Here is a 71,475-nt window from a genome sequence, read left to right as displayed (position 1 = left end):
ACGAGCAGGGGCATGTGAGCGATGATGACTTTACTGGACGTCTTGGACTGCAGTTTCTCTGACAGCTTGGTACATAGGTTCTCAGCTCCTGATCAAAGCAAAACGCATGAACAACAGTCGGTTTGTGTTCAATCCAAATGAATGAACCGATTTTTTTTTCTTCAACACGTGTCCAATTCATTCCAAAAAAATGCGTGCCCTGTTGCTTTTCAAGTCATGCGCACGGGTCGACAAGTAAACGCGCTCTTACCCTGCTCCTCAGTGACGGCCCAGACCATGAGGTCGACGCAGGCAGCGTTCGCCTGGCAGCGTAGCTTCAGAGGACTCAGCTCACTGTGGAGGTACTCCACGTCATGTAGGATCCTCTGCAGCTCTGACTGGCTACTACTGAATTGCTCCAGGACAAAGTCATGAACCTCCTTCACATAGCCCGTCTGCAGGTCTGGGAACACCGTCACACCAACATTAATAACATGCTAGTGGAACGGTCAGAAACACGTGTAGCAAACAGTCCGCTGAACTGATTCTGAACAATAGCAAATCAGGTCATATCAGAGGCTTTCTGTATATTCGAGATGGGTTAGGTTAGGCTAAAGGTTAGGGTCAGGTTACAGGGGCAATCTGCCATTCAAACAATAACACTGGTTTTGTTAAACAGCTGAGGGACTGGACTGGAGAAATGTAACCACTCTCAAATTCACAAATTGATTTCATGCATGAAATCAAAATGATAATTGTAACCATGTTTTGAGGCTGTACAGTGTTTGCTTACAACCAACTTATCTTTTGAGTTCTGATGGGGTACGACAGTTGAGTTCATGAGGCACTTATAAGATAAGATATGGGTACATATCATTAATTTATACGTCCAAAAATGGATGTAGCAACTGCAGATTTCCCCCTTTAAAAGGTTAGGGTGAGAGACCAGTGGGTTTGTTACCTTTCAGGTTGTACAGCGTGTCTCTGAGCATCTTGAAGATGGTCACATACAGAGGATCACTGAAGGTCCTGTAGTGCAGGTGCATACCTGGGTTCAACTAGAGGGAGAGAACACAACAAACATGATGTAACATCCATCTTGAGGACGACACAGGAAAATGCTTTCATTCAAATAGAGGGGAAATGAACCTACATCCAGAAGTTCCTGCAGGGTGTCATCCAGTGTTTTCAGAAAGGATTCAGCGACAAACTGCTCAACCTGCACAAGACAAACAGAACACTTAGAAATTCATTCTGAAAAACGATGTTCTACTCGTTCTAATTCCACAGTTCTATCCAATCCGATTCCACAGTTCTATCCAATCCAATCCGATTCCACAGTTGTACTCATTCTGATCCTACACATGTACTGACCATGTTGAGGAGCTGGCGCAGAATGTCCAGAGGGACGTCAAACTCTCCCTGGGCATTGCCCGTAAACAGAGGAGACACAGAGAAACTAGAACTGATGGTGGAGAAGTAATAGGCTGGGTCCACAGCACTACCATCGGGGAGATAGGAGCCTGGAGAGAGAGGGAGGGTGAGAGAGAGGGAGGGTGAGAGAGAGGGAGGGATAGAGAGAGAGAGAGAGAGAGAGAGAGAGAGAGAGAGAGAGAGAGAGAGAGAGAGAGAGAGAGAGAGGGAGCGATAGAGATGGAGGGAGGGAGGGAGGGATAGAGAGGGAGGGAGGGAGTGAGGGATAGAGAGGAAGGGAGGGTGAGATGGAGTGAGAGAGAGAGGGATAGAGAGGGATAGAGAGGGAGGAAGGGTGAGATGTAGTGAGAGAGAGAGGGATAGATAGGGATAGAGAGGGAGGGAGAGAGGGTGAGAGGGAGGGATATATAATGAGAAAAGTATCCGTCAAAAAGTGAGACATGGGCTACTAAATCAACTGAAATACTGCTGAAATATATTTCTTATATTTCCTCACCTTCAAAGTACTGTGCAGAGGGATCAGCTGGGCAGCTGAGGGTCAGTCCTGCTCTCTCTGGACTGGCCTACAGACAGAGGAAAATAACATTTTCAGACACTTCAAATACGAGACTCCTTTGACCTCTAGTGGCAGGGTATGGTAGTACAGACGTATTCTCTGTACTGAAATAGTAACAGAGGACCCCTTGCGTCTTATGGTGTCTCCCTGACACACGATGAGCAGTAATGGCAGTACTACGGTGTAGCAGTAGTAATGGTAGTAGTGTTGGTATAGTATGGTAATAGTACCTGTTGTGATATGCTGGACACGGAGCTTCCTTTGCGCCTGATGGTGTCTCCCTGACAAACTGTGAGCAGCGAGGCCGGCATGATGGAGCGGAAGTCGTTGAAGGAGCGCCGTCGTGACGGGTCAGCCTCCTCGGCACCGGACAAGAGCGGGGCTCCCGCCCGCGGAAATAGCTTGGACAGCAGAGGCTCCTCAGTGTTGCTATAGCGACCGAAGGCCCGGGCCACTCCCAACAGGCAGGGCACAGTGTACCGGCACAGGTATTCTAGGGAGGAAAGGAGGGGTGAGAGAAAGAGACAGACAGGTGAACGGCTGCCTTTTTCATTCTATGCTCTTTCTGTGTCCATCTACGTATATCCCAACGTTTGTGAGGAGGACAAGAGAAAATAACTCGGTGACTAACCTGGAACTAACATTTTCATTCAACACTGTTGAAAGTGAAATGGTGACAGAGAGCATGCTGGTACCTTTATCATGGCTCTCTGGGTCCAGGCAGATGTCCAGCAGGACCTGCATTATGTCCATGATGGCCTCCAGGACCTGTCCTCGCAAGGTGTTATCTCGCTGGGCTACGTCAGATAGAAGAGTGCCCAGACAGAAGCAGAAGTTCTCTGCTACTGGCAGGATCTCTGTAGGACAGGAAGATAGACCATCAACCGGTCAGACAGGCTGAATTCATACTGAATGCCGTGAGACAGAAACGCTCGCTTGCATCTACTTCCTTACCAAGTCCCTTGCTTCCAGAGCTTTCTTCGATCCATTGAACTCTGGGAAGTCCCTTCAGCAGCCCCAACAGGTAGGGAATGATAGTGTCTTTGTGCTGCAATAAAAACATCAAATCACAAACCACTCGAGCAAAAGCCACTAAACAGCTAAGGGGGGCACACAATTTGTAAGTCGCTCTGGATAAGAGCGTCTGCTAAATGACTTAAATGTAAATGTGCTGAGATAGGAGCCAGTTATTGGTCTGACAGGGTCAGGGACTCAAGGAACATCTGTCCCATATAAAGCATTATATAAAAGCAACCATTAACAGTGTCAAGAGTAGGCCTAGCTGCTCCAGTTCAATCTACCTGTAGGTCCGACTCGACCAGGAAGATGCCCAGAGCTATGACCGCATCCCTCCTCCTCTCGTCCAGCTGGAACACCCCTCTGAAATCTACTGGACACATGCATTGTAGCTTCTGGACCTGAAACAGAGAAACAGCAAACATGTGGCTTGTATTTTGCTAACTAGTCAGTCCATCAGTCCTAACCGCCACCATTAGGGAAATAAAACAAATATAGTATCTTGCCCTATATCGCAGTTATACAACAGGTGGGTCTAATCCTGGATGCTGATTGGTTAAAATAGCATTCCAGCCGGTGTCTATTCCACAAGTTACCACCAGCTAAATCTATGACATTAAAATGCCTATTTACTCTGTTCCATCTGACTGCGCAATCCACTTTCTCATCAGCCCAGCCAGGCAATTTATACACTTGATCTCCACTATGAAAAGCATCTAAACATTATCTCACATTTCTTTTAGACTAATATTTAGTTTTCAACAGCAGAGATTTGTATAAACCTTACTGTCTGTCTCTGACATCTGTAACAATGTTTCAATATTCAAATTGATCTCCAGCTGTCCCATAGTAATGAATGAGTCTGGATGAGACAGACAGGCAGGCAGCTTTTCTCAGGCAGTCGAAATCATGAATCAGCATAATTTGTATGGATATATACAAATAAATATCAATAGAAAACAGGTAGAACGAAACGAAGTGCGGCTAGTTTGCAGTTTTTCCAGCTTCAGTTTGAAGTGATTGTGTTAGCTGTGTTGTTGGCTAGCTCCTCTGAACAACAGGGTCCTGACGAGAGAGCACATTATCTATGCCAGGTGAAATTGCGAATCATTAGCTCATTCTTACGGATGTATCCAAATAAATGTCACTAGAAAAGAGCTTAAACATATGCAAATGCAGCTACTTTGTTATTCTGGCTGCACTGTTTGAGTGACTAAGTTAGCCGTAGTTGGCTAGCTAGAAAGCAAGGGATAATAACGCTGCCAGTCAGTATGGCAATAGAACATTTAGAACGAACGACTGGGTCGCGTCCATGGATACAGAACAAAAAAGACTGACCGACTGGGTCACATCTCTGGCAACCGAACCGATAGTAATAACGACCAGCCGGCTCAGGTAGCAACCCTAGATTTGTGTCGGGACTATATCTTGTGGAAGGATGAAATAGTATAAGTGACAATGCCCTTGAAGCCGGTGTCTGGAGAATAACAACACCCGTACCAATAGATCCTCCAAACACGGGCTTCTATGACAAAAACAAGTGCAATTGTTGCCAGCAGCACAGTTACAGTCACTAACGTTCTAGATAACATGAAAACAGCCTAACCAGCTCTGCTAGGGAGAGTAAAACGGTGACTGAGGTGTTAGCCAACTTTAGCCAGTTAGCTTGGGTGCTTGACTGCCGTTGTGAGGTCAGCAGTACAGTTACATTAAAGCACACTCATCCGTTTTTAGTGTAATTATGGCAAAATATTATTTGGCTGGTAGATTTATCATCTACCTGCCACATTGGCTGGTGGACCAAAAAGTTGGTTTCAGGCTCTAAACTACTCTATTTTGCTATCAAAGCTTGAGTTTTGAAATAAAATATGCTCTGAGAAGAACAACATTGTCAGGCCAGGCATATAGCCAATATGCTGTGATAATGTATAAGTCCTGTCTACTGCACAAACCTCATTCCTACATAACTATTTTTATTAGGTTAATGTTACATTATGTGATGTTTGAAAATAATAACCTGAGTGGTAGATCGGCTTGCTTTTTGACTGCGAACGTGACCTTTGCACAGAAAAGGTTGGTGACCACTGGTCCTAAGGTTTACAAAAAATGGTTCGACAAACAAAAAACAAGTCCTGTGGAAGTAAACAGCTCATTGACGAGAGAGGTCAAAGGAGAATGGCAAGAATTGTGCAAGCAAACAGGTGGGCCACAAACCAACAAATAACGGCGCAGTACAAACAGTGGTGTGCAGAACGGCATCTCGGAACGCACAACTCGGCGATCCCTGTCACGATTGTGCTATTGTAGTAGACGACCAGATCAGGATCCACTCCTATCAGCTAAAAACAAGAAGAAGCGGCTCCAGTGGGCACGCCATCACCAACACTGGACAATTGAGGAGTGGGAAAACATTGCCAGGTCTGACGAAACTCAGTTCCTGTGGCGTCATGCAGATGGCAGAGTCAGGATTTGGCGTAAACAGCATGAGTCCATGGACCCATCCTGCCTGGTGTCAACGCTACAGGCTGGAGGCGGTGGTGTACTGATTTGGGGAATGTTTTCCTGGCACATGTTGATACCAATTGAGCAACGATTGAATGCCACATCGTTGCTGAACAAACCCAATAGAGCATCTTAGGGATGCTGCCACCACCATGCTTCACCGTAAGGACAGTACCAGGTTTCCTCCAGACTTGACGCTTTGCATTGAGGCCAACGAGTTCAATCTTGGCTTCGTCAGACCAGAGAATCTTGTTTTTCATGGTCTGAGAGTCTTTAGGTGCCTTTTGTCATGTGCCTTTTACTGAAGAGTAGCTTCCATCTGGTCACTACCATAAAGGCCTGATTGGTGGAGCGCTGCAGAGATGGTTGTCCTTTTGGAAGGTTCTCCCATCTCTACAGAGGAACTCTAGAGCTCTGGCAGAGTGACCATCGGGTTCTTCGCCACCTCCCTGACCAAGGCCCTTCTCCCCCGATTGCTCAGTTTGGCCGGGTGGCCAGCTCTAGGAAGAGTATTGGTGGTTCCAAACTTCTTCCATTTAAGAATGATGGAGGCCACTGTGTTCTTGAGGACCTTCAATGCTGCAGACATTTTTTGGTACCCTTCCCCAGACCTGTGCATCGACACAATCCTGTCTCTATGGACAATTCCTTCGACCTCATGGCTTGGTTTTTGCTCTGACATGCACTGTCAACTGTGGGACCCTATATAGACAGGTGTGAGCCTTTCCAAATCAAGTGAATTTACCACAGGTGGACTCCAATAAAGTTGTAGAAACATCCCAAAGATGATCAATGGAAACAAAATGCACCTGAGCTCAATTGAGCCTCATAGCAAAGGGTCTGAATACTTACGTAAATAAGGTATTTTATTTTTAATAAATTAGCAAACATTTCTAAAAATCTGTTTTCGCTTTGTCATTATGGGGTATTGTGTGTCGATTACTGAAGTTTAAAAAAAAAATGCAATCCATTTTAGAATAAGGCTGTAACGTAACAAAATGTGGATAAAGTGAAGGGGTCTGAATACTTTCCTAAGGCACTGTATACATGCAATGCTCTGATGCATATAGTGCTCAAATCTCTGACACCTGAACCGTGATGTGGACAATTATTGTTTTAGGAAAGTAAAAACACCCCAAAATATGCTACATTTCGAAAAACAAGGAATAGTGTTTTGGTAATTTTTTATATGCCGTTTTTAAGGACACGTAAATGTGTCTCATTTGGCCAATGTCACTTGTTTATTGATGGACCGGGCTGCGCCAGTTCAGAGCTGAACGCATACGGATGTCCGGTAAATTTCTCTAAATGTCTGGTAAATTCAAATCTTCCCGGTCACATTGTTCAGAAACTCTGGTGTGGGGTACAGAGATGAGGTAGTCATTCAAAAAATCATGTTAAACACCATTATTGCACACAGAGTGAGTTCATGCAACTTATTATATGGCTTGTAAAGCACATTTTTACTCCTGAACTTATTTAGGCTTGCCATAACAAAGAGACAACTTATTGACCCAAGAGATTTAAGCTTTTCATTTTTAATAGATTTGTAAAAATGTTCAAAAACATCAAATAAAATGATTGGTCACATACACATGGTTAGCAGATGGTAATGGGAGTGTAGCGAAATGCTTGTGCTTCTAGTTCCGACAGCGCAGTAATATCTAACAATACCCCAACAGCTACCTACTACACACAAATCTAAAAGGGGTGAATGAGAATATGTACATATAAGTATATGGATGAGTGATGGCCGAGCGGCATAAGCAAGGTGCAATAGATGGTATAAAATACAGTATATACATGTGATATGAGTAATGTAAGACATGTAAACATTATTAAAGTGGAATTATTTAAAGTGGCATTGTTTAAAGTGACTAGTGATCCATTTATAAAAGTGGCCAGTGATTGGGTCTCAATGTAGACAGCAGTTAGTGATTGCTGTTTAGCAGTATGATGGCCTTGAGATTGAAGCTGTTTTTCAGTCTCTCGGTCCCAGCTTTGATGCACCTGCACTGACCTCACCTTCTGGATGATAGCAGGGTGAACAGGCCGTGGCTCGGGTGGTTGTTGTCCTTGATGATCTTTTTGGCCTTCCTGTGACATCGGGTGCTGTAGGTGTCCTGGAAGGCAGGTAGTTTGCCCTCGGTTGTGCAGACCGCACAACCCTCTGGAGAGTCTTGCGGTTGAGGGCGGTGCAGTTGCCGTACCAGGCTGTGATACAGCCCGACAGGATGCTCTCGATTGTGCATCTGTAAAAGTTTGCCAGAGGTTTGGGTGACAAGCCAAATTTCTTCAGCCTCCTGAGGTTGAAGAGGCGCTGTTGCGCCTTCTTCACCACACTGTCTGTGTGGGTGGACCATTTTAGTTTGTCTGTGATGTGTACGCAGAGGAACTTAAAACTTTCCACCTTCTCCACTGCTGTCCCTTCGATGTGGATAGGGGGGCGCTCCCTCTGCCGTTTCCTGAAGTCCACGATCATCTCCTTTGTTTTGATGACGTTGAGTGAGAGGTTGTTTTCCTGACACCACACTCCGAGTGCCCTCACCTCCTCCCTGTAGTCTGTCTCATCGTTGTTGGTAATCAAGCCCACTACTGTTGTGTCGTCTGCAAACTTGATGATTGAGTCGGAGGCGTACATGGCCACGCAGTCGTGGGTGAACAGGGAGTACAGGAGGGGGCTGAGCACACACCCTTGTGGGGCCCCAGTGTTAAGGGTCAGCGAAGATGTTGTTTCCTACCTTCACCACCTGGGGGCAGCCCGTCAAAGTCCAGGACCCAATTGTACAGGGCGGGGTTGAGACCCAGTGCCTCCAGCTTGATGGTGAGCTTGAAGGGTACAATGGTGTTGAATGCTGAGCTGTAGTTAATGAACAGCATTCTTACATAGATATTCCTTTTGTCCAGATGGGATAGGGCAGTGTGACGGCGATTGCGTTGTCTGTGGACCTGTTGGGACGGTATGCAAACTGAAGTGGGTCTAGGCTGGCCGGTAAGGTGGAGGTGATATGATCCTTGACTAGTCTCTCGAAGCACTTCATGATGACAGAAGTCAGTGTTACGGGGCGGTAGTCATTTCATTCAGTCATCTTTGCCTTCTTGGGTACAGGAACAATGGTAGCCATCTTGAAGCATGTGGGGACAACAGACTGGTATAGGGAGAGATTGAATATGTCCGTAAACACGCCAGCCAGCTGGTCTGTGCATGCTCTGAGGACGCAGCTAGGGATGTCGTCTGGGCCAGCAGCCTTGCGAGGGTTAACACGTTTAAATGTTTTACTCACGTCGGCCACGGAGAAGGGGCGGGGGGGGGGGGGCGCGATGGTGGTACTGTATTATCCTCAAAGCAGGCAAAGAAGATGTTAAGTTTGTCTGGAAGCGTGACGTCGGTGTCCGTGACGTGGCTGGTTTTCTTTTTGTAGTCTGTGATTTCCTGTAGACCCTGCCACATACATCTCGTGTCTGAGCCGTTGAATTGCGACTCCACCTTGTCCCTGTACCGGCATTTCGCTTGATTGATTGCCTTGTGGAGGGAATAACTACACTGTCTATATTCAGCCATATTCCCAGACCTCTTTCCATGGTTATATGCGGTGGTTTGCTCTTTCAGTTTTGCGCGAATGCCGCCATCAATCCACGGTTTCTGGTTAGGGTAGGCTTTAATAGTCACAGTGGGTACAACATCGCCAATGCACTTCTTTATAAACTCACTCACCGAGTCAGCGTATAGGTCGAATGTTGTTCTCTGAGGCTGACCGGAACTTATTCCAGTCCGCATGGTCAAAACAACCTTAACGCCTGAACTGGACTCTCATGTGAAGAATGATCTTTCATGCTGGGGTGACTGCATTGGTCTGGGAAACGGTGCAGTAATCCCAACATCACTATAGGGACATATGCCATTTATGGCAAACAAGATGCACCTTGGGATGGTAAAACTTGCTGTATGTGATAGATGTGGTGGCTTGGGTTTGACTGAGGTAATGGTCTTTGTGCACCATGCTTGGTCTGCTCCACCTCCTCTGCAACCCTTTTACTGTCCATCAAAGCCCAGGGATCATCTTCAAATGTATGTGTGTGTGGAGCTCTGCTATGTCCCTCACAAACAACGCTTCTTAGTCATAGTCTGGGACATAGCTACACCCTCACATGTTCTGTCACTCTTCACATCTCCTGCTGGGCGAGCCCCAGTCAGTAATCAATGCCAACCACCCACACTTAATATTGGCCAAATTACCATTCTACTTGACTTACAAAGAAATATGTAGGACGTGACCTGCAGGACTTCTGCCACGTTCAACATTTAAAAAATAAAATAAATAAATAAAACTCTACCTGCAGGCCAATTAGGCATTGGAAAGATCTAAAGGCAAGTCTGTTTGTGACAGCCCTTTCACAGACTTTCCTTCACAACCAGACAACCAACCATTCCACTACTGGTGTATCCCCAGCATCATTCAGGCTGGGATAACATTCCAGTTAGTCAATGGGTCTCTTTGGTATGTAAGCTGCATCTGCTGAATGCCTATATTTAAATTTTTTGTCATTTAGCAGATGTTCTTATTCAGAGCGACAATACAGTAGTGAGTGCGTACATTTTCACATTTGCTCGTACTGTAGAAATGGAAACTGATCCCCCCAGCCCCAAGACTCCACCAGTCATACAGGAAGGATACTAACCTTGTCGCTGCAGATTGCCCAGAATGACCAGTTAGCTGGTCAAGCCCCAGAACTACAACCACCACTGATTACTGGCCCAGAACTACAACCACCACTGACTACTGGTCAAGCCCCAGAACTCCAACCACCACTGACTACTGGTCAAGCCCCAGAACTCCAACCACCACTGACTACTGGTCAAGCCCCAGAACTCCAACCACCACTGACTACTGGTCAAGCCCCAGAACTCCAACCACCACTGACTACTGGTCAAGCCCCAGAACTACAACCACCACTGTCTACATTGTTTCCTCATCCTTTAAGGACACACTCATGACCTGGTCACCTCAAAGACTTTGAATCAACCTTGCACAATTAGTTTTAGTGGGGAAAAGAGAGCTGTATTTATACACTACTAGAGTAGCTGCCTGTTGTATTACGATGGCTTTCCTGTAACTTGGTTATGCTAATGTGTGCTTGTTACTATATTTTGGTGGAATTGCCCATTGTTAATATGCTGTAAGTGTGTGAATGAGATTAAAACATGAACACACATTGAAAAACTAGTTGGCTTCGGCTGTTCAAACAACGGAGGCATGGCAGTGCCACTCATAGTCCTAGATATACCAAGAGCCTTATTAAACCATTTTAAAGACAGAATAAAACAATACAAAATGAACAAGGGCTACTTATATTCAAACCAACAGTCTTTATAGGCATGACTGTTGTACACAATTCTAAACAAAAATGCTCAATTTACTAAATTCCTATTTACAGGTGATTTAACCTCCATCAAATGTTATAAGGGCAGCCATATTGGATTTGAAGCAAAAAATAAAAGGTCATCTGTGATTGGCCCTTTGACTTAATCGCAAGACTAGGGGCTATAGATACAAAATCTTTTAAGGAACCTTGGACCCCAAAAGTTTTTATTTCTATGTCTAAGCCCACTTGTTTTCCATAGAGCCTATTACAATAGTCACAACATCAAAATATTTGCAACTGTATGCATTTTTTCCAGGCATGACCACAGAGCACTGAATGAGTGCAAAAAAGTTTACATTTACCCATAATATTTGAGTTTATATTTCCAACTATTGTATAGATCTGTTTACAGGTCTACATTTCCAAGATGCATGAAGATATCCTAACGCTATTTATGTGTGTCGGGCAGACAGTTGACTACTTGTATTACAAATTTGAGCAATATCAGAGCTTGTAATATTGTGTTACATAAGTTTGTGGCCACTCCCCCCTCCAGCCAGGTATTATTCTGCACTGTTTGAGTTAAGGGGTGGTGCCATCAATTTAACCACTTTTGCAGTAAAATATTTTTACACAACCATCCATTTCATAGATGGGAGATATGGTTGTGTTTTGTTACACATCGGTAGGGGTATCAATAGTTGCCACTATTGACGACTTCCAGTTTTTGAATAGAGTTTGGCTGACAGTTCCTGCCACGCAGCTTTCCTGCCAACCGCTGAATAATTAGCCACGCAATACAACACACCCAAAATCATGTTGTTGGTTTTATATGACTGTGAAATGTGAAATAAGGCAAATTAGAAAACAATGTCTGTTGAAATCATAAACCGTATGGTTGAAATAAAGAATACAGCACATTCAAGTATATAATAAATCAAGCAATGACCAATGTTGACAAATAAATGGGGGCGTTAACTTATTTGACAGGTTTGACAGCTAGCTAGGTAACTAATGGCTATACTAACTTCCTCATTCTGATGGAATGACAATCGACCATATAAATAACATCGACAGACAGCTAAAGGCGTACCTAGCAAATGATTTGCTACAGTTATTAAACTAGGTTTTCAGTATGGGCTAGTTCGTTTTGCAAGGCACGGTGCTCCGGGTAGGCGGAGTTTGAACATTTTAGACCTTTTCATTGCATTTAAGGACCAACCTTCACCCTCCTGGGCACCGGGTCATGCAAAACGAACTCGCCCAATGTGTAAAACTGCCTTGTTGCTGTATCGTGTTCCGATGTGGAATGACAAGCCAAAGCAAGGGCCTTGTTTGAGAATGAATGACTAACATAGTTTACTAACTTAGCTAGCTGTTTCTCCAACAGCTGTGTAGCTTATGGACAACTAGTAGCTGGTCTCGACAGCATCGCACATCACTATGATTTAGCCATGTACGTATAGCAAAAATGTATACATGTAATGTTAACCGAACCTCTAATAGCCAACTTAGCTAGCACTAGCTCACTAATGCTTTTAAATCATTCAGACTCACCTTATCTATTGGCGCAGGTCGGTGTGCGGCCAAAGAGCGCGCCAAGGACAAGACAGTATTGAAATAAAACCCTCTGGTTCCTGTTGTTTTCGCAGACATTTTTATAATTCAACACAAACAGGTAGTAAGAACATTTTACAGCGCTTACCGCTGCGAAGAGGGCAAGCTAACTAGCTAGCGGACACCAACAACTACGGCGAGCACGTGAGTTCATACGGCGCAGTACAAGGTCATTAGAAAAATGCGTTGTTAATGGGAAACAATGATCAAGGTTTTGAAGTCAAACAATTTGAGAACTCGAATGATTCTCAAATCATGTCTGCTGAGAACCAGAAATTGAATAATTATATAGGAATCATTTAATGTCAAATGTTCCAGTTGGGTTGACAATGAATAGGGGATTATAAACAATAGGTTTGAAGGCACATGTGGTCACACACAAACATTTTGATGTGGGAGGATGCAGCTTGTAGGACATTGAGATAACTACTCCTGTTATCTTCTTCTATGGTGGTCTGCAAACAATACTTCAGTTGTAAGATGCCCAAAACACTTTAAAAATCATCCTGTCATAAGAGGCAAAACAGACTCATTCATCTTGTATACAATCCTTTACACTCTTTAATGCACACATGGCATATTCAAAATCCCAAATGCAAACGTTACAAATGTCTCTCAGGCACTACAATCTGCAATGACTGTGCATGGTCTTTCAATAAAACATGCTTACATAAGATCTTGTCTTGGAGCATAAAAAATAGATGCATCTTACATTGGGGCAGACCATGACAGTGGCAAATGTATTGTTTCATGAAAAATGTCTATTAGGTATTGCAAAAGATATATCTAGAAATCTTAAATAAAAATTGGTGTCCCCATCCCCTCCACTAACACTACCAAGAAAATATGTAATGATCGATTGTAAATCCAAGGGCATTTATACCTACTCTATAACTGCCAGGTAACATTACCAGGCAATATCTCATCACATTGAATTACTCAAGGCTGCATTAGAATGATGGTCTGGTAAACTATACTGTCAACTAGTACCAGTCGATTTGATAAACATCTCAGCAAGGCATCATTGCACTGTGTTACTGTCTATATCAAATAAACACTTTAAAAACATTAAGTGTTATTGTATCATACTGTAAGTCAGTGAGGAAAAACTGACCCAGCTAAGACATGCTACATGAATCATTTCAATTTTAGACATTAGTAGCACTAGAGATGTTATACCAGATTTCTAAAACCATCATAAACGACATTTGCAGGCACAAGCAATCATTATGTAAATATATTTCTGATGTTTCACATTTACAACTGCAAAGTCCCTCACCATCTCAATCTTAGTCAGTTGTTATGTAATTCACTTGAAAAGTGTTGGTTCATTCTACAGAATGTCTGAGTATACTGTACAACATGTTCATCTCTGTATTCGACGGACACCAAAAAACATAGAGATCCTATTAAAATACTATTTAATTAGGATTCTCATTCTTAATTCTATGCCAAAACAGGGTTATGACAACCATAGAATAAGAATGGGTAGTTATTAAAAACGGAGTTCTTATTTTAATTCTATGGTCACAACAATTATTATTATACTACTACATACAGTGCTGTAAAAAAGCATTTGCCCCCTTTCTAATTTTACTGAATGTTATCAGGTCTTCAACCAAAACCTAATACAAGATAAAGGGAACCTGAGTGAACAAATGACAATTACTTACTTATTTCATGAACAAAATTATGCTGCAACACCAAATGCCCCTCTGTGAAAAAGTAATTGCCCCCTTACACTCAATAACTGGTTGTGCCACCTTTAGCTGCAATGACTTCAACCAAACATTTCCTGTAGTTCTTGATCAGTCTCTCACGTCGCTGTGGAGGAATTTTGGCCCACTCTTCCATGAAGAACTGCTCTAAACTCTACGGGATCGGTGTCCCTAAACCGGGACGGTTGTTGCTAACGTGAGCTAATATGACTAGAATGACGTTGTAAACAACAGCCAACTTTCCAGGACATAGACATGTCTTATATGGGCAGAACGCTTAAATGATTGTTAATCTAACTGCAGTGTCCAATTTACAGTAGCTATTACAGTAAAAAAAAATGCCATGCTATTTATTGAGTGCACAACAACAAAACACTTATCACATCAACTGGTTTGATACATTCACCTCTGAAGGTAAATAAATGTACTTACATTCAGTAATTTTGCTCTGATTTGTCATACTGAAGGTCCAAGAAATAAAATGTAGTATAGTTTTGTTTGATAAAATCAATTTTTATATTAAAATGTTGGAACTGGGTTCTACAGTTTGAACCCCTGCTGCCTCTGGTGGCCAAAATCTAAATTACACCTAGACTCCTATGATTGATCGTTGGTGTAAGGTTCTTACTGTGGAATGCCTGGTTTGGTTTTTGCTAGGCATATACGGACCCATGTCCTCCAAAAAGTTGACAAGTTGGCCAATAAGCACCTGGATGATCATCAAGACTATTGGAAGCAGGGCCAGTCCTTGCTGTTCTGCCACCCTAAGCGAGACCAAAAAATGCTGCCCGCTCGCAAAATTAGAAGTCCCAGTAAGCAAAATGTTAAATAAATAAAATACGTATATCTTTTTTGTTATTTGTAAACGCCCTTGTGGTTGAATATCTGATAACATTCAATATAAAAAAATATGCAAAAATAGAGAAACTCAGAAAGGGGGCAAATACTTTTTCATGGCACTATACATATAGTATCTCTCTACCATAAAGATATCTCTGAATATAATGATATATAAGGCATTGTGTTGTAATTGCACTCAGGTATGTAAAGCAGTTACATTTCAGACCTGCATTAAACCTGGAAAACAACACCCATGTGACACGTGAACAGGCATGTCTGTTGTAGTGCTATCATGTGTAAGAACAACGGCCTCCACTTCTCTGCCAGACCCATTTTACTGGGTCACACCATCATGTTAAATATACAACATGGTCTTTGGAGTTAAAAGCCTTTGATCCTCCTCCTCATTTCAAGTTTTTCCCTTTGATTTACATCACATTAAATTGGGTTTTAGCTATAAGTATTGTTTCATCTTTGATTAATGTACAACATAAGATGTTAATAATAGCCATTCGTGAACTGAAGCACTGTCGGTCTAAGACACTTCTCTGGAATGATACAGTGTTCCCATTATTCTAGTCATATAGGCCAAATCCCTCACCCTACCCATGTGCCCTTACTCACTCCCCCCTGTGGATATATAGAAGAACAGAGGAAGTAGGTATAAACAATATGATAGTAGTATCCCCAATAGGATCATAGGCGAAGTGCACTCATCCCCAGATTGTTTACACCTATCATGGCTGCATTTCATTCCAACTGACTAAGCAAACAATGGCAGGGGACAGAGACCAACTTTTTTGGAATGAAATATAACCAGCCATGTTAGATCTGTAAGGAGGTAGCAAGTCATGGAAAACCTAAGGAAAGGGCAGAGGGATTGGGTTTGGAATCAGGCCATAGCCCCGCCCTGCCGGGGGTTATCCACTCATGCTGGTTGTCATGGAAAAGTGATCTCAGTCAGTCTTCCAGACTTTGTTAAGGACCTTCACCACCTCCTCGTAGATTATGAAGACGATGGCTACGTCCATACACACCCTGCCCAGCCTGGGGACTGTACCCTTATAGAACCTGGGGAGAAAGTAAATAATGAAGGAAGGAGGCAAAGGGCAGACACAGGATCAATACAATTATGTCTGATACAAATCGATGAAAATGAGACAGGAGGTCAAAGTTAGTGTGTACAGAGACACTTACGCTTTAGGTCCCTCATGCTTCATGATCTTGACGGCACAGTCCAGGGTGCTTTTGTACTTGTGAGCCTCCAGACCCTGTTAGTAGAGAGAAGGACAAAACGATACAAGTATAGTAAAAGAGATTCAATTCACTGCAAGTGATCAGGTCATTAATAATGGTGGTGTGTACCTGCATCCTGGTTTTGATGACATCCAGAGGAGTGTTTCCAAACACACTGACAGCTCCAGCGAAGGCTCCGAATGCTCCCGTGACCAGAGGGTTAATGGCCTTGTTAGGGTCTTCACCTAGGGAGCAGAGAGAGACAGAGCAGTGAGACACTCTGGATAAACACACACACACAGGTAAACAACACACGCACACACAGGAGAGAAGGGTTCAAACTCAGTCGATCACACACAACACACACACACACACACCTTTGTACCAGTTCCTTAGAGATGTCATGACGTAGAAGCGAATGGCCTGGTTGGATCCCTGTTTCAGTACCGTGGCTGTCAGACCCTGGTACGTCCCCCTCAGGCCTGGAGGAGACATAGATAACACAACATATCAACACACAGGTCGGACTTCCTTCTGAGAATTTGTAGGCGAGCAAGTAAAACTACACTGCCATCCGTTCTACTGGCAAACATGCAATCATTGGAAAATAAAATCGATGACCTACGAGCAAGATTAAACTACCAATGGGACATTAAACTGTAATATCTTATGTTTCACAGAGTCGTGGCTGAACGACGACATGAACATCTTACAGCTGGTGGGTTTTACACTGTATCGAAAGGATAGAACTGCAGCCTCTGGTAAGACAAAGGGTGGCGGCCTATGTATATTTGTAAACAACAGCTGGTGCCCAATATCTAAGCAAGTCTCGAGGTTTTGCTCACCTGAGGGATAGTATCTCATGATAAGCTGTAGACCACACTATCTTCCTAGAGAGTTTATCTGTATTTTTCACAGCTGTCTGCATACCACCACAGACCAATGCTGGCATTAAGACCGCACTCAATGAGCTGTATACCGTCATAAGCAAACAGGAAAACGCTCATCCAGGTGGCGCTCCTAGTGACCGGGGACTTTAATGCAGAGAAACCTAAATCCATTTTACCAAATTTCCACAAGCATGTTAAATATGCAACCAGAGGAATACAATTTTAAAAAATAACCAAAAAATTATAAAAACTCTAGACTACCTTCACTCCACACACAGAGACGAGTACAAAGCTCTCCCTCACCCTCCATTTGGCAAATCTGACTGTAATTCTATCCTCCTGATTCCTGCTTACAAGCAAATATTAAAGCAGGAAGCACCAGTGGTCAGATGAAGCAGATGCTAAGATAAAGGACTGTTTTGCTAGCACAGGCTGGAATATGTTCCGGGATTCTTCCGATGGCATTGAGGATTACACCACATCAGTCACTTGCTTTATCAATAAGTGCATCGATGACGTCGATACAGTGACTGTATGTACATGCCCCAACCAGAAGCCATGGATTACAGGCAACATCCGCACTGAGCTAAAGAGTAGAGATGCCGATTTAAAGGAAGACACACCCTCTCTTCTTTCTGCGGTTCAGGTGGCAGCAATGTTCCCTCAAAAACAAATTAGGCACTGAGCACAAACTTGAACGTTGTGAAAATTCTGTGCAACTTCCAGCGCGTGTTCACTGTGAACACTAAGGCTGTACCCGCTTTAAGTTACAGTTTTAACAGTGGCCAAGTAGGTTACTGTGACTATTTGATAATAATGTAGGCCTACCAGAGTGGCCTATCATAAAAACAATGGAGAAAATGCATCCCATAACATTTTAACATGGAAATAGCTGTTCTATCATTCAACCTACAGTAGCAGCCAATGTGTGGTGTTCAATGTGGCAGTGAGACTTTTGAAAAAAAACATGGAGGGCTTGACATTAAACTGTTTACCACTATCCTTCAGACAAGGAGACTGAAAATGTTGTTTGATGCAAGAAACTACTTTACAAAATTAAATGCATTATTATTCCCATAGCACTATTACAGAGAACCAGACAAATTATGCTACCCTCTGCCTATTGGCTACTGAGCTTATTCAAGCCTGTCTCAAAATACAACACTGCCCTTTTTAAGACCAAAAAAAAGCTCTTTACCTGACTCACTTTTCAAAGATGTCTAGTAATGTACATGTTTTCTGCTCCCCTATTGCTGACTACAAATGATCTATAACTGAGCTAATAACTCACTAACTAGAGGATATGAACAAAATGTGCACAAATGGCTACATGCAGCTCTTGCTTTGATCTCAAAACAAGCTCATCTACTCACGATCGCTCATGCTGTAAACACAGTCCAGTTCAAAGTAAATTGCACAGATCCATATATGGCAATGGTCTAATTGCATATAGATCTACTGCAGCTCTGATTGTTTATGCCACACCGGTCTGTTTAAAGTACGGGCTAAGTCGTGCATGTCAATGCAATAGAATCCTACTCCGATGCGTTCTGCCTTCAACAAAATCCCTTGTATTGTTCGTTTTGTTTCGGTATGTTGCATTGAAAGTGGCTAATATTGCATTGATTTAATCACAATTGCCACAGTAAAGGGAAACATTGATAGGGTTAACAGGGAAAACTCTAGAACAGTGGTCACCAACCTTTTCTGAGTCAAGATCACTTTGAGTCAAAACGCAAGCCGAGATCTACCGCTCAGATTTATTTTTAAACATGACTTGTGCCTGTGCAACATTAACCAATTAAAAACAGTACTGTAGCAATGAGGTTTGTGCAGTAAGCTATAGGCCCAATACATTGTCACCACATATTGGCTTTGCTAGAATTGCCCTGCCAATGCATTGCAGTTCGGGCCATTTTTTGGATGTAGGCTATATTTACACCCCGGTAATAGATCCTTTGTTGTATTACTTGTGAGTCACAGCTGAGTGAGCATACATTTAAATAATTCTCTTTTTATTTTACTGGGCTGATGGTGCCTGCATCTTGTGGTCAGTGTCAGTGGAGAGAGAGAGAGAGCAGCAGACTGAGGGTCCGCCTCTCAACATCCCTCCGCTGACACTGACCAAAAATGGAAACAGTCTTCCAGCTGATGGCGAAACTCGAGTCGCACCACATCATTTTTTGCCTCATGCACAAATTCAAGTTGTTACTCCTATGAACAGAGAAAGTGTAATATTCCTTGAGCCGCTAATAATAACAACGCAAGCCTATAGTTACAGTTTCCTACTCATTCATTTCTGCTGCAGTGCTTGTTGTAGCGATGAGTTGAAATAGGAAGAACGCACATATTATGGCTTATAAAAGTGTTGAACACAAAGTGTTGACAGTGCTGAGTAAGAACTTAAACATGAACTCACTCATAAAAACACCATCTCTTTGCTGTATTCTTTGACAGTCTCTCTCTAGTCATGGGTTTAAACGTTTTGAAATCTCACAGTATCAACTTTATGCCGGCTACGTCACTGCAGACACAGTAATCTGAGATTACCAGCGGTATGCCTATAGAGCACTTGATTAGCTCTCCGGAGCCGCCGGGAAGGCAGAGTTTGTACCTTCAGACACATGAAATGGTTCAAAATGGCAACAGTTCACCTGATTCGGGTGCGCCTACAGACAACAGCCCCAGACAACAAAAATAAATTGGAACAAGGCTTTACCGGGGGGGGGGGTTCACTAAAATGTTTGCCGATCGACTAGGAATGCCTTGGAGATCGACCGGTTGGTGACCACTGCTCTAGAAAGTTGAGTGAAGTTCAATCTCGTGCTTCTCTCTGTGGGCTGATATTTATTCTGTGCAGCAGTCCTGGGGGAGCTGCGAGGCAGTCTCGGGTGAACATTGGGTGGCAGTAAACTCACACAGTGTCTGTCTCCCTTCCTTACCTTCTGTTCTGATGATCTCCCTGACTCCATGGAAGAATCCCCGGTACTTTGGGTTGGCTGACGATTGATCATGGATAAACTTTACCTGAAATGACAAGAGAACGACACAGATTCAAATTATATGCAGACCTTTGTTTTATAAACTAGTAACGTCACACACCGACACATGCAGATAACGGTTTAAGATTTCCTAAAGTTGTTTAAGACAAACAAACCTTGACCGTCTCCATGGGGCAGACCACCACCACAGCCTCAGCCACTCCAGCCCCCAGGCCACAGAAAAGACCCCGGGTACTGTCCAGCTTCCCACTCTCATCACGCATCTTATTACTGAGGAACTCAAACACACCAAACCTGATAGAGAGAGAGGATGTTAGGGACATATTAAAAATGGACCGAGACAGAGGGTGAGGCAGAGAGATGGACAGTGTGTGGTGTGATGTGTGTGTACCTGACGGCTGCTTTGGGTATGGAGCCATAGAGCAATGAGCTAAGCCCTCTGTACAGACCCCTCACCCCATAACCGTCTACCGTCTGCTTCACACAGTCAACTACAGGGGGGGTAAGGAAGAGATAGACAGAGAATCAGAATGAGAGAGGACACAAAACACACACAGTCAACTGCAGATATTTCAAATCACTTTGAGTTGTTTTTTTGCATGTTACCTGTGGAACATTCAACGGTATTTTAACAAATAACTTAGTGCATTGTACAGGTACAGGAAACTGTTAGTGAGACTCATGGTGCTAGCAGCTACAGTTAAGTCCAGGAGTGTGAAATCTCAGTAGACTGACTGACTGACATGTTGTTTCAGACAGACTCCAGGCCAAAGTCCAGTGACTCTGAACATACAGATAACACGGCTAGGCTGAACCCACACACACAGGAAGCTCTGAAGTTCTCAGGAAAGGGGCTGGCACTCACTAGCAGTGTAGTGGTGTGGGGGCTGGCTTCGGCAAAGTGGGTCTGGTTATGTCCTGCCTGGTTGGCCCTGTCCGAGGGTATAGTCAGACTGGGCCACAGTGTCTCCCGACCCCTCCTGTCTCAGCCTCCGTTAATTATTCTGCAATAGTTTGTGTCGGGGGGCTAGGGTCAGTCTGTTATATCTGGAGTATTTCTTCTGTCTTATCCAGTGTGAATTTAAGAGCTCTCTCGCTCTCAAAAGCCAACTGACATTTACTCCTGAGGTGCTGACCTGTTGCACCCTCTACCAACACTGTGATTATTATAATTTGACCCTGCTGGTCATCTATGAACGTTTGAACACCACGGCCATGTACTGTTGTAATCGCCACCCGGCACAGCCAGAAGAGGACTGACAGGCCACCCCTCAGAGCCTGGTTCCTCTCTAGGTTTCTTCCTAGGTTCCTGTCTTTCTAGGGAGTTGTTCCTGGGGTTTTAGGCTGGGTTTCTGTACAGCACTTTGTGACATCGACAGATGTAAAAAGGGCTTTATAAATACATTTGATTGATTGATTGATTGATTGATTGATTGATTGATAGAGCCACTGTTTTAATACACAAACATTTCCACGTTGGACCTCTCCTATTGATTTACAGATCCCTTGCTCAAGGCTTTTAATTAATCTGACATGTAAGGCCTACTGTAAGGCCTCCTGCAAACAGCTGATGACACCCACACAGTATTCAAGAGCATGTTGTCTCAACTGATGGCAGGCACAACACAAAAACCTCAGACGATGTAAATAAGATGGTCTAAGCTACAAAATATGCAAATATGAAAATAATCTAAGTTAATGCATTTTTGGATAATTGATAATTCCTATTTAAAAAAAGTATCATTCAATAAATGATTAAACAGTTTGACAACCCAGTTTTTTTTAGCTTTTAAATGATATCAAACTCAACCGTTTATCTTTTCAAGTGATGAAGACATGGATGTCTCATGGTAGGGTGGGCTATGCAAAATGGGTCAACTGAATGTTTTGGCATTCAGGTCCAAAACGTCACTTTGACCTTCTTCCATAGCTATAAACATGTATGGAAAGTTTTTGTTTAAAACAAATGGGATGCTGTCAAAAAAAACTAATAATTCCCTCTCCTGTTTAGGAGCAACTGTTGGCAAGCTGTGTCAGTGCACCAGGTCTGGAACCAAGAGGATCCTTAACAGCTTCTACCCCCATGCCATGAGACTGCTAAACAAGACAGCTAATTAGCTAATCAAACAGCTACCAGGACTACCTGCATTGACCCTTTTTTGAACTAACTCTATGCACACACACTGGACTCTACCCACTCATACTAAAACTGACACCCCAACACACACTACATACGCCCACACACATAACATGTGCACACATGCATACGGACGCCACACACGCTTTAACACTCACCACATACAGTATACTGCTGCTACTGTCTATCTAGTCACTTTACCCCTACTATGTACAGTACCAGTCAAAGGTTTGGACACACCTACTCATTCAAGAGTTTCTTTATTTGTACTATTTTCTACATTATAGAATAATAGTGAAGACATCAAAGCTATGAAATAACACATATGGAATCATGTAGTAATCAAACAAGTGTTAAACAAATCAAAATATACTACAACATTCTGCAGCGATACACCATCCCATCTGGTTTGCGCTCAGTGGGACAATCATTTGTTTTTCAACAAGACAATGACCCAACACACCTCCAGGCTGTGTAAGGGCTATTTGACCAAGAAGGAGAGTGATGGAGTGCTGCATCAGATGACCTGGCCTCCACAATCACCCGACTTACTCCCAATTGAGATGGTTTGGGATGAGTTGGACCGCAGAGTGAAGGAAATGCAGCCAACAAGTGCTCAGCATATGTGGGAACTCCGTCAAGACTGTTGGAAAGCATTCCTCATAATGCTGGTTGAGAGAATGCCAAAGTGTGCAAAGTTGTCATCAAGGTAAAGGGTGGCTACTTTGAAGAATCTCAAATATATTTTGATTTGTTTAACACTTTTTTGGTTACTACATTATTCCATATGTGTTATTTCATAGTTTTAATGTCTTCACTATTATACTACAATGTAGAAAATAGTAAAAATAAAGAAAAACCCTTGAATGAGTAGTTGTGTCCTAACTTTTGACTGGTACTGTACATACTACGTCAATGACCTCGTACCCATGCACATCGACTCGGTACTGGAACTCCCTGTATATAGCCAAATTATTTTTATTCATTGAATTTATTCCTCATGTCACTATGTATTCATTTAAATAGAATCTTTAATTCTGCATTGTTGGAAAAGGCCCCGTAAGTACGCATTTCACTGTTAGTCTACACCTGTTGAAGCATGTAGTATGTGACAAATAACACTTGATTTGAGATACACACCGATGCCTTTATATCTGGGAGGGTTGGCCTTCTCATCCAACTGCAGCTGAGTCTTCACATACTCTGTAGGGAATGTAATACAGATCTCTATTCCTCCAGCAATACCACCTAGAGAGAGAAAGGGAGAGACAGAAAAGTTATGGTCGTTAGGCTGATCTCTATACCCCCTGCTCCATCTGGAACAACAGACCAGTTCAGTTAAAGACTTGTGTCTTCTCTGCTGGCTGAATAGATGCCATCATTTTATGTATAACGTGTTATTACTACATTCACAAATAAAATATTTTAAAATATAATAAAGTATCATCAGTGTCTCAATAACAGATTTAATATGTTGTTAGAGGACTTTTCTCTGTAACCTCCTGGTTCCACCTTAACAGCCGGAGCTCCACACATCTGCAGTTGAACGGCTAACAGAAAGAAGGGCTCTGATTGGCTGAGCTGGGTTTCTGCCCACAGGATACGCCCCTCTGCTCTGATCAGTGGGGGTGTGCTTCCACTACAGAGAGACGTCAGCATGTTTCAGTTCGGAACTCAGCTAGCCGAACGAGTGTGCTCGCATACTCCCTTAGAGTACCGAGAAAAAGAAAAAAAACGAGAAAAAGTCCTGTTTGTCCATTTTGAGACGCCGTAGCCAGTATACACTTACTCAATATATAACTAATCTAAGAGAATTCAAGAAATCTGTCGTTCATTTTGACGTTTTTGCCGAATAGATCTTTCGCGCAGTTTTACATCTAACTAAGATGTTTGGTGAATGAAAACGAGTCGTCTCTCGTTGAATAACAACAGAAACTTTATTGAAGAATCCCTACTGTTGACCAACCACCGACGAAGGGGCGTAGACTTCGGCTCCGAACTTCGGCTTGCCTCCAGAAAAAAAAGTGGTGAGCCCGAACAGCCGAAAAACCCCTCAACGAAGTCCATACGAACAAAGATGTCACAAAATGTCGTCATAACATATGCACCAACTCTACCGAACTGTTTCGGCTGAGAAGCATGTGGACGCCTCTCTCACACAGAGTCGTCATAAACCTATAGAGTTCAAACTTTGGGTCAAGGGGCAACTCCATATGAGTCTTCCAAGTTCTCAAACAGTTATGTGATAACATAGCGTGCTCAACCACTGATCTCTAACCAGTTAACTGAACTATCCCCATTGAAAACCTGTTAGATTTGAAGTGGGGAAAGCAGTCCCTAATGTGTGTGTGGGAAACGTCCTGGTTGAGTCTAAACATCAACCCCATGCTGATGCTTCTGAAAGAGACATTTGTTGAGGCTCTGGACTTAAGCATGCCTTTCACCTCTACACACAAGCATGCAGGGCGGTCAGTCCCACACAGGAATGGTCATGCAACACTTCATTATCCACAAGCACACACACAATTAGTCCCTCTTAGTAGTGGCGTGTGGCTAAAAAAATGTTTTACAAATAAATTAAATTAAAAATAAACATAAAAAAAAAAAATATATATATATATATATATATATATAATAATCACTGGGGAAGCCAAGGCCCCCCCCCCAAAAAAAAAGCCATATTACAACCTACATTACATGACAAAATACGTGGACACCTGCTTACCGAACATTCCATAATCATGGGCATTAATATGGAGTTGTTTCCCCTTTTGCTGCTATAACAGCCACCACTTTTCTGAAAGGCTTTCCACTAGATGTTGGAACATCGCTGCGGGGACTTGCTTCCATTCAGCCACGAGCATTAGTGAGGTCGGGCACTGATGTTGGGCGATTAAGCCTGGCTTGCAGTCGGCGTTCCAATTCATCCCAAAAGTGTTCGATAGGGTTGAGGTCAGAGCTCTGTGCAGCCCAGTCATGTTCTTCCACACTGATCTCGACAAACCATTTCTGTATGAACCTCGCTTTGTGCACAGTGGCATTCTCATGCTGAAACAGGAAAGGGCCTTCCCCAAACTGTTGCCACAAAGTTAGAAGCACAGAATCATCTAGAATGTCAATGTATGCTGTAGCGTTAAGATTTCCCTTCACTGGAACTAAGGGGCCTAGCCCGAACCATGAACAAACAGCCCCAGACCATTATTCCTCCTCCACCAAACTTTACAGTTGGCACTATGCATTGGGGCAGGTAGCGTTCCCATGGCGTTTGCCAATCCAAGATTCATCCGTCAGACTGCCAGATGGTTTAGCGCGATTCTTCAATCCAGAGAGCGCACTTCCACTGCTCCAGAGTCCAATGGCGACAAGCTTTACACCACTCCAGCCAACGCTTGGCATTGCGCATGGTGATCTTATGCTTGTGTGCGGCTGCTCGGCCATGGAAACCCATTTTATAATAAAGTTCCAGAGGAACAGTTCTTGTGCCGACGTTACTTCCAGAGGAAATTTGGAACTCGTTAGTGAGTGTTGCAACCGAGGACAGGCTATTTTTACACGCGTCAGCATTCGGCAGTCCCATTCTGTGAGCTTGTGTGGCCTACCACTTCGCGGCTGAGCCGTTGATGGTCCTAGACATTTCCACTTCACAATAACTGACTTGTTGGAAAGATGGCATCCTATTAAGGTGCCAAGTTGAAAGTCACAGAGCTCTTCAGTAAGGACATTCTACTGGCAATGTTTTCCTATGGAGACTGCATGGCGGTGTCCTCAATTGTATATACCTGTCAGCAACGGGTGTGGCTGAAATAGCTGAATCCTCTAATTTGAAGGGGTGTCCACATACTTTTGCATATATAGTGTATGTGTTGAGATACTTACGTTGTTTGCTCTACAACCTGTTAGTTCCTATGCCTTGCGACTGTGATATATAGGCCTAAGGCCAAGGAAATAAGACACAGTGTTAGAATAAATTCAACCACACCTTTGTTTCATCACAAAACTGGAGCGCAACCTCTGTCCGTTGAAGTCCACAAAGCATATTGCATGTAACAAATAGTTACATGACCTACAGCACCCTAACCCTAGACCTCCAGGTTGCCTCCCACAATTTTATAATGTTCCGGCTTAACAAATCTGCATGTAACAGAAAACTTTAGTTTGGCATAGAGGAACTCCGTCACTACCTTATCCGCTTGAATAAAAAACAAAATAGTAGCTAGCAAGATGGAGATGAGTGGTTATTTTTAATGAGTGCATTTCGCAAGTGGCTAGTTTGCATAAACTAGCTTCACCTAAAACCCCTTCAAAGTTTTTCCTGCAAACTTTGGTTTAGAATCACAACATTCTGGCATGTCTACCTCGTGATTTGTTGGGAGAGTTGTCTGTCTGATGTGGGCCCAGCCCAGAATTTTCTTTCTTCCCCTTATCAAAAAGCTGCCTAAAGAGTCGGTTTTTTTCCCCACTAGTAGGCTCATTGTTCATTGTCTTGTTATTACACAGTAGGCTAGAAATTCTGCCTAGTGCCCGGCTCTTCCTGTCATGTTAGATGTTTTATAATTAGACATCCAATTGTTTCCTCATAACAGGCCAGTCATTCATTCCCTACTCTACTATTCTAAGGAAGCAGTGAAGGAAGCAGGTGTCAGCTGAATTATAAAAAGGCACACAACCTGAGAGATAAGGAGCAAGCCAAACGACTGCATGTTTCGCAAGATAGACCTTCATCCGAGTAGATGAGGGTGTGTTGAGTGCCATAGTAATGCCCAACAACATTACTAATTCATTGAATGGCATTTATAGCACATTTTATTAGGTCTCAGAGTGCTTTGCATTCTATGGGGGGGTAATCAAGTTCAAAAAGTGGACTAAAGAGTGAACATTGAAGAAAAATGTTAACCCCCGACCCGCCAGCATGCGCCCCTGGTCTGGTGAAAGGGTGTTGTAAACCAGCTGCATGTGTGCCGTGTGTGAAGCAGTGCGTCTGTGCAGGAGTGTGTGGGTGCAGGAGTGTGTGTGTGCTCTCGGAACTGCAGAAGTGTGTGCAGTTTGTGCTGTGTCATCATGGCTCATGGATTCAGGCACACAGCACTGTACTGCACTGTACTGCACTGCAGGCCTCAGCCCCCTGTCAAGCACTCACACTATTGGGTGAATCTCACTGGTAGTGTAAAAGGTTTCCCGTCATCTCCTTTCCTTTATCTGGTTTGATTGTGAAAGCACTTCCTGGTAGACATCCATCATATTGCTCTCATCTATCATGTGAGAGCAAATGAGTAGGCCCCGATAGCTTACAATTTACTCCAGGTGAAAGCGTAGGTGATAGACATGGGGAAACAGGCCTGAAACATGTGCCAGAGAACTGAGACAGACAAATGGTTTCTATCACCTGATATGAGAAGATATTTCTAGTATATCAAGGAATTGGAATGGATCAGTGTTCACTTGTTACTCTTGCAAGAAGCAAGATTAGGAAGCAATTGACGCAACACATGAGTTATCAACCATGAATGCCCCTCATGTACTGTCCCAAAAGAGACAAAGTAAGTAGTGCAACTGCATTCAAGGATGCACGTGCAGCAACAGTTCCATCTAAGGACCTTACTCACCAGTCTGCATGCAAACCTTGACAAGCCTTACTATGGCTACAAATCTCTACACAGCTGTGGAACACAAGGACATGGTTGGCTTGGATTTTGTACCTCTGTGGCCTAGCTTTACAGTGTCCGGCACATCCCACTCAGCCCCCTGTACTGTGAGAGGAGTCTGCCAAACTCCCATTCATAAACCATGATAACCACACTCTGCTGGACTAAGGGAAAGGGGGCTTTGGTATGATCATGGGGTCAGGAATTACCAGAGAAAAGGACCATGGCACATCTAATTAACTCTACACACGCTGGAACTGACGACCAGAGCAAAGCATGTGTCCTTGTAGAACAGGAGTGATCCCTCTTGAAACCCAGACAAAAAATGACCATGATTTGGAGGATTTTCACAAAACGTTAATCATAGAATGGTCCTTTGGAGGGAGGATTGTTGACACATTTTAATCTAACAGCATAATTGAGAAATAACCTAAGTTATTAACCTAAAATGTAGCAATACCAAAGCCTCCATAATATTTTGTGTGTAGATGCTGCAAAGCAAACAAGATTGTCATATGAGGCTTTACGGCTTGCCCTGTAATATTAGTAGTAGTTCTTACATTCATTTGAATATTTCAAAATATAAAAACATGAATATTGAAAATAAACAATTGATTCAGCAAAATGTTCAATACATTGTCATGGTAGGCAATGTAACCAATCACAGCCCTCCTTTTACTTGTATTGCCCACTCTGGAACATTAATATGTCCATAGACCAGCGTTTCCCAAACTCGGTCATGGGGACCCATTTCGGTTTTTGCCCTAGCCCTCCACGCTAATTCAAATAATCAAAGCTGGATGATTATTTGAATCAGCTGTGTAGTGTTAGGGCAAAAACCAAAACGTGCACCCCTTGGGGTCCCCATGACAGAGTTTGGGAAACGCTGCCAAAAAGTATATTATGTTCAACAATATATTTTTATAAATTGCCAAGTCAAACATTTTATATATTCATGTTTATTTTACTATACTAATACATTTATGTAAGAACATTTCTATTGAAATCAGTATACTACTCATATTACAGAGCAAGCGGTAAAGCTTCATATGACACACATTTTAGCTTTGTTGCGCCAACATGGAGTCTTAAAAAAGGCCTGGGTACGGCCAAAATGTAATAAATATGCCAACTTTTATTATTTATTTATTTATTTATTATGCTTTTAGATACAAATGTCAAATATATGTCAACAATCCTTCTTCCAAAGCACCATGCTATGGAATACATTTCGTGAAAATCCCCCAAATCATGGTATTTTTTGTCTGGGTTTCAAGAGGAATAACAGATCGCTCACACAGACACGTTGAATCAAAGGCTAAAAGGGCAAATTGATAGTTCAACAGATGCAGCCAGTCCTCCTGAACTATAGTCAAAATGAGGTGTGCACTTTGGGTGTGCACAATTTGAAGACAATCCAGGCATAGACATTGCAGACAATTTTTTTCTCCAAACAATTGAATACTGTCTTGTATTCCTAAAGTCTCATATGCATTCAATAATGATCATATTGCAGCTCCATGTGCACACACATACACACACACCAGGCAGGCTGCAGATTCATGCCACTCCTCAAGTTCCACAGTGCATGAAGACAGTACGTCGCCCCTAAAGGGTGACTAGTTACTTTGGAATCACAAACCTCCCCCATCAGTCACAAAAAAAACAAGGCATATGACCAGATACAGAATATCTCATGCCAAAGCACATTGGATACTTACTTGCCACTGGTGCTGTTTTAGAGGTGGTTTGGACACCCTGTCAAGCACAGCACATAATTGTGTTGCTATATTGTGAACAAATGTGCCATACTCCCTAGCAACTGACACGTAGCTCATGAAGAAATTAAGAAAAAAGGCTGAATAGATTGGTAGACTTAAATAATTATTTACTACATTAACAAAGTTCACGTCAATGTTGCCTCCCATGGCAAGCTCTATACAGTAGGCAGGCAATAGCGTTGAAATGTCTTGCTACAAACAGACTGCCACTACAAAAGTAAAAAGAAAAACCTTTATAATATATTGTATTGTCACAGTGACAATGATTTGCATTGTTACAACGTAACAAGGCGCTATAATGAACGCTGCCTGAATTGTGAAGCAAAATCATCAGCCTACACAAGGAAAGATGAATGAAGGTATCCTTACCTGCTAGAATGGCTTTGCCAGGGTGGGTGAGTTTGGCTTTTCCTGCTGGGGCGGCGGCGGCCAAACAGTGGGGTCTGTGGAATGGACTCACAAATGTGGGATTCCTGGACATATTGGCAACAATCGGCCCCCCAAAACAACCTAGAACTTGTTCACTTCTAGGACGACACTCGTTATCCCTCTCGATCGTCAGCCTCCGTGCAATCCAGCGCTTTGTGCACAAATTGCGCCTCGATCACACCTACAGCGTCTTGATGTGCGATCAATTACAAAGGCGATGTTGATAATTGGAAACCGCCCAGCTCAAAGGCTAATGTGTCTTCCACTTTTGACAGTTGAAGTTCACTCATGCATTGCAAGTGTTTACAGGGCGGGGCTTTCACCCTTCCACGTAAAAAGAGAACGTCTCCATATTTTTCACAAACAAACCCGATTTAAGGTGGAACGGGAAATTCCCTCAGCTGCTTTGATTAGCCTAGTAGTTCATTGTGCCATAGTCCACACAGAATAACTGCAGCCTCCCCTAAATAAATATATCAGTCAGCAGTAGCCTGGTGTTACTCATAGCGGCCCCATAGCCCTTGTTGGCCTCAACCACCATAGACTTTATAAAAACAGTTTCCAACAACCTTTACATTTCTTAGGGTTGCCTGGTATGTAGGTATAAACAAAAATATTCACCAATGTGACCCTCACATTGGGCTTTAATATATATATATATATATAAAGAACAAATTCTTATTTACAATGACGGCCTACTCCGGACGACACTGGGCCAATTGTGCGCCACCCTATGGTACTCCAAATCACCGCCGGATGTGATACAGCCTGGATGCGAACCAAGTACTATAGTGACGCCTCTTGCATTGAGATGCAGTGCCTTAGACCGCTGCGCCACTCGGGAGCTTTACACAGATTATAGGCAGCCTTCGACACTGACACGTCATTGGGCCCTATATTAGGTAAGCCTACTACATTCCCCCATGTATATAGCCTACAACAACAGTAGTGACGACTTCGTATCTTTCTTATCCTATTATTTGTCACTAAACAATGCTATTTTCGTCCAAATATAACCTAATGGAGTCAGCCTGCGCGCTAGTGGGCGCTATGGATCTCCAGTGGATGCGGTTTCCACCATGGCCACAAAGTCAAAGATGGCTTTATCACAGATACACCATTGTTCTATAAATGTGACGCATCCGCTTAGCGTTTCCACTCACTAACAAATATGGTAGTGAGAGGAAGCCCACTGGCTGGCAGAGGGAGAAGACGGAACGAGATGGACTTTGGCCGACATTCTGCACATTTTCTTATCGATGAAACATTTGATCTCAATTCAGTTTTCTGTTCCCTGAACTATAATATGTTATGAACAGAGTGGACTAGGTTTTGTAGACTTTAGCCTTTGCAAAAGTTTTTTAAAAATCTCGTTGTTTAGGAGTGCAAACGCGAATTGAGTTATTGCACATGCGTACTTCACAGAAGAGGCGTTCCCTAACGAAATGTGCAGTGGATGCGGCTGACCAAATAAATTGTAGGCTGCAAAAAGTCTGAAGTTTGCAAAAGAGCCAGTGTCCCTCCCAAGCCCCCAGCCCTTTGAGATGCAATTTGACTATGAATAAATTGAATTGACTGAATATATTGCTTTATTGGCAAATGCTGGAATGAATTTGACAAATGATGTAGCTAAAACATTCTGCTGCAGTCATTCATGCCCTCGCCCCGGTGAATTGCGCATGCTCATTGCGTCTCCTTCACTGTGCCCTATCTTTGCCAAGCAGATACTTCATGCTAGTTGGTGGGAGAGAGCTAAAGTACGCTACCTTTGACAGGGTGAAGGAACAACAGTGCCCAGACGCTTCACAACATAACATCGGTATGAACAATCTAGCTACTGTTGATATAGCACAACAGTTTATTTGTTATAATGCTGTTTATTGCATGGAATAATCATGGAAAATGCATGTCACTAACTAGCGCGTTTGTCCAAGGTTAGCCACTGCACCAACTAGCTAGCCCGCTACAAGGGACTCTTCCAATGTCCATCTGTTGAGTAATGTGGTTAGCTAGCAAGCTAATTAGCTAGTTCTGAGCACTGGCTAGTGTCCTAGCAAATGTTACATAATGTTGTTTGCCAATGTCGTGCCGTCTAATCCCAAGTATAATTTTGTGTTAACTCAAGATAAATTATTACATTACAATGACTTAACATACGAATTACTTAGATGTTGGCTAGTCAGCTAATTTACTGATGAAGTCAAGCCACCCCAACGCAGATGTAGCTAGTTACCTAGCCTAGCCAGCATTCCAACTAGGACAGTTTGGCTAGCCTTGCTAAAGACCACTCTCCAAGTGTCCCATCTGTCCGTTGTCCGAAATGGACGGTGCACAATACATGTTAAGCCCGATATTAGGGCACAAAGATATTACTTTGTGCCCTATGGCCCTCACCTTCAAGATACTAGCTTTCAGCTAAAGCTAGCTAACGTTAGCCATCATTGACTGCTCAATTTGAAAGATAATCCACTGTTCCTAGGCCGTCATTGTAAATAAGAATTTGTTCTTAACTGACTTGCCTAGTTAAATAAAGGTAAAATCAGGAGTGGATTAACCAGAGTCTCATTGTTAGGTAGTTGGCAGGATAATACATTTTTACAATTTTATAGCGTTGAACATTAGCTAACTATCTTGAATAGCAAATTATATTTTTTTCAATATTATAAATACATTTACTTATTATTACTAACCTGATCATTTTAATGAGTAGAATGCTTTGCGACATTTAAAGGTATCTCAAAATACACATGAATAGAAATGTCTCTGTAAAATCAACTAGGTATCCATCGACACAATTTTATAATTAATAATGTGGAAATTTAGCAAGTTTAGGTGACTAAACTGCTTGGAGTAACATTGGATTGTAAACTGTCATGGTCAAAACTAGAGATGAAACGTTATGAAAATTTTATATCACGATTATAGTGACCAAAATTATCGCGGTATTGTTCAAATGTGCTGGAAATGTTGAAAAAGTACTGATACACTGAAATCAATTCACCAAGTTTTATATTTAAAACCAACAAATAAAATGAGCAGAACTTTGTGTGCATAAACATTAAAATAATAACATTAGATGGCACCATGTGGCCATGAGAGGTAAAAGTTTCCCTTGTGCAGGTTTAAATGAACACAACCTTAAGTAAGCAAATCAAATAAACAACAAATAAAATTAGCAGTACTATGCACTTTGTGTGCATAAACATTTAAAATAGTAACATTAAAGATGGCTGCACGCCCACTCTGTAAACAAGGGAATAGCAAATGTATTATTAGTGTTACATTATAATTATTATTACACACAGTCTAAATTCTGTGTTGCATTTGAGTATATGCAATGACCCCATGCACAATTTACATAAATACAAATGAGTCTTAAGAAGACAGTGATAGTAATTGCAATGTGCCCAACAATTGACATAAATACAGGAGTCTTGTATAGGAGTCTATAGTATTTCTCCTGTTGGAACACTTTTACAACCTGACGGATTTTAAATGAACAAAATGTTGGTTGGGTGACAAAACTACATAACGTGTTGTGTGCAATGGGCTTATAGTCTGCAGACACACGTCGCATACAGCAGCAGAACAACGTGTAGTGTTTTTACAAAAGTAGGTAACACTGAAAGCTTCAGTTTACATTATTGACAAGCTATTAGCAAGTTAGACAGACAAAGCATTACATTTCCCCCCATTCCGAAGTCCCCACATCATGCATTGAGCTAAACGTTAACTTACCTTTCATTCGCTATAAAGTGGCGGTTGCGAAGATGACTCAAGAGATTTGAAGTGTTGCCCCCTTTCGCAGCGTTTTTTTTTGTCGTTGCATGTTCTGCAGACAGGGTGACCATCTTCGATTAAGTTTCCTTCAGCACTCTTGTAAAACTCAAAATACGACCACACTTCAGATTTGGACCTTAGAAGGCTGAAAAATCACCCGACCGCTGTCACTGCCTTCCGCCATGTTTCCACACAAAATAAAACCCATGCTGCGCCTGCGTCAGACTGTTGCTAACTTTGGTTGATGCTGGACAGTATTTACCGTGCGTTTTAATGATAATATTTATTAGAAACAGTAATAATAACCGTTGGGAATTTTACCGTGGTTTATCGTGAAACCGGTAACCGTTTCATCCCTAGTCAAAACATGTTGATACAACACTACCTAAGATGGGGAGAAGTCTGTCCATTATAAAGCGCTGCTCTGCCTTGTGTTAGGTTATCATTTTTCCAGAGTAAATGACTCATGGACACTAGAGAAGATCAACCAAGTTTAATTATTCTCAAAGGGTCGTTACAGCTGTAATTCAGACAAAGACATGTTCCCAAAGACACCCCTCCTTCTCTCCAATCCTTACATATTATGGTTCCACAGGAAGAGGGTAATGTTGTACTGTTTTATCTTTTGTTTTATGTGTGATGTACGTACCTTAATGTGTTTGGAACCCAGGAAGAGTAGCTGCTGGGATCCTTAATAAACACACATGCACTTGTTTTCTTAGTTTAGTTTTGTGATGCCTGCAAATATTGTTACAATATGTGTCTATACCCAGTCCTGTCAAGCCATAACAAGGGCCTAGGTTTGCAAATACTGCAGCCTGTTCTGCAAGCTCCTGTTGTCCCCAGTCAAGAAAATACATACCACCTCTGACTTTTCCAAATCAGTCCTGAGAGAATCATGTCGGCTGTTTGCAATATTCTAGAAAATCACACTCCACTGACTAACCACCTGACCTGTGTGAACTGAGTCAAATATTGCAGTGGGACACAGGCCTACATGTGTTGAATGTCCTGCCTTCTCGCTTCTCCAGGTGCAATGGCTGTTCCTCCTTCATATTCAGACCTGGGCAAGGCTGCCAAGGACATATTCAGCAAGGGCTATGGTGAGTTAATAGTAAAAATGTTTGCACACCTGAACAGTAATGCTAAGGAGGAGAAGCCAAAATTCCCCACAAAACAAATGACTCGGGAGTTGGCTAAAGCAGTGAAGAACAGATCAAGTTACTGTTTATAGCCTGGTCTTGCCAGAATTTGAAGCGCAGAAGTCAACTGGGAATCAGTCAATGTGATGTAATACATTTTTAAATTGCACTTGGCTGGCGAGGTTATGGTTTGTTAGAAAGCAAAGCAAACTATGTGTAATTCAATGCATCATAAATCAATTGCCATTCATACTTTCTCAGAAGTCTTCGAGTATATTGCGGCCATGTGTGTTTTATGAGTCTACGAGTCTGCTCAGATGTAACATTAACTCATCAACCTCTTGTTTAACCATCCAGGCTTCGGCATTGTGAAGCTGGACCTGAAGACCAAGTCTCAGAGCGGAGTGGTGAGTCTTCTGTTACTGTCCTTTTCCCCTTTACTTTCCCCTCTTTCCTCTGTCCCACCTGCTCTGCCTCAGCTTCTCTCTCTCTCTCTCTAATCCTGTCTATGGTTCTGTAATAACACAACCATTCTAACTGTCTGTAATTCTGAGCTCTAAGGTTCACAGGTTGCGAGGGGGTCTATCATTCAGGATAGAGAGTAATGAAAGGCCTGGTGTAAGACTGTGTGTGTGTGTGGGGGGGGGCGGGCGCTGTCTGTCTCCCTATCTGCCTTCCTAACCCCTGCTCTGTCCCGCTGCCACCTGGATTGCTCTCTACTGTAGATGGTAAGACTCTCTCCCACAGTGTACTGATGTCTGTACTATATGTATATACAGCATGATCCATGATATGTGCCGGGAGATGCAGACTGTCTGATCTCACTTTTAAAAGTATGTCCAGCTGATGGTAATGTCGGTCTGTTTGCATCTTCATCACTGTCCAGTGAATATTATAATTATTTTTGTCTCCATTCAAATGATCTATCCTTCCTCTCTCCCAGGGATCCAGTCATCCACCATCCTTACCTTGCATCCCTCATTTTCTTGACCTTTATTTTCCTCGCACACTTTTCTTTTCACCTGTAACGTTTTCTGTGTTTCTCCTCACATAATGCATGATTCTTTCAGGATGTCTTCTGCAGGCAGCACAAAACTGCCCGTTTCAACGATCTGCTCTTCTAGATGTCTCTTTCTCCCGTTCTCTCACTCATTACTCATTCCCTCAGTCCTTTTAAACTCTGTGACCCCAACTCTCTCTCCCCTCACACCGTCGCTTGTCTCACACAAATTCTCCCACTTTTTTATTTTGTATTTTTTTCTCTCTCACCCTCTCAGGAGTTCAACACATCAGGTTCCAGTAACACAGACACGGGGAAGGCAGCAGGTAACCTGGAGACCAAGTACAAGATGAAGGAGCTGGGCCTGAGCTTCAACCAGAAGTGGAACACCGACAACACCCTGGCTACAGAGGTCACTGTGGAGGACCAGCTGGCTCAGGGACTCAAGGTGGCCCTGGACACATCCTTCGTACCAAACACAGGGTGAGAGAAAGAGATGTCAATCTGATATGTATGGACAAAACATTAAGAACACCTGCTCTTTCCATGACGTAGACTGACCAGGTGAATCGAGGTGAAAGCTATGATCTCTTATTGATGTCACTTGTTAAATCCACTTCAATCAGTGTGAATTAAGGGGAAGAGACAGGGTAAAGAAGGATTTTTAAGCCTTGAGACAATCGACACATGGATTGTGTGCAAGACAAAAGATTGAGGTGCCTTTGAACAAGGTATGGTAGTAGGTGCCAGGCGCACCGGTTTGAGTGTGTCAAGAACTGCAACGCTGCTGGGTTTTTCACACTCAACAGTTTCCCGTGTGTATCAAGAATGGTCCACCACACAAAGGACATCCAGCTAACTTGATATAACCGTGGGAAGCGTTGGGTTCAACATGGGCCAGCATCCGTGTGGAACATGTTCGACACCTTGTAGAGTCCATGCCCTGAATTGAGGCTGTTCTGAGGGCAAAAGGGGATGTGCAACTCAATATTAGGAAGGTGTTCCTAATGTTTGGTATACTCAGTGTATATATGCCATTTATAGGGGTTAACGTTTTTGGTCCGCAATAAAAACATCTCCGGGGAGGGAATAACATTGCCTAATAAAGTAGAATGACTATTCGATGAAATAAATTCCCAAATAAAATTATTCTCAAATATTTAATGTTCTCTGTTATGCTGTGTGTAATGAACTGACATGCATGATTGGTGCTGACACTGATGTTCAGATGAAGGGCATGAAATAGTCTATAGTGTGCTCAACTCAAACAGCGGTGTGTAGCCTACTGTAGCTGCTGGTAAAGTCAGTCAAAGCCTATATTTTATCGCACAGGATGATATCGCTCAGCACTTTCCAGTGCTACTATTTTTGCCATGTAATGTTACTAAAGCTAAATTAAACAACCTCATAGTAGAATAGTTTACCTAGTCATCTTGTTGTGCATTCTATGTGAGATAAATATTCCTCTCATTTTTTGGGGCACTTAGCAAATTACAGGTCTGCTGAATGCGAACTTGAACATTGTGAAAATTCTGTGCAACTTCCAGCGCACGTTTACTGTGAACGCAGGATGTACCCGCTTTAAGTTAGTTTTAACAGTGGTCAAGTAGGCTACTGTGGCTATTTGATCATAATGGGAAAAAATGCATTGCACAACATTTTAACATGGAAATGGCTGTTCTATCATTCAGTCTACAGTAGCAGCCAATGTGTGGTGTTCAATGTAGGCCCACATTCCATGAGACTAATCCAATTGTCCTTCAGACAAGGAGGTGACTGAAAATGTTGTTGTGGTGTTTGATGCAAAAAAATACTTTACAAAATAAAATGCTACATTATTCCCATACCATTATTACTGAGAATCAGACAAATCATGCTACTCTCCTATTGCTGTCTACAAATTATCTACAGTACCAGTCAAAAGTTGACACACCTACTCATTCCAGAGTTTTTCTTACTTTTTACTGTTTTCTACAATGTAGAATAATAGTGAAGACATAAACACATATGGAATCATGTAGTAACCAAAAAAGTGTTAAAGAAATCCAAATATATTTGAGATTCTTCAAGGTAGCCACCCTTTGCCTTGACAGTTTTGCACACTCTTGGCACTCTCTCATTCTCTTTGATATTGATTAATTATTACAATGGAGCTGGTCAACGACCCACCCGTAGGTGATTTGTTGAGAGCCCAATGATTCTGAGTTGGGGCTTGCCTTATATAGCCCAACCTGGTTACATTTCCTTAATCCACCACAACTGTCTCAATGTGTCAAACCAACCCATATCTACTGGATGAGGTGGCCAAATATTCGGAGTCCTGTGTTCCCCTGCGAGTACTAAGAACAGTTTGTTCTTAGAAAGAGGACAAGGAGAGACTTTGTTCGGAACAGAGATATCTCATTTCTAATGTGTCAAGTTTCAGAGTACAGAGGGTGGAGGTAAGAACACGAGATGTGCATAGCTGTGGTGAATTAGGTACAGAGTTATGGGAAAACGGCAACTTGCACAACCAGAGTAACAGGATTGTACACGCATATCATTTATATAAGCCTTAAGGTAATGCGAATACCATTTTTTTTTTCACAAACTGATAGTGTTAACGGGGAAAATTCTACAAAGGTGAGTGACGTTGAATCTCGTGCTTCTCTGCGTGTGCTGATATTTCTTCTGTAAGGCAGTCCCAGGGGTACATTGGTACCAGCTTTCCATTGCTACCACATTTATATCGCTACTTTTACAATTGCGCGTGGCATCGTTTTAAAAAAGCACTTACAACCGGAGTTTCAGCGTTGTTTAGACCAGGGTTTCCTATCTGGTAGGGGGTGATTTTATTTGGTCCTCCAAGTGTTACGTTACAGCCTTATTCTAAAACGGATTCAATAATTTTTCCCCCCCTCATCCATCTACACACAATACCCCATAATGACAAAGCAAAAACAGGTTATTAGAAAAAATAAAAAACTGAAATCACATTGACATAAGTATTTATACCCTTTTACTTTAGGTGCCTGCCTTTTGGCAAACTCCAGGTGGGCTGTCATGTGCCTTTTACTGAGGGGCTTCTGTGGTGATTGGTGGAGTGCTGCAGAGATGGTTGTCTTTCTGGAAGGTTCTCCCATCTCCACAAAGGAACTCTGGAGTTCTGTCAGAGTGACCACTGGGTTGTTGGTCACCTCCCTGACCAAGGCCCTTCTCCCCCGATTGCTCAGTTTGCCCGGGTGGCCAGCTCTAGGAAGTGTCTTGGTGGCTCCAAATTTCTTCCATTTTAAGAACGATGGAGGCCACTGTTTTTGTGGACCTTCAATGCTGCAGAAATGTTTTGGTACCCTTCCCCAGATCAGTGCCTCAACACAATCCTCTCGGAGCTCTACGGACAATTCATTCGACCTCGTGGCTTGCTTTCTGCTCTGACATGCACTGTCAATTGTGGGACCTTATATAGACAGGTGTGCCTTTCCAAATCATGTCCAATCAATTGAATATTTCACTGGTGGACTCCAGTCAAGTTGTAGAAACATCACCAGAACTGAGCTTTTCTGTCCTTCTACATAAAGATTATGGGGGACCCCTTTAGTGATGGTAAATTCATCAGGGACTCTCTCATAATCAGAACACAACTCAAGTGACAAATTTAGCATACAAGGAGTTCTAATAGTGCATGGCCAGACGAACCAAGTCTTGGGTCCCTCGGAAGGAATATTTAAAGGCCTATCTCTTGGCAAATTTCCTGCTTTTCTACACATTTTGTCATGAGGCAGAGAGAGCTTTGCAGTTTTAAAGCTTAAATTACAATGCATTTATGTTAAAAGAAAATCATTTTTGGGGAATCCAAGAAGTATTTAGTTGAAAAATGTATAATTGGTGGAGTTGTGTGGATACCAATATCCCTGTGAGCCTCCCAGGCACATGTTCCATGGATCCCTTGGCCAAAATTATATATACACAGTGGAAGTTTACATACACCGAGGCTGGAGTCATTAAAACTCGTTTTTCAACCAATCCACAAGTTTCTTTTTAAAACACTATAGTTTTGGCAAGTCGGTTAGGACATCTACTTTGTTCATGACACAAGTAACTTTTCCAACAATTGTTTACAGACAGATTATTTCACTTATAAATCACTGTATCACAATTCCAGTGGGTCAGAAGTTTACATACACTAAATTGACTGTGCCTTTAAACAGCTGGGAAATTCCAGAAAATGATGGCATGGTTTTAGAAGCTTCTGATATGCTAATTTACATAATTTGAGTCAATTGGAGGTGTACCTGTGGATGTATTTTAAGGCCTACCTTGAAACTCAGTGCATCTTTGCTTGACATCATGGGAAAATCAAAACAAATCAGCCAATACCTCATAAAAAATATTGTAGACCACAAGTCTGGTTCATCCTTGGGAGCAATTTTCAAATTGCTGAAGGTACCACGTTCATCTGTACAAACAATAGTACGCCAGTATAAACACCATGGGACCACGCAGCCGTCATACCGCTCAGGAAGGAGACGCGTTCTGTCTCCTAGAGATGAACGTACTTTGGTGCGAAAAGTGCAAATCAATCCCAGAACAACAGCAAAGGACCTTGTGAAGATGCTGAAGGAAACAGGTACAAAAGTATCTATATCCACAGTAAAACGAGGCCTATATCGACATAACATGAAAGGCTGCTCAGCAATGAAGAAGCCACTGCTCCAAAACCGCCATAATAAAGCCAGACTACGGTTTGCAACTCCACATGAGAAATGTCCTCTGGTCTGATGAAACAAAAATAGAACTGTTTGGCCATAATGACCATCGTTATGTTTGTAGGAAAAAGGGGGACGCTTGCAAGCCAAAGAACACCATCCCAACCGTGAAGCACGGGGGTGGCAGCATTATGTTGTGGGGGTGCTTTGCTGTAGGAAGGACTGGTGCACTTCACAAAATAGATGGCATCATGAGGGAGGGAAAATTATTGAAATATTGAAGCAACATCTCAAGACATCAGTCAGGAAGTTTAAAGCTTGGCCGCAAATGGGTCTTCCAAATACACAATGACCCCAAGCGTACTTCCAAAGTTGTGGTAAAATGGCTTAACTCTTACATCTAGACGTTCCGCTAGCGGAACACCTGCTCCAATATCCAATGATAGGCGTGGCGCGAATTACAAATTCCTCAAAAATACAAAAACTTCAATTTTTCAAACATATGACTATTTTACAGCATTTTAAAGACAAGACTCTCCTTTATCTAACCACACTGTCCGATTTCAAAAAGGCTTTACAGCGAAAGCAAAACATTAGATTATGTCAGCAGAGTACCCAGCCAGAATTAATCAGACACCCATTTTCATCAAGCTAGCATATAATGTCACAAAAAAACAAAACCACAGCTAAATGCAGCACTAACCTTTGATCTTCATCAGATGACACGCCTAGGACATTGTTATACAATACATGCATGTTTTGTTCAATCAAGTTCATATTTATATCAAAAACCAGCTTTTTACATTAGCATGTGACGTTCAGAACTAGCATTCCCACCGAACACTTCCGGTGAATTTACTAAATTACTCACGATAAACGTTCACAAAAAACATAATTATTTTAAGAATTATAGATACAGAACTCCTCTATGCACTTGCTATGTCCGATTTTAAAATAGCTTTTCGGTGAAAGCACATTTTGCAATATTCTAAGTAGATAGCCCGGCATCACAGGGCTAGCCATTTATACACCCACCAAGTTTAGCCCTCACCAAAGTCAGATTTACTATAAGAAAAATGTTATTACCTTTGCTGTTCTTCGTCAGAATGCACTCCCAGGACTTCTACTTCAATAACAAATGTTGGTTTGGTTAAAAATAATCCATAGTTATATCCAAATAGCGGCGTTTTGTTCGTGCGTTCAAGACACTATCCAAGGGTGACGAAGGGTTACGCGCCCGACGCGTTTCGTGACAAAAAAATTCTAAATATTCCATTACCGTACTTCGAAGCATGTCAACCGCTGTTTAAAATCAATTTTTATGCCATTTTTCTTGTAAAAAAGCGATAATATTCCGACCAGGAAATCGTGTTTTAGTACAAAGAAAGAGAAAATAAAAACATGGTGTCCCCTCGTGCACGAGCCTCAGTCTCATAGTACTCTGACCGGCCACTATCCAAACGCGCTAATGTTTTTCAGCCAGGGCCTGCAAAGCCACCATTCAGCTTTTTGCCGCCTTCTGAGAGCCCATGGGAGCCGTAGGAAGTGTCACGTAACAGCAGAGATCCCCTGTTTTGGATAGAGATGATCAAGGAGGCCAAGAAATGGTCAGACAGGGTACTTCCTGTTTGGAATCTTCTCAGGTTTTGGCCTGCCAAATGAGTTCTGTTATACTCACAGACACCATTCAAACAGTTTTAGAAACTTTGGAGTGTTTTCTATCCAAAGCTAATAATTATATGCATATTCTAGTTTCTGGGCAGGAGTAATAATCAGATTAAATCGGGTACGTTTTTTATCCGGCCGTGAAAATACTGCCCCCTATCCATAACAGGTTTTAAGGATGACAAAGTCAAGCTATTGGAGTGGCCATCACAAAGCCCTGACCTCAATCCTATAGAAAATTTGTGGGCAGAACTGAAAAAGCGTGTGCGAGCAAGGAGGCCTCCAAACCTGACTCAGTTACACCAGCTCTGTCAGGAGGAATGGGCCAAAACTCAATCAACTTATTGTGGGAAGCTTGTGGAAGGCTACCCGAAATGTTTGACCCAAGTTAAACCATTTAAAGGCAATGCTACCAAATACTAATTGAGTGTGTGTAAACTTCTGACCCACTGGGAATGTGATGAAATAAATAAAATCTGAAATAAATCATTCTCTCTGCTATTATTCTGACATTTCACATTCTTAAAATAAAGTGGTGATCCTAACTGACCTAAGACAGGGAATTCTTACTAGGATTAAATGTCAGGAATTGTGAAAAACTGAGTTTAAATGCGTTTGGCTATGGTGTATGTAAACTTCTAACTTCAACTGTATATATTGAGACCTGGCCACGGACCTCCTGCAATACCCTACTTTGAAAACCCCTGCCCTAAGCAAGGGGACTGGAATTGGTCGAACTCACACTTTAATACATGTACAAAATTACCCTCTTCCCCTAAAAGCATGATGGTCATGACGTTTTTACATGAAAGGCGAGGTTAACTAAAATATGACTTGACTAAAAGATATGAAAGGATTTAGCATTTATTTATTGAAGATGCTATCACCTTTTTTAGAATATCAAGGATCAGATATGAAAGGATATTTGTTGGATGTCTAATTTGCTCTTTCTCTTCATCTGTCCTCAGCAAGAAGAGTGGCAAGCTGAAGACTGGCTACAAGCGTGACTTCCTTAATGTGGGCTGTGATGTTGACTTCGAGGGTCCCATAATCCACGCAGCAGCCGTGGTGGGCTATGACGGCTGGCTTGCCGGGTACCAGATGGCCTTTGACACGGCCAAGTCCAAACTGGCCCAGAACAACTTCGCCCTGGGATACAAGGCTGGAGACTTCCAGCTCCACACCAACGTGTGAGTATCTCAGTGCAGTGGGTCATGGCTAAAAATGCTGGTTTTGTTTTTGTGACTCATCGTAAATGTAGAAATGTGTTAGATGATAAAGTTTGGTAACTGTTGCCCTGTGTCTCTAATAGAAATTGAATCCATAGAATGGCTTAGAACCTCATGCTAAGTCAAAAGGACACAACGACAAGATTCAAGTTTAACGTTTACTCCACCGTATTAGCGCAATGCATGGTTGCCATTGCACCCAGGCCAGGTTCATAAACGAGACTCCTGCGCAGGCGCACTAATAAGAGTGATAGCACCGTAATAACAGAAATATAGGGATACTGAAAACATGAACTTAAATCTCCCACTTTTCTTTAAAGACAAATAAATCAATAACATAATTAAATGTCCCAAGTATTATTTAAGTTCCCCATTACAAATGGGTTGTGTGACAGTTATTTGTATTACTAAAGCTGCCACTTTACATTACCGAGTGCCTTTAAAAGCACAAGAAGCACGGATGTCCCTTTTTAGTCAGACAGTCAGCAAGCTGCTCCTTTGTGGCCGACCAGGAAAACAGCTTTGAGGTGTGGAATCACAGTTGTAGCGAAGGTCTGTGAGCCACCCCAGATGAAGTCAACATGACAGGCAAGTACTCCATTCACATTGCAGTCTTAATCAAGCCAATAGAAGACTGCAGGATCCACTTGTGACATTTTTCCACCTGTATTCAGCATTGTTGCCTTGACTTTGTTGTACCAGTAGAGTGATGCATCTGCCAGGCCATACACACCTTTTTAGTTTCAATCATATTTTGTACTTCTTTCATATTTAGTTCACTGACATAGCTATCAAGCCATTTTGCACCACATACTGTGCATGCACATGCTGTATCAATCACAGCAGATCTTAAGGATTCAACTATAAAGATCTCAGAAGCAGATTGGTTTGAAAACAGTGTAATGTTACACTGCTCTTTCTCTGTTAGTTTAACTTGTTCATTTTTATGAGGACAGTCTTTAACCCTATGGTAAGTGTTTTGACAAATAGCACATTTTGATCTCCTTCCATATGTCAAGTGGATTTGTGCCAGGAAATGGCGCCCTCGTCTGGTTGTCTTGAACCTGACTTTTTGGCGCCTTTTCTCTGCTGCTCAGTCACTCACTTTCATTCTATCTGTTATTCATTGACGCAGGTCAGCACACCGTGCAAGCAGTCCCTTGTTGTTTACTTTTATTTAACTAGGCAAGTGAACAAATTCTTATTTTCAATGACGGCCTAGGAACAGTTCTGCCTTCAGGGGCAGAACGACAGATCGGGGATTCGATCTTGCAACCTTTTGGTTACTAGTCCAACGCTCTAACCACTTGGCTACCTGCCATCCAGACAGGCAGTATCTAGTAACTTGAAAGCTAACACTGCATCCGGGAGAACCATCCTGTTCGAAATCAATGATGTAGTCAGTCATTGCAACCAAAATATCTCCCGTAACACTGTCAAAGTTTGAATATGCCTCGTAGGCACGGTCTTTCTCTTCTTTAAGAAATACAGAATCCAGTGCTCTGATCAAAGTTCCCATACCGTCATCCTTGTTCAAATCCTCAATGGATATTTCCAGTGCTGTATCTCTCGCTCTTCCTTCGAGCGATAATACCACCGCAAGTGCTTGCTTTTTCCCTCCAGATTAGTAACGTTAACCCGTGTCCAGATTCCAAGTTAATTTCCCCAATTTTCATACGACCTCGTCGAAGCGAGGTGGCACATTGTAGTTCTTAACCATCCTCTGCGACCAATGTTAACTCCCAAATGACACAACGACATGGTTCCAGTTTAACAACGTTTACTCACCGTATTAGCACGATACATGGTTGCCACTGCACTCAGGCCAGGATCGTCAACAACGAGACTCCTGCGCAGGCGCACTAATAACAGAGTGAAAGCGCCGGAATAACAGAAATATAGGGATACTTGAAACATGAACGTAACACCTCTAACCCTGGCAATTTGACTTTTTAACTCATGGGTACACTTAAAATGTCTGCCAGTCCACCCATAATGCCTCCATTGACATGAATGGGGAAGCCCCGTTCTATGGATTCTTCCTCAGTAATAACGTTATGGAGCAGGGAGGTATTCATTCACTTTAGGATTGTTTCTTACTGTATCTTGCCCTCTCTCTCCTTCAGGAACAATGGTGAGAGGTTGTTTAGGAGTATGATTTCGTGCTTGATTTGGGCATGTCTACCTGTTCTCTCTCCTCTTTCAGTAATGATGGGACAGAGTTTGGAGGTTCTATCTACCAGAAGGTGGATGACAAGCTGGAGACGGCGGTCACTCTGGCCTGGACGGCCGGCAGCAACAATACACGCTTCGGCATCGCAGCCAAATACGCCCTGGACAAAGACGCTTCCCTGTCTGTGAGTAACACGCACAAACACTCTGTCTTAGTCTCAACCCAGGCTCTTGCTGTAGGACCACCCCTAGCAGGGATGCAGCTCTTTGCAATGAATTCAGATTTGTGCACCAGAACACGTTCGATGACTGCCTGTGTCTTCCTCTGCAGGCCAAAGTGAACAACGCCAGCCTGATTGGAGTCGGCTACACCCAGGCCCTCAGGCCAGGTGAGTCACAATAGATAAGATTGTGATCTAATGATTGATTGATTTGATTACAGTTCATGATATCCTTGGAGCAAGGTCTCTGAGCACAGCTGTCATTTTAGGTCGAGCTATACTGCTTTTACATCAGGATATTCCTCTCCTCTGTGCAGGTGTGAAGGTGACTCTGTCGGCCCTGATCGACGGGAAGAACTTCAACACCGGCGGTCACAAAGTGGGCCTGGGCTTCGAGCTGGAGGCATAGAGCGGCGGGAATAAGACCCAACAACCAAGAGAAGAGCCCAGAACCAATCACCCCCCCCCATTCCCAACCCCACACACCCTACCACAGCCCTTACCCAAATCCATCATCCTGTAGACACTCCATTCCCACCTCTCTCACACACCACAGTCCCTTTACACTCACACACATTGAGTGTTTTGGCAGTAATAGTCAAACCTGTGGCCGCCATGTCCGTCTTGACTAAAGTAGCTCAAATACATGAATGAATACAGGGACCGAGAGAGGCATCCTGTAATGTCATGGCCGTTATAGTCTAGCCTTTTGGTTTAGTTAGTTAATTAGTTATCACTACTGGTCATCGAGTTTGAAATTGAGTGTTTCAGTCTGAGTGGATAAAGGCAGGCACTGGGGATGGATACCTCCCCTTTTAACTGACGTTGTACAGAAACACTGTGGCTAATTTGTTTTTTAAATCTTCTGACTGGTTACTGAAGTGGCACTAATATTTCAGTAGGTGTTTGGCTGAGTAGTCCTCGGTAAACGTGTCGCTCGCGTAAGCTTACATACGTGTATATTCCCCTTCGTATTTCATTGTAAACATGTCTGAATGAATATCGGGTGTAGAGCAGAAGGCTTAGTAAGGATGGAGGCCGGATGCATTCGAAGCCCGGTGTTTTCTTGGTTTAAAAAGAATGCCGTCTGTTTCTTTTTGTATTGGTTTGAGTATAAATAGTTTTGGTGTATTTTGGTTGTGCTGTGTTCAGTTGCGGACCACGGTGTCCGTTAAACCCAGTGTGATCGTAGGATGTTTGTGATTTTGGATGTGCACAACTTCAATTGTATGTTTTCATATCACGGGTGAAAACCGTTCGTTTTGGTCACAGGCCTGGTGGAAAGAGGCATTTTACAGCCAGTTCAGCCAATTTTCTTTCAATTCCTGACTTGACCGAACTGAGATTTTAATTGAGCCCAACCCTGAGAGGGAACCAACCATTTCACCACCGCTACAGTCTGCTGTTACTGTAACTACACTGAAGAGGGGAGTCTGCAGGAGAGGTTAAGGAAGATTCTACATTACGCATACAGCACTACAAACGGAAGGACCTATTAGGAGTATTGTCGGCTGAATACAGTTCTACATGTCCCAAAACTCAACATTTCTTCATCTCCTTGTCTTTGCTCTGAGGCCACTCTTCTTTAGAGGACAGCTGGTAGGTGAAAGCAATATGGTGGAATCTTCCTGTAGGTGAGAAAAGATGGCATTTCTACAGTGTTGCTTCTATCGATCTAGTCTTGTTAAGATCTGTGGTCACATGAAGAGGGATGTGGATGTTGTTGCTCATGCAGCTTTAGACCTACGCCCCTTCCTGGCTGTCATTGGTGCCCTCGGTAGCCAAACGACACTCCCTGTATGTCCCACTCTCTGTACATAGTATACATATTCTCCTCCCGAGTTTCAACACTCATACGGTTAGACAACATTTGAAGGGAGGCTTTTGTGTAGGTTCGGTCCTTCCTTTACCAAGTCATAAACCACGAATCCACGTATCTTTGTTTTCTTTCCATTTTCGTCATAATTATAAATCTTTTTGAATTGGTGTGTTCGAAACACAGCACCTTGTTTTTTCCCCCAACCTCAAGTAATGGAATTCTAATAAAAAAAAACTTGTCTTGATGATGTCGTGTCTTTTGTTTCTCAACGTTATTTTGAGAATATTTTCGTGGCCCATTAACACTTTAGTGAGAATAGTAGTGATAGGGAGTTGAGATTATAGATAACCATGTGATGAGTAGAGGCACGGTGTTTCTGAGATTGTACCATACCAGCCTGCTTATTCCAGTATTTGGTTCAGTTGGAATGATTTGCATATGTATTTTTAATTGAAAATGATTTCTGGGGGGCTTCAGAACAAGCATTATGTCCCAAACCCCTTGGTCGCTGTCAAACAGAAAGATGAATAATTCAGAAAGCATGATACAGTTTAATCAAGATAGTATGTTAACAAAATACAACTACTTAATCACATTTTCCTGTGCTGCTCTTGGCCCTGCCGTTATCATTGTCACAACCAGACTCATTTGGTACAATTACTAATATCTTCTTCTATTGCAGTGGTATTCAACTCTTACACTACGAGGTCTGGAGCTTGCTGGTTTTTTGTTTAGCCCTGATAACTAATTGCACACATCTGTTGTCTCAGGTCTAAATCAGTTCCTGATTAGAAGGGAACAATGAACAAATGAAGTGGAACTGGCTTCGAGGTCCAGAGTTGAGTTTGAAGGCTCTATTGGGAGCGGGTCTGTGTATTACTGTCAGTAGTTTGCCTAACGGCATTGTGGGAGAATGAGCAGTGGTCCTTCACCATGACCACAACTCCTGATTTTGACTCCAGATGTGCAGGCTATGATTATTAGCCCTACCTATCCTATCTCATACCTAAATGGTAATTATCTATTAATCTAGTAACCAAGGGGCTCGTTCAGGATGGTGCTAAGTTACAGAACGTAGAAAAGACGATTATCTGACATGATTAGCCTTCATCGTGGAAATACTCCTCATTCTCAGACATACCACAATGTTTTTTCCCCAATAGTGGGTTCTGGCTAGTGGGCTATGTTTGTTTGATGGATCACAAGAAACACCAAAAGTCTTTAGGCTCCAAAAGACTATGGGCCAAAACAGTTCTTGGAACTGACACTGTCCAGTAGTATCTTTTCTCGGGACACGTCTTTCGCTGTCCCTGTCTTCTGTAATCTCAACATCCCTCTGTAGGTCTCTCATAGCAGGTTGACCTTCGCCACAACCTGTTTACAGCCTGTCAGGGCATACACCCGGCCCCATACCACGGGGTAGTACTCTATCTCCCCCGCCAGCCTCTCAATGTTGGTACGGTCCGGGTAGAACCCCTCCCTCATCATCTCGTCCAGGAAGCACTCTGTCACGTGACCTTTCTCCAGCAGGGTCAGAGGTATGAGTTCAGCTTCTGCCCACAGTGGGTGGAGCGTCTCCAGAGTGTTCCGCAACAACGGGGTCAGCTCCTTGACGAAGTTGCCATGGTACTCAGACACGGTCATCATAGAGTCGCTGGAGGAGTTGTGCAGCAGGTGCTTAGTGATGTGATGGTGTCCTTGGTTGCTAAGGAACAGGTAGACTGCGTTAAGGTATTCGTTGGAGAGGTTTGATTGCACCAGATCCCACAGCGCATCAAGCAGCTCTGGGTGAAGGTGCTCTGCTTCGTCAAAGATGAATACTGGAATTTTCTCCTCCTCCTCTGCTCTCAGCACCGTCTCCGACACTAAGATCGTCAGCGCTCGGGCGCATCGCCAGGCGTCATCCTCCAGGGGGCAGTGGTGCAACACAAAGTACTGGAGAACCAGGGGCTCCCCCACCACCGAGCGGAAGTGCGCAGCCAGGAGTCTCCCTACGTGGCTCTTCCCCACGCCGCTGCTCCCATGTAAGGAGAGGACCAGGGGTTTATTGTGGACGTAGGTAGAGAGGTACTCTCTGAGCTGGGCTAACAGAGCCTCCATCGCCCCCTGCTGGCCAAACACCTCCCTACATAGAGTCTTCTCTAATCCCTCCAGGTCATACTTCAGGACATGGTCGTCAAGGTTCTCTATGGCATTATACACCTGTATGGAGGGAGGGAGGGATAAAGTACAGAATGAGACATAAACACACAAAGAGGAAGACAAAGATGAAGATTAACCTCACACACATACACATTACCTGGAGGAAGAGGATGGTGCAAAGGAGGAAGAGGCAGTTCTTTGCTCGGCTGCGTTCCTTTACGAGGGGGGCTCTGCACCCCCCTCCACTGGGGAACATGACCCGCCGCGACCTCTTCTTCTTCTTCTTTTGGAGGAGCAAGGACAAGGTCGTGGTGGTGCTGGAGGGGGTCAACCCCTCAAAGGTGAAGATTTTGGGGCTGGTGCGAACAGGGGCCCCAGTGAAGAGACCAGCCCCTACCACTGGCCCTACTCCACCCAGCCCGGCTAACTCCAGACGTCGTTTCTTCATGGTCTGGTATTTCTGTCTAATGCGAACCACAGCACGTAGAGAGGATGAGAACTGGTAGAAACTCTCAGTGCCTGTCCATGACCCCCTCTTTTCACTCTCTCCTTCGCTTTCTCCTTTCTCATCGCCCATCTCTCCGTCTGTCTGGGACCCCGACAGTCTTTCATAAACATCTTGGTCACCCATCTGAGAGAGGGATAAAGAGGCTTTAATCATTAAATTACAGTCACAGTGAATTATGATCCGTTTTTCTTTTTTTAAGAGGACGGAAAAGATACCTAGCCAAGAAGGAATGCCAACTATTGAAGAATGTACTTGTAGATGCATTTAACATGCTATATGTGACCGCTAATGTATCGGTTATGGTGTTAGATTTACTACAGTCGTAAAGTTACATGGAAAAACCCAGAGGGTTACAGCTTAGGCACTGAAACTGAATTACTTCTTAAACTTTCTAAACTAACTTGCCTGTCACTGAACAAATAGACTGGTAAAAAATATCCAATATTACACATGCTCAGATATGTCAGTATCAGATAGTACCTGATAAAATGACCTGGGTATGTAATTGTGTCAATATATTTGACAAATATCCTTGTTGAGATATTGCAACTTGTGGATATTGTGTAATCCTTTCAGGCCATATATTTATGTGCAAACAGTCGCGTCTGACTGTAGTCAAACTTGGTGTGTAGTGCTATCCTCAGCCATTTCCTCTAGTCAGATATAGGGTCAGATCCTGAGAAGTAGCAGACTGTGAGAACTCATTTCACGTAATGTGACTCAATACATTAACAATCATCTACGAAGGTTTCAGAGCATTTTTTTCTGCTGACTGACAGATAAAGATTACGGGAATAAAAGTGAAGCCATTGATGTTATTTTGCAGTTGAGGCAAGATTTCAGCCCACCCGAACACTTTCTGATAAGGAGATCAGAGACTTGAATGTTCTCCAATAGAACATACTTTTTTCAGCATCCCAAAACACACAAATTACAACAATCATATATTGGCCTGTGTCTCAAGAGAAAATGCTTGGAGCCCTGTTGTCCACTACTGGTTGTGCAGCACCTTGTGTGGCTGATTAAGTTCATTCTTTGGCCCAGCGTCGTCCAGGTCATGGGAGGGTTTGGCCAGGGGGGGCTTTACTTGGCTAATCGCGCCCTAGCAGCTCCTTGTGGCTGGCCGGGTGCCTGTAGGCTGACCCCCGTCGCCAGTTGAAAGGCATTTCCTCCGACAGATTGGCGCGGCTGGCTTCCGGGTTAAACTGGCGGGTGTTAAGAGGCACGGTTAGGTGGGTCACATGACTCCACCTTCGCCTCTCCCGAGCCCGTTGGGGAGTTGCAGCGATGAGACAAGATCGAAAAGTAGGGTAAAAATAAAATAAAAATACAAAAATAAAGTGTGTTATGATGTGAACAAAACATATTTTGAGAGCGAATGAGGTCATGAATTCAACTAATTTGCTTACTCTACAGTGCATTCATAAAGTATTCAGACCTGTTAACCTTTTCCACATTTCGTTACATTACAGCTATATTCTAAACTTGATTCAATAAAAAAATACCTCAATCTACACACAATACCCCATAATGACAAAGCAAAAACAGGTTTTTAGAATTTTTTGCAAATGTATTAAAAATAAAATACAGAAATACCTTATTTACATACAGTTGAAGTATGAAGTTTACATACAGCTTAGCCAAATACATTTAAACTCAGTTTTTCACAATTCCTGATATTTAATCCTAGTAAAAATTCCCTATCTTAGGTCAGATAGGATCACCACTTTATTTTAAGAATGTTAAATGTCAGAATAATAGCAGAGAGAATGATTTATTTCAGATTTGATTTCTTTCATCACATTCCCAGTGGGTCAGAAGTTTACATACACTCAATTAGTATTTGGTAGCATTGCCTTTAAATTGTTTAACTTGGGTCAAATGTTTTGGATAGTCTTCCACAAGCTTCCCACAATAAGTTGGGAGAATTTTGTCCCATTCCTCCTAACAGAGCTGGTGTAACTGAGTCGGGTTTGAAGGCCTCCTTGCTCACACACACTTTTTCAGTTCTGCCCACAAATTTTCTATAGGATTGAGGTCAGAGCTTTGTGATGACCACTCCAATACCTTGACTTTGTTGTCCTAAAGCCATTTTGCCACAACTTTGGAAGCATGCTTGGAGTCATTGTCCATTTGGAAGACCCATTTGCGACCAAGCTTTAACTTCCTGACTGATGTCTTAAGATGTTGCTTGAGTATATCCACATAATTTTTACCTCCTCATGATGCCATCTATTTTGTGAAGTTCACCAGTCCCTCCTGCAGCAAAGCACCCCCACAACATGATGCTGACCCCCGTGCTTCACGGTTGGGATGGTGTGCTTCGGCTTGCAAGCCTCCCCCTTTTTCATTTTTGTTTCATCAGACCAGAGGACATTTCTCCAAAAAGTACGATCTTTGTCCCCATGTGCAGTTGCAAACCGTTGTCTGGCTTTTTGATGGCGGTTTTGCAGCAGTGGCTTCTTCATTGCTGAGCGGCCTTTCAGGTTATGTCGATATAGGACTCGTTTTACTGTGGATATAGATACTTTTGTACCTGTTTCCTCCAGTATCTTCACAAGGTCCTTTGCTGTTGTTCTGGGATATATTTGTATTTTTCGCACCAAAGTACGTTCATCTCTAGGAGACAGAACGCGTCTCCTTCCTGAGCAGTATGAAGGCTGCGAGGTCACATGGTATTTATACTTGCGTACTATTGTTTGTACAGATGAACGTGGTACCTTCAGGCGTTTAGAAATTGCTCCCAAGGATGAACCAGACTTGTGGAGGTCTACAATTTTTTTTCCTGAGGTCTTGCATGATTTCTTTTGATTTTCCAATAATGTCAAGCAAAGAGGCACTGAGTTTGAAGGTAGGCCTTGAAATACATCCACAGGTACACCGCCAATTGACTCAAAATCAGAAGCTTCTAAAGCCATGACAACCTTTTCTGGAATTTTCCATGCTGTTTAAAGGCACAGTCAACTTAGTGTATGTAAACTTCTGACCCACTGGAATTGTGATACAGTGAATCTTCAGTGAAATAATCTGTCTGCAAACAATTGTTTGAAAAATTCCTTGTGTCATGCACAAAGTAGATGTCCTAACCGACTTGCCAAAGCTAGTTTGTTAACAAGAAATGTGTGGAGTGGTTGAAAAATGAGTTTTAATGACTCCAACCTAAGTGTATGTAAACTTCCGACTTGAACTGTATGTGAGAATGCTGTTCATTGACTACAGCTCAGTGTTCAACACCATAGTGCCCACGAAACTCATCACTAACTTAAGACCTTGGGACTAAACACCTCCCTCTGCAATTGGATCCTGGACTTCCTGTCGGGCTGCCCCCAGGTGGTAAGGGTAGGCAACAACACGTCTGCCATGCTGATCCTCAATACTGGGGCCCCTCAGGGGTGTGTATTTAGTCCCCTCGTACTCCCTGTTCACCCACGACTGCGTGGCCAAGCATGACTCCAACACCATCATTAAGTTTGCTGACGACACAACAGTGGTAGGCCTGATCACCGACAACAATGAGACAGCCGATAGGGAGGTGGTCAGAGCATTGGCAGTGTGGTGCCAGGACAACAACCTCAATGTGAGCAAGACAAAGGAGCTGATCGTGGACTACAAGAAAAGGCGGGCCGAACGGGCCCCCATTAACATCGACGGGGCTGTAGTGGAGCAGGTTGAGAGTTACATTTACATTTACATTTAAGTCATTTAGCAGACGCTCTTATCCAGAGCGACTTACAAATTGGTGCATTCACCTTATGATATCCAGTGAGTTTCAGGTGTCTCCGGAAGGTGGTGATTGACTCCGCTGTCCTGGCGTCGTGAGGGAGCTTGTTCCACCATAGGGGTGCCAGAGCAGCGAACAGTTTTGACTGGGCTGAGCGGGAACTGTGCTTCCTCAGAGGTAGGGGGGCCAGCAGGCCAGAGGTGGATGAGCGCAGTGCCCTCGTTTGGGTGTAGGGACTGATCAGAGCCTGAAGGTATGGAGGTGCCGTTCCCCTCACGGCTCCGTAGGCAAGCACCATGGTCTTGTAGCGGATGCGAGCTTCAACTGGAAGCCAGTGGAGAGAGCGGAGGAGCAGGGTGACGTGAGAGAACTTGGGAAGGTTGAACACCAGACGGGCTGCGGCGTTCTGGATGAGTTGTAGGGGTTTAATGGCACAGGCAGGGAGCCCAGCCAACAGCGAGTTGCAGTAATCCAGACGGGAGATGACAAGTACCTGGATTAGGACCTGCGCCGCTTTCTGTGTGAGGCAGGGTCGTACTCTGCGAATGTTGTAGAGCATGAACCTACAGGATCGGGTCACCGCCTTGATGTTAGTGGAGAGTTCCTTGGTGTCCCCATCACCAACAAACTATTATGGTCCAAACACACCAAGACAGTCGTGAAGAGGGCACGACAAAACCTTTCCCCCTCAGGAGACTAAAAAGATTTGTAATGGATCCCCAGATCCTCAAAAAGTTCTACAGTTGCACCATCGAGAGCATCCTAACCGGTTGCATCACCGCCTGGTATGGCAACTGCTCGGCATCTGACCATAAGGCGCTACAGAGGGTAGTGCGTACGGCCCAGTACATCACTGGGGCCAAGCTTCCTGCCATCCAGGACCTATATAATAGGCGGTGTCAGAGGAAAGCCCATAAAATTGTCAGAGACTCCAGTCACCCATTTCATAGACTGTTTTCTCTGCTACCGCACGGCAAGTGGTTCCGGAGCACCAAGTCTAGGACCAAAAGGCTCCTTAACAGCTTCTACCCCCAAGCCATAAGACTATAATTAATCAATTTGTCACTGGACTATTTACATTGACACCCCCCACCCACCCCCCTTCCATTTGTTTTGTACACTGCTGCTACTCGCTGTTTATTACCTATGCATAGTCACTTCACCCCTACCTACATGTACAAATTACCTCAACTAACCTGTACCCCCCACACAGACTCGGTACCGGTACACCCTGTATATAGCCTCGTTATTTTTATTTTATTGTGTTACTTTTTATTATTTTTTACTTTATTTGGTAAATATTTTCTTAACTCATCTTGAATTGCACTGTTGTTTAAGGGCTTGTAAGTAAGCATTTCACGGTAAGGTCTACACTTGTTGTATTTGGCGCATGTGACAAATAAAGTTTGATTTGGATGTGTCTAATCCTGTCTGGTTAAAACCTCATTCCAGCCGGTGTCTATTCCACAAGTTACCACCGGCTAAATCTATGATGTTAAAATGCCTATTTACTCTGTTCCATCTGACCAGGTGAATCCAGGTGAAAGCTATGATCCTCTATTGATGTCACTTGTTAAATACACTTCAATCAGTGTAGATGAAGGGGAGGAGACAGGTTAAAGAAGGATTTTTAAGCCTTGAGACAATTGAGACATGGATTGTGTGTGTGTGCCATTCAGAGGGGGAATGAGCAAGACAAAAGATGGTAGTAGGTGCCAGGCACACCGGTTTGAGTGTGTCAAGAATTGCAACGCTGCTGGGTTTTTCACACTCAACAGTTTCCCATGTCTATCAAGAATGGTCCACCACCCGAAGGACATCCAGCCAACTTGACACAACTGTGGGAAGCATTGGAGTCAACATGGGCCTGCATCCCTGTGGAACGCTTTCAGACACCTTGTAGAGTCCATGCCCTGACGAATTGAGGCTATTCTGAGGGCAAAAGGGGGTTACAAAACATAAGTGTTCCTAATGTTTTGTTTGACTCAGTGTATATAGTGTTAAAGACCGGATTGAGTCATGTTCAGAAAATAGCTCTGATACCTCTGTGTTCCCATTCGTACTGTATGTGATGTCACTCAGTTCCTACTGATGAAACAGCCCTTAAACTTGGAACATTTACAGAAATATTGATTTTCGTCTTTGCAGTTTAGATTGTAAATAGTGTTAACTCAGTTGTTTGACTTAATACATTAACATGAACGTACGAAGGTATCAGAGCATATTCTCTGCTGATTGACAGATAAAGATTACGGAATACAAGTGAACCTGTTGGTCCTTGTGTGTGTAAGTATGTATGCTGGCACCAACTCTCTTCTCCCTCTTCTTTGCAGCACTCAGAAATCACTGTACAATACAGAACAGATGGAAACCTCTTCAATCTCTCCGGCCTTCACACAAAAACCAAAGTGAGAACTACAACAGTCAAAGACCTCCAATACGAGGTCATTATTGTCCACTCCAAAGCAAACCTCCGAACTGCCAATCACAGGTTATCTGAAGCATAAAAGAGTCTGGGACTCTTGTAAGAACATAAACAAAACAAAGGTTCTCCACGAGCCTTCCCCAGGACAACCATCAAATCCAACAGTAATCTATGTTGGTTGTGAACCACTTGACAACGTGGAACACTTTGCCTACCTCAGCAGCCATCCTCTAGTAAACCATGTGAAGCGTTAGCCTTATCAGTCGACTGTACTTATCTTGGCACCAGTCTCAACCACCGACCTTGTGCAGGCCTGGCATGCAGAGCTCAGAAACAGAGGAATTAGCACATCAATCATGCCACAGGCGCTGGACCAAAGACAAATAAAAACATTTCAAGAGAATGAATGTTGAAAGTAACTGTTTTCTTCCCCGAAAGCATGTCCAGGTAGTCTAGCTAGTCTGACTAGCTAGTTTACATTGGCACTGCTGCCAGGAAGCGTTACACACTGTGTCAGTATCAGCCATTCTCTGCCCAAGTACAATAGGATTAGACTACACCTTTAATGTGTCCGGCAGCCGGGGTTGGGTAAGTTACTTTCGAAATGTAATCCGTTACAATTTTGGACAGGTAACTGTAACGTAACATTTGGATTACCCAAACTCGGTAATGTAATCTGATTACTTTCCCCTTAAGAGGTATATAGAAGAAAACAACAGTGGTCTCTGACTTGTGGTGTGACTCGTTCAGGTGGAACATACTTAAACTTGCACCCTTTTTCAATACTGAATCGAATGTCATGAAAAAACATAAAGGTTTAAAAGTAATGAAAGAAATAAACATGTCATTTCTCAAAAGTATCTATTCTGATTCCAATCTTTTTTGCTGGTAATGTAACTCATTACAGTTACTCCCCAACCCTGCCTGCGGACAGGTGAAGTGATAAAAGGCCCTTTTATCACTTCGATTTGCTCCCCTTCAGCGCCCTCTCTCCTCCGTCCTCTCTCCTCCATCCTCTCTCCGTCCTCTCTCCTCTCTTGCCTCCTTTTGAAAAAGTTCAAAGTCAATCAAGGGGAGTCGGCGAGGAGAGTGAACGTGGAAGCACTTCCTTCTCTACATTTGCACATTATTAGGCAAATTACGTTTACAGGGGTGGATCCCAAAATAAATGTGTAAAGTGCTCAAAACCATTTAAGTTAGTTTTGCAAGACATTTTATAGATAAAACAATAAGTAGCATATTATTTTAAAACAGTAGGATATACACGAGTATCCCAATGAAAGGTGACTATCAAGTAAGGGAGGACACTATTCTGCTTGTCTAATGAATTGACACACTCCTCGACCACCTCTTATTGGTTTTCCGGGTCATGGAGGAGAGAGGACGGAGGATGGTCTTTTACCCAAAAGAGAATCTCCCCATCTTAACCCCCTCCTTCACCAGCCTGGTCTCATAGACTGGAAGTAACATAGTAAACGTAAATCCGGGACACTCAAATTAGAATGGTATGGTTACATAAGACTACTTAAGACAAAACAAAAAGGCTGTGGGTGTATAACACAAACATCTAGAAACCCAAAGGTTGCGAGTTTGAATTTCATCATTGTAAACTTTAGTATTTTAGCAACTTTGCACTTACTTACTACTTTTTAGCTACTTTGCAACTACTTAGCATATTACTAACCTTTCCCCTAACCCTAACCTTAACCCTTTAACCTAACTCCTAACTGTTGCATCCTAAGATGCTGGATTCTTTTACTGAAGACTCCGAAGCGTACTTATAATAAACGGAACAGATTTATTTAATGTTCTCCTTAACACATTACAGTTGACTACTCTCTACAGTGTCTTCAGCCCAACTCTCCAATACATCATTGAACTTTTACTGCCCTTGCATCTCGTAATCCAATCACTTCAATGCAAGAACGGAAACCCCATTGTCATTTGTTAATTCAAATAACTGAACCCCTGCATACAAATCCCATTGGCTATTTGCAACCATTTTACATCTAAACTCTTTTGACACCAGCTGTGGCCCATTGTCTGAACACACTCCTCAACTAACTCATAGGCTGAGAACGGTAGAGTGACTCTACCGTGACTGTAGCTGAAGTATTACTCATACACTTTATTTTTTTATTTATTTCACCTTTATTTCACCAGGTAGGCCAGTTGAGAACAAGTTCTAATTTACAACTGCGACCTGGCCAAGATAAAGCAAAGCAGTGCGACAAAAACAACAACACAGAGCAACACATAAACAAACGTACAATCAATAACACAAAAGGAAAATCTATGTACAGTGTGTGCAAATGTAGAAGATTAGGGAGGTAAGGCAATAAATAGGCCATAGAGGCGAAATTATTACAATTTAGCTTTAACACAGGAGTGATAGATGTGCAGATGATAATGTGCAAGTAAAGATACTGGGGTGCAAAAGAGCAAGAAGAAAAATAACAATATGGGGATGCACTCTTAAAGGGAGTGCTCCTAACCGCAGCTTGTTACCTGTAAAAAAGACATCTGTCCACAGAAGCAATCAATCAATCAGATTCCAAACTCTTCACCATGGCCAAGACCAAAGAGCTCTCCAAGGATGTCAGGGACAAGATTGTAGGACTACACAAGGCTGGAATGGGCTACAAGACCATCGTCAAGCAGCTTGGTGAGAAGGTGACAACATTTGGTGGGATTATTCGCAAATGGAAGAAACACAAAATAACTGTCAATCTCCCTCGGCCTGGGGCTCCATGCAAGATCTCACCTCGTGGAGTTGCAATGATCATGAGAACGGTGAGGAATCAGCCCAGAACTACACGGGAGGATCTTGTCAATGATCTCAAGGCAGCTGGGACCATAGTCACCAAGAAAACAATTGGTAACACACTACTCTTTGAAGGACTGAAATTCTGCAGCACCCGCAAGGTCCCCCTGCTCAAGAATACATATACATGCCCGTCTGAAGTTTGCCAATGAACATCTGAATGACTCAGAGGACAACTGGTGAAAGTGTTGTGGTCAGATGAGACCAAAAGGGAGCTCTTTGACATCAACTCAACTCGCCGTGTTTGGAGGAGGAGAAATGCTGCCTATGACCCCAAGAACACCATCTCCACCATCAAACATGGAGGAGGAAACATTATACTTTGGGGGTGTTTTTCTGCTAAGGGGACAGGACAACTTCACCGCATCAAAGGGACGATGGACGGGGCCATGTACCGTCAAATCTTGGGTGAGAACCTCCTTCCCTCAGCCAGGGCATTGGAAATGGGTCATGGATGGGTATTCCAACATGACAATGACCCAAAACACACGGCCAAGGCAACAAAGAAGAAGCAGATTAAGGTCCTGGAGTGGCCTAGCCAGTCTCCAGACCTTAATCCCATAGAAAATCTGTGGAGGGAGCTGAAGGTTCGAGTTGCCAAACGTCAGGTTTAATGACTTGGAGAAGATCTGCAAAGAGGAGTGGGACAAAATCCCTCCTGAGATGTGTGCAAACCTGGTAAACAACTACAAGAAACGTCTGACCTCTGTGATTGCCAACAAGGGTTTTGCAACCAAGTACTAAGTCATGTTTTGCAGAGGGGTCAAATACTTACTTCCCTCATTAAAATGCAAATCATTTTATAACATTTTTGACATGCGTTTTTCTGGATTTCTTTGTTGTTATTCTATCTCTCACTGTTCAAATAAAATTATAGACTGATAATTTCTTTGTAAGTGGGTAAACGTACAAAATCAACAGGGGATCAAATACTTTTTTCCCCCACTGTAAGTTTCCAGCTTCAGTGATTTTTGCAATTCGTTCCAGTCATTGGCAGCAGAGAACTGGAAGGAAAGGTGGCCAAAGGAACTATTGGCTTTGGGGATAACCAGTGAAATATACCTGCTGGAGCACGTGCTATGGGTGGGTGTTGCTATGGTGACCAGTGAGCTGAGATAAGGTGGGGATTTACCTAGCAAGGACTTATAGATGACCTGGAGCCAGTGGGTTTGGAGACGAATATGTAGCGAGGGCCAGCCAACGAGAGCATACAGGTCACAGTGGTGGGTAGTATATGGGGCTTTGGTGACAAAACGGATGGCACTGTGATAGACTACATCCAGTTTGCTGAGTAGAGTGTTGGAGGCTATTTTGTAAATGACGTCGCAGAAGTCAAGGATCGGTAGGATAGTCAGTTTTACGAGGGTATGTTTGGCAGCATGAGTGAAGGAGGCTTTGTTGCGAAATAGGAAGCCGATTCTAGATTTAATTTTGGATTGGAGATGCTTAATGTAAGTCTGGAAGGAGAGTTTACAGTCTAACCAGACGCCTAGGTATTTGTAGTTGTCCACATATTCTAAGTCAGACCCGTCCAGAGTAGTGATGCTAGTCGGGTGGGCGGGTGCGGGCAGCAATCGGTTGAAGAGCATGCATTTCGTTTTACTAGCATTTAAAAGCAGTTGGAGGCCACGGAAGGAGTATTGTATGGCATTGAAGCTCGTTTGGAGGTTTGATAACACAGTGTCCAAAGGGCCAGATGTATACAGAATGGTGTCGTCTGCGTAGAGGTGGACCAGAGAACCACCAGCAGCAAGAGCGACATCATTGTTATATATGCAGAGAAAAGAGTCGGCCCGAAAATTGAATCCTGTGGCATAGTTGGAGAACCAGGTCGAGGCAGTCATTTGAGAAACCAAGGCTACTGAGTCTGCCGATAAGAATGTGGTGATTGACAAAGTCAAAAGCCTTGGCCAGGTTGATGAAGACAGCTGCACAGTACTGTATTTTATTGATGGCGGTTATGATATCGTTTAGGACCTTGAGCGTGGCTGAGGTGCACCCATGACCAGCTCGGAAGGCAGATTGCATAGTGGAGAAGGTACGATGGGATTCGAAATGGTCGGTGATCTGTTTATTAACTTGGCTTTCAAAGATTTTAGAAAGGCAGGGCAGGATTAACAGTTTGAGTCTAGAGTGTCACCCCCTTTGAAGAGGGGGATGACCGCGGCAGCTTTCCAATCTTTGGGGATCTCAGACGATATGAAAGAGAGGTTGAACAGGCTATGGGGTTGCAACAATTTGGGCAGATAATTTTAAAAAGAGAGGGTCCAGATTGTCTAGCCCAGCTGATTTGTAGGGATCCAGATTTTGCAGCTCTTTCAGAACATCAGCTGTCTGGATTTTGGTGAAGGAGAAGCGGGATGGGCTTGGGCAAGTTTCTTTACAGTGTCCCAAATTTGGGGGGAATTAGTGCTACAGGATGCAAATTTCTGTTTGAAAAATCTAGCCTTAGCTTTCGAAACTGACTGTGTATATTGGTTCCCGACTTCCCTGAAAGTTCACAGGGGCTATTCGATGCTAATGCAGAACGCCACAGGATGTTTTTGTGCTGGTCAAGGGCAGTCAAGTCAAGGGTGAACCAAGGGCTATATCTGTTCTTAGTTCTACATTTTTTGAATGGGGCATGCTTATTTAAGATGGCATAGGAAATAACTTTTAAAGAGCAACCAGGCATCCTCTACTGATGAGATGAGGTCAATATCCTTCCAGGATACCCGGGCCAGGTTGATTAGAAAGGCCTGCTCGCTGAAGTGTTTTAGGGAGCGTTTGACAGTGATGAAGGATGGTCGTTTGACCGCGGACCCATTACGGACGCAGGCAATGAGGCAGTGATCGCTGAGATCCTGGTTGAAGACAGAGGTGTATTTAGAGGGCAAGTTGGTCAGGATGATATCTAAGAGGGTGCCCATGGTTACGGATTTAGAGTTGTACCTGGTAGGTTCCTTGATAATTTGTATGAGATTGAGGGCATCTAGCTTAGATTGTAGGACGGCCGGGGTGTTATGCATATCCCAGTTCGGGTCACCTTACAAGAATGCTGAAGATAGATGGGGGGCAGTCAATTCACATATGGTGTCCAGGGCACAGCTGGGGCTGAGGGCGATCTAAAACAACAGTGAGAGACTTGTTTCTAGAAAGGTGGATTTTTAAAAGTAGAAACTTGAATTGTTTGGGCACAGACCTGGATAGTATGACAGAACTCCGCAGGCTATATCTGCAGTAGATTGCAACTCCGCCCCCTTTGGCAGTTCTATCTTGTCGGAAAATGTTGTAGTTGGGGATGGAAATTTCAGGACTTTTGGTGGCCTTCCTAAGCCAGGATTCAGACACGGCTAGGACATCAGGGTTGGCGGAGTGTGCTAAAGCAGTGAATAATACAAACTTAGGGAGGAGGCTTCTGATGTTAACATGCATGAAACCCAGGCTTTTGCGGTTACAGAAGTCAACAAATGAGAGCGCCTGGGGAATGGGAGTGGTGCTGGGGGCTGCAGGGCCTGGGTCAACCTCTACATCACCAGAGGCACAGAGGAGGAGTAGGATAAGGGTACGGCTAAAGGCTATAAGAACTGGTCGTCTAGTGTGTTCAGAACAGAGAGTAAAAGGAGCAGATTTCTGGGCGTGGGAGAATAGATTCAAGGCATAATGTACAGACAAGGGTATGGTAGGATGTGAGTACAGTGGAGGTAAACCTAGGCATTGAGTGACGATGAGAGGTTTTGTCTCTTGAGGCACCAGTTAAGCCAGGTGAGGTCCCCGCATGTGTGGGGGGTGGGACAAATGGGCTATCTAAGGCATATTGGGCAGGGCTGGGGGCTCTACATTGAAATAAGACAATAATCACTAATCAAAACAGCAATAGACAAGGCTTATTGACATTAGGGAGAGGCATGTGTAGCCAAGTGATCATAGGGTCCAGAGAGTAGCAATAGGTGAGTCAGGGAGACGATTCAGCAGTTGCTACTACGCGGCAATTCAGACAGCTAGCGGGCTGGGGCTAGCAGGTGGGCCTTCGGCGATGTCGCAACGGAAGATCCTGTTGAAACCACCTCGGGCGATTACATCGGCAGACCAGTCGTGATGGATCGGCGGGGCTCCGTGTTGGCAGTAAAGGGTCCAGACCAATTGACAAAAGAGGTATTGTAGCCCAAGAATTAGTTGGTGGACCTCTTCGGCAAGCCGGGAGATTGGCCTAGCTCGAGGCTAGCTCAAGGTTAACTGGTGCTTGCTTCGGGACAGAGACGTTAGCCAGGAGTAGCCACTCGGATAGCAGCCAGCTAGCTGAGATGATCCGGTGTAAAGGTTCAGTGCTTGCGGTAGGAATCCGGAGATGTGGTAGAGAAAAAGCAGTCCGATATGCTCTAGGTTGATATCGCGCTGTGCAGACTGGCAGGTATTGACCGAGCTGAGGCTGGCTGGTGTCCTAGTTAACGGTGAAGACCACTAGCAGTGGCTAACTGACTACTAGCTAGTAGCTAGCTAGCTTCTGATGGGTGTTCTGGTTCTAAAGTATAAAAATAGCAGATCCGCACCACATAGGTTGAGGCGGGTTGCAGGAGAGTATATGCAGTCTGTAGATGGAAAGTGATATTAAAATATATACGAAATATGTACGAAAAAAACGAGGAAATCGATATATAAAAAAAATACTTATTGTCAGCGTGAGTATGCATCCGTAACTACTAAGAACTGGTGCTTTCCCTTCTGAGCACAATCTATATGGATGCGCTCTCAGGCCATTTCCAAGGATGCACTGGTGCAAGGTTTGGCATATGTCTATTAGACTGACACACCTGGCATCTCCTTACCATGTCTTCTATGTCTGGGTCTAACCTGGGCCAGCAAAAGTGGCTCCTTGCAAGAGCTTTCATTTTGACCATGCCCCAGTGGTTTTCATGTAGCTCCTTCAATAGGTCCCTCTGTAGAGTAGCCGGCACCACCGCACTCATTCCCCATAACACACAATCACTTTCTACAGTGAGCTCATCCCTTCTCACCTAATAAGGCTTTAGTTCAGGATCAGTAACATGGTTACTGTAAGTGTAAAGTGCTTCACTTTGGCCAAACCCTTGTCCTTGGTAGTTTCCCTGGCTTTGGCTTCCCTACAGGCCTGAGGACAAAGACTTTCCTCTAGGCTCAGATATATCTTGGGACTGCAAGGCCTAGGCAGACTTCACAATTATTTTTGGTGACCTATCATGCCCTCTGATGTGTGCCACAGGAAGTATTAGACTCTAGTCACAAAAGGAAGTGGTTATTTCAGCAAAAATAGTTTTCAGAGCCCTCTACTGTTCTCTCTACCCATCCCCCTATCCCCCATCCCATCGTGCTTTTCCCTCTTATGGCTTTTCCTACATTTTTTTTACACTTTTTCTGTTTTAGTTTTTAAGAATGTAGGTACAGTAGTAATAATAAAATAATAAATCAAAAGTTTGTACTCTGGGCGAAATAGAACGTTCAAATATACTTGCTTTGCGATGGCCATTCCAATACCTTGACTTTGTTGTCCTTAAGCCATTTTGCCACAACTTTGGAAGTATGCTTGGGGTCATTGTCCATTTGGAAGACCCATTTGCGACCAAGCTTTAACTTCCTGACTGATGTTTTGAGATGTTGCTTCAATATATCCACATAATTTTCCTCCCTCATGATGCCATCTATTTTGTGAAGTGCACCAGTCCCTCCTGAAGCAAAGCACCCCCACAACATGATGCTGACACCCGTGCTTCAAGGTTGGGATGGTGTTCTTCGGCTTGTAAGCCTCCCCCTTTTTCATTTTTGTTTCATCAGACCAGAGGACATTTCTCCAAAAAGTACGATCTTTGTCCCCATGTGCAGTTGCAAACCGTTGTCTGGCTTTTGATGGCAGAATTGGAGCAGTGGCTTCTTCCTTGCTGAGCGGCCTTTCAGGTTATGTCGATATACGACTCGTTTTACTGTGGATATATATACTTTTAAACCTGTTTCCTTCAGCATCTTCACAAGGTTCTTTGCTGTTGTTCTGGGATTGATTTGCACTTTTTGCACCAAAGTACATTCATCTCTAGGAGACAGAACGCGTCTCCTTCCTAAGCGGTATGACGGCTGCATGGTCCCATGGTGTTTATACTTGCGTACTATTGTTTGTACAGATGAACGTAGTACCTTCAGGCATTTGGAAATTGCTCCCAAGGATGAACCAGACTTGTGGAGGTCTAAAATTTCTTTCTGAGATGTTGGCTGATTTCTTTTGATTTTCCCATGATGTCAAGCAAAGAGGCACTGAGTTTGAAGGTAGGACTTGAAATACATCCCCAGGTACACCTCCAATTGACTCAAATGATGCCAATTAGCCCATCAGAAGCTTCTAAAGCTATGACATCATTTTCTGGATTTTTCCAAGCTGTTTAAAGGCACAGTCAAGTTAGTGTATGTAAACTTCTGACCCACTGGAATTGTAATACAGTGAATTATAAGTGAAATAATCTGTCTATAAACAATGGTTGGAAAAATGACTTGTGTCATGCACAAAGTAGATGTCCTAACCGACTTGCCAAAACTATAGTTTGTTAACAAGGAATTTATGGAGTGGTTGAAAAACAAGATTTAATGACTCCAACCTAAGTGTATGTAAACTTCCGACTTCAACTATATGTATTGCAAATTCGTTACATATTGTACAAATTGCAATTCATAACATATCATTCAAATTTTAATTCGTAACACATCATACGAAATGGATGATGGACATCAACAAATTAATACATACACAGCAACTTCTCCAGTGTTTTTTCAACATTGAGAGTGTGTCAAACTTAAAACTGGTCCAGTGTCTATAGCAGTCCACACTTTTCACTGTTAAATTAACACACTGCATAGATTAAACCGTTCATGTGCCTTGACTTTCGAGTGAATTGTAGTGACCACCCATGACTGTATTTGTTAGTTAAATAAAGTCCACCTGTGTGCAATTTAAGTGTCACATGATCTGTCACATGATCTCAGTATATATCCACCTGTTCTGAAAGGCCCCAGAGTCTGCAACACCACTAAGCAAGGGGCACCACCAAGCAAGTGGCACCATGAAGACCAAGGAGCTCTCTAAACAGGTCAGGGACAAAGTTGTGAAGTGCAGATCAGGGTTGGGTTATAAAGAAATATCTGAATCTTTGAACATCCCACAGAGCACCATTAAATCCATTATTAAAAATGTAAATAATATGGCACCACAACAAACCTGCCAAGAGAGGGCCGCCCACCAAAACTTGCGGACCAGGCAAGGAGGGCATTAATCAGAGAGGCAACAAAGAGCCCAAAAATAACCCTGAAGGAGCAGCAAAGCTCCACAGCGGAGATTGGAGTATCTGTCCAAAGGACCACTTGAAGCCATACACTCCACAGAGCTGGGCTTTATGGAAGAGTGGCCAGAAAAAAGCCTTTGCTTAAAGAAAAAAATAAGCAAACACGTTTGGTATTCGCCAAAAGGCATGTGGGAGACTCCCCAAACATATGGAAGAAGGTACTCTGGTCAGATGAGACTAAAATTGAGCTTTTTGGCCATCAAGGAAAATGCTATGTCTGGCGCAAACCCAACACCTCTCGTCACCCCGAGAACACCATGGTCGTGGCAGCATCATGCTGTGGGGATGTTTTTCCATCGGCAGGGACTGGGAAACTGGTCAGAATTGAAGGAATGATGGATGGCGCTAAATACAGGGAAATTCTTGAGGGAAACCTGTTTCAGTCTTCCAGAAATGTGAGATTGGGATGGAGGTTCACCTTCCAGCAGGACAATGACCCTAAGCATACTGCTAAAGCAACACTCAAGTGGTTTAAGGGGAAACATTTAAATTTATTGGAATGGCCCAGTCAAAGCCCAGACCTCAATCCAATTGAGAATCTGTGGTATGACCTCAAGATTGCTCTACACCAGCTGAACCCATCCAACTTGAAGGAGCTGGAGCAGTTTTGCCTTGAAGAATGGGCAAAAATCCCAGTTGCTAGATGTGCCAAGTTTATAGAGACATACCCCCAAGAGACTTGCTGCTGTAATTGCTGCAAAAGTATTATTGTATTATTGTTGTTTATTCTTTCACAATAAAAAATATTTTGCAAAGTGATAGGCATGTAGTGTAAATCAAATGATACGAAACCCCCCAAAAATCTATTTTAATTCCAGGTCGTAAGGCAACAAAATAGGAAAAATACCAAGGAGGGTGAATACTTTCGCAAGCCACTGTAAACTGAAACAGCCTTTTCAATAATAGGTGCAATAAGTAACAGATTGGATTAGTTTAGAAAAATCTCTGTTATGTATATTTGAGTAGCATAACATTAATTCATCAATTAATGTACATACCAAAACATACATATTGAAACAAACAATACAATTCCAAAAATCTACCTGCAATAGAGCATGCTGAGAAACATGATAATGGTGAGCGTGGTTTACCTTTAACACTGGTTATTAACACCAACACTAGGGTTCTTTTACACCAATGAGTGTTAATTTAACACTTATATAGTTAATTTAACACCTGAATCAACACTAGAAATGTTACACTGAAAAATCAACACTAGGTAACACCGGCCAATTTGCTGCGTACCATACAAAACATAACATATCATACTAAATGGAGGGAGATAGATTTTTTATTTTAATATGTTACGTCTACTCCTGAGTCCAGGTTGCCTTCACATGTACAGGTAGCGAGCGGCCTGAGAGGTGATGTCTCCATTCCACACATTCTACAGCAGGGCTCTCCAACCCTGTTCCTGGAGACCTACCCTCTTGTAGGTTTTCGCTCCCCAGTTGTAACTAACCTGATTCAGTTTCTCAACGAGCTAATTATTAGAATCAGGTGTGCTAGATTACGGTTGGAGTGAAAATCTACAGGAGGTAGCTCTCCAGGAACAATGTTGGAGAGCCCTGTTCTAGAGCCTTTCCCTGGCTGCATTCCAGAAGTTTTCTGTCCCTCTCCCAGACCCTCGCTGCTCTCTGCTGACTACATTTCCTTCCTAGCTCACACACACACTGAAGTAGAGAGTAGCATAAATGTTCCTCTCTGTCTTGTGTAACATAGGTTTTCTTGTGTAAGGCAGAAACAAGAAGTTTGTGGTTTGTTTTTTGAATGATTCTAAAACACACTAGATCTCACTTCACATAACCTGTTTCCATTGCTGCACATAGATTTTCAAGTTCTGGTTCTGTATTTTACGTGGAAGCTTTTCTAACCCTGATATATATATATATATATATAGAGAGAGAGAGAGAGAGAGAGAGAGAGAGAGAGAGAGAGAGAGAGAGAGAGAGAGAGAGAGAGAGAGAGAGAGAGAGAGAGAGAGAGAGAGAGAGAGAGAGAGAGAGAGAGAGAGAGAGAGAGAGAGTGTGTGTGTGTGTGTGTGTGAGAAGCTGGCCAGAGGCCTAGAGACACAGCTGCAAATACCTCACCCAGAAAACCGTGTAAGCAAGGAAGGGGAGAAATAGGAGAGGGAAGAGAAGGAGAATAGAACGCAGAAAGAGAAATTCTGGAAAACCAGTCTGCTTACCTTGAACGTATAGGTAACAGCAAGCCTCCTATAGACTGAGTTCTTCACTAGGCTCGCTCCATGAGTTTTGTGGGGAGAGAACAGTAAACTCCTTCTGTGGAACTCTTATCACTGGATCGTGAGCTGGTTTCAGAGCAACTGCGATACCACTCCTCCTATCTCTCTATCTCACACTCCCAATTCCTGCTTCTGGCCTTTGCAGACTCCTCCTCTTCCTTCCTCTTTTTCTCTTTTTCTCTCTCTTTCATCTTCTCTTTCACTCTCTCTCTCTCCCTCTCTCTCTCTCTCACTCTCTCTCTCTCACTCTCTCTCTCTCTCTCCCTCTCTCTCCCTCTCTCTCTCTGTCTTTCCACCCACTATCTCCCCGCTCCGGCTCTTCCATTCATGTTGTTGAGATGAGAGTGAAAATCAGGCTATTGTGACTCTCCTCCTAGTCATGTACCTAATGACCTTTACTCCCAACTTGCAGTCATGGATAACTTTGTTTAATTAATTTGTTTACTTTGTTAGAGGTCCTCTGCTGGGTGGTGGGATATATGTTTGCATATTTTATGTAATTTGCCTCACAGCAAATATGAGAAGAGGAGACCGATACCCAAGCAGTGGGAACACTATTAGGGCCTTCATAACGTAAGATTTATGTGAACGTGATGATTGGTAGCCAAGAGCTCAGGAAGAGAACTTGTCATATAATAACCAATCATAACAATAACTGAGTATATGACATAGAGAGTTGGTAGCAGAGAGCCCATGGAAAAAAGCTGGATATTACGCCCGGTGTCGTTTTGCATGTTTAAGTCATGAGTCAGTCAGTGACCATGTTTTTATGAATGGTTGTCATGGTTGTGAACAAGGACGACCTTTAATACAATATGGGCTCTCCCCTCGAGTTATTTTCTGCTATTGTAAGTCGTTAATGTGTAAATAAACGATAACAAAAGCATCACATGATTAGGTTCCCTCCAAATCCATTTCATACAATAGGTTACATTCCACAAAAGTTTTTGTCCTGTGATTGAAATAACTATGTACTAGCCCCAGGCAACATACCTTTTAACACCATGCCTATTGCCTACCTCTCCTCATCCTTCAGAATGCCTCTGTGTTAATGTCACAAATGAACATGATGCTGCTAAAGAGAACAATTCAGGAAGCAAAGTGTTATTAATTGCTGAGAGGGTGTTAGTGTCTAATTAACGAGTTTGGGTAGTAGTAGAATGTCCGTGTGTTATTTAAAGGCCCAATGCAGCCATTTTTATCTCAATATCAAATCATTTCTGAGTAACAATGTAGTACTTTACTGTGATTGTTTTCAATCAGAATGGTCAAAAAGAAACAAAAATAGCTTCTTACCAAGAGCAATATCTCAAGCAATAATTTGCTAGGACTATCTGGGAAAACTGAAAACAGCAGTTATTGGCAGAGAGGTTTGGAACTCTCTTTCTTATTGGTCTATTAATGGTGACGTCACCAGGCAGGCCAAAACTCCATCCCACAGAAACAGGCTGAAATTTTAGGCGGTCTTTTCAGACAGCTCTTACACTAAAAGGGCAATATCATAATTTTCACAATTTCACAGTATTATTCCAAACTCATAGTATGGGGAAATAAATAAAACACACTGGGCCTGCACTGGGCCTTTAATGAGTGTATGTTCATGAGTTTAGGCTTGGTGTGGTTGTTTTGAACCAGGAAAAGGGTGTAGATTAAGAATATTGCAAATCTCTTTTTTTGTAAGTAACCACTGAGTTAACCTTGTCTTGCCTTCACTTTAATATCTTAAGGATCAGAGAGAAGGTTCATCTCCTTCAAGGTTGGGGTCAATTTAGTTTTCAATTTAGGAAGTGAGTTCTAATGATATTGAAATAGCTTCCTAGAAAATTTACCACACTCTGTGTATATACTGTACGTGTCTATCACATGGAAATAACCACAACCCACACCTACTGTAGCACTGTTCTCTCACTGGCAAATCTCATAGTTGTGGGCTTGACTCTACGACTCACAGTTTATAGTTTACTCTCTTTAACCTGACTTACAGCTTAATTTACCATCTTTTTGTTCCCTTTACACAGAAGTCACACAGAAGTGACTGGGCAGCCTGTGTGGGTGGTAAATAAAGTATCATTTAAAAGGAGGCCCTTTCTAGGAAGTCTTAATTTTGACTATCATGAACCTTTGAGGAACTTGTAAAACAACACTGTTACAAATGCATGGAGGCTTTTTGTGCAATTAAACTGAACATCTTTACTTCAGACCAACATGTTAGCAACTCATACAAACTCGTAGGACACTCACCAGTGGCGGTCGGTGCCGTTTAAGATGAGGGAGGATGGTAATTTTTTTTATGAGCATGGCTTTATTTCTATTACAGCATATTGGATGACTCCCATTCATATTCCATTCATCCAGTTCAATGTAACATCGATAGGCTTAGGCTACTACATGATACTAACATTTTCCCTATACTCAT

At 43.0% G+C, this 71,475-nt stretch overlaps 4 protein-coding genes across 8 annotated transcripts in view; 1 reads left to right on the top strand and 3 right to left on the bottom strand.

The window, feature by feature from the left end:
- The window catches only part of LOC115159274 (phosphatidylinositol 4-kinase alpha), a 44,357-nt gene extending 30,058 nt beyond the window's left edge, over positions 1-14,299 (bottom strand). For all 4 annotated transcript variants that reach the window (XM_029708834.1, XM_029708835.1, XM_029708836.1 and 1 more), the window contains exons 1-11: positions 12,410-14,299; positions 3,271-3,387; positions 2,924-3,017; positions 2,665-2,826; positions 2,200-2,462; positions 1,910-1,976; positions 1,354-1,502; positions 1,133-1,198; positions 941-1,037; positions 251-442; positions 1-88 (exon numbers count right to left, since the gene is read on the bottom strand). The exon at positions 1-88 is cut by the window's left edge and continues 13 nt beyond it. In XM_029708834.1, coding sequence (XP_029564694.1) covers positions 1-88; positions 251-442; positions 941-1,037; positions 1,133-1,198; positions 1,354-1,502; positions 1,910-1,976; positions 2,200-2,462; positions 2,665-2,826; positions 2,924-3,017; positions 3,271-3,387; positions 12,410-12,508 — 1,394 coding nt within the window. In that variant the 5' untranslated portion in view covers positions 12,509-14,299. The remainder of the gene's footprint in view (positions 89-250; positions 443-940; positions 1,038-1,132; positions 1,199-1,353; positions 1,503-1,909; positions 1,977-2,199; positions 2,463-2,664; positions 2,827-2,923; positions 3,018-3,270; positions 3,388-12,409) is intronic.
- A 1,044-nt stretch (positions 14,300-15,343) lies between these two features.
- Positions 15,344-30,455, bottom strand: LOC115159275 (tricarboxylate transport protein B, mitochondrial). Its single transcript, XM_029708839.1, has 9 exons — positions 30,085-30,455; positions 23,433-23,540; positions 20,547-20,646; positions 20,311-20,449; positions 20,096-20,180; positions 16,641-16,745; positions 16,393-16,508; positions 16,225-16,298; positions 15,344-16,098 (listed from the first exon to the last, which is right to left on the bottom strand). Exons 1-9 carry the CDS (start codon positions 30,194-30,196, stop codon positions 15,984-15,986), a joined length of 954 nt encoding a protein of 317 aa, XP_029564699.1. The 5' UTR covers positions 30,197-30,455; the 3' UTR covers positions 15,344-15,983.
- Positions 30,456-31,835: 1,380 nt separating this feature from the next.
- LOC115159273 (voltage-dependent anion-selective channel protein 2) lies at positions 31,836-48,102 on the top strand. Of its 2 annotated transcripts, XM_029708832.1 has the most exons (9): positions 31,836-31,963; positions 34,956-35,027; positions 35,424-35,473; positions 35,792-35,794; positions 36,344-36,549; positions 43,385-43,606; positions 45,852-46,002; positions 46,149-46,206; positions 46,356-48,102. In XM_029708832.1, exons 1-9 carry the CDS (start codon positions 31,876-31,878, stop codon positions 46,445-46,447), a joined length of 942 nt encoding a protein of 313 aa, XP_029564692.1. In that variant the 5' UTR covers positions 31,836-31,875; the 3' UTR covers positions 46,448-48,102. The 2 variants fall into 2 exon arrangements, with proteins under 2 accessions (XP_029564692.1, XP_029564693.1); XM_029708833.1 differs by lacking the exon at positions 35,792-35,794.
- A 286-nt stretch (positions 48,103-48,388) lies between these two features.
- Positions 48,389-69,175, bottom strand: tor4aa (torsin family 4, member Aa). The gene is made up of 3 exons (XM_029708831.1): positions 69,003-69,175; positions 50,157-50,630; positions 48,389-50,059 (listed from the first exon to the last, which is right to left on the bottom strand). The coding sequence occupies exons 2-3, from the start codon at positions 50,628-50,630 to the stop codon at positions 49,205-49,207; spliced, it is 1,329 nt and encodes a 442-aa protein (XP_029564691.1). The 5' UTR covers positions 69,003-69,175; the 3' UTR covers positions 48,389-49,204.
- Between the last annotated feature and the right edge of the window lie 2,300 nt (positions 69,176-71,475).

This window comes from Salmo trutta, chromosome 23 (genome assembly GCF_901001165.1).
Source record: "Salmo trutta chromosome 23, fSalTru1.1, whole genome shotgun sequence".
Classification (NCBI taxonomy): Eukaryota; Metazoa; Chordata; class Actinopteri; order Salmoniformes; family Salmonidae; genus Salmo; species Salmo trutta.
This window is presented reverse-complemented; position numbering and strand designations above follow the sequence as displayed.

Coding starts and splice junctions, on each gene's coding strand:
- LOC115159275 (XM_029708839.1), bottom strand. CDS start 30,196: ATGTCCAGGAATCCCACATTTGTGAGTCCATTCCACAGACCCCACTGT. Junction 20,450..20,546: donor ATACCCAAAGCAGCCGTCAG/GTACACACACAT, acceptor TCTCTCTATCAG/GTTTGGTGTGTTTGAGTTCC. Junction 16,099..16,224: donor AAGCATGAGGGACCTAAAGC/GTAAGTGTCTCT, acceptor CTTTCTCCCCAG/GTTCTATAAGGGTACAGTCC.
- LOC115159273 (XM_029708832.1), top strand. CDS start 31,876: ATGCTAGTTGGTGGGAGAGAGCTAAAGTACGCTACCTTTGACAGGGTG. Junction 43,607..45,851: donor TTCCAGCTCCACACCAACGT/GTGAGTATCTCA, acceptor CTCCTCTTTCAG/TAATGATGGGACAGAGTTTG. Junction 46,207..46,355: donor CACCCAGGCCCTCAGGCCAG/GTGAGTCACAAT, acceptor TCCTCTGTGCAG/GTGTGAAGGTGACTCTGTCG.
- tor4aa (XM_029708831.1), bottom strand. CDS start 50,630: ATGGGTGACCAAGATGTTTATGAAAGACTGTCGGGGTCCCAGACAGAC. Junction 50,060..50,156: donor GCACCATCCTCTTCCTCCAG/GTAATGTGTATG, acceptor CCCTCCATACAG/GTGTATAATGCCATAGAGAA.